General features: G+C 52.9%; 2 protein-coding genes across 2 annotated transcripts; one reads left to right on the forward strand and one right to left on the reverse strand.

Annotated features, from left to right (window-relative positions):
* Nucleotides 1-24290: 24290 nt before the first annotated feature.
* On the forward strand, nucleotides 24291-33752 carry Cav3 (caveolin 3). Its single transcript, XM_042680176.1, has 2 exons — nucleotides 24291-24447; nucleotides 33113-33752. Exons 1-2 carry the CDS (start codon nucleotides 24334-24336, stop codon nucleotides 33452-33454), a joined length of 456 nt encoding a protein of 151 aa, XP_042536110.1. The 5' UTR covers nucleotides 24291-24333; the 3' UTR covers nucleotides 33455-33752.
* An 8427-nt stretch (nucleotides 33753-42179) lies between these two features.
* On the reverse strand, nucleotides 42180-53628 carry Oxtr (oxytocin receptor). Its single transcript, XM_042680180.1, has 2 exons — nucleotides 52728-53628; nucleotides 42180-42427 (listed from the first exon to the last, which is right to left on the reverse strand). Exons 1-2 carry the CDS (start codon nucleotides 53626-53628, stop codon nucleotides 42180-42182), a joined length of 1149 nt encoding a protein of 382 aa, XP_042536114.1.
* Nucleotides 53629-70753: the final 17125 nt, after the last annotated feature.

A 70753-nucleotide genomic window follows, 5' to 3' on the forward strand; every position in this document is an offset into this window, starting at 1 on the left:
CTTCCTCCCTCTCTACCTCTCCCCCCCTCCCTCTCTCTCTCTCCCCTCCCTTGGTTTTCCATTCTCCTGCACACTCCCTACTGGGTGGCAGCCTCTACACCGTCAGTCCTCCTTACTGGAGAATTTATTACATGTTGTTTTGACCAAGTATGGTTAAGAAATAATAATAATAATTGTTACTATTATTATTATTATTGGCTGGCAGCTCACCGGTGTCAGTCATGAGCGGCTGGAAGCATGTTTGGGCTTGTAATTAGGGTGTGGGTCCCCCAGCCAAACCAGGTGCCCTCCCACCCACCTCACTACCATTTGGCCTTTGTCAGAAGTGGGGGACCCCTAGCTCCAGTCATGGGGACAGCAGAGGTGGACAGGCAGGAATGATGGCTGAGAAGCTCACGGTGTCCTTTCCCAAATGCAGGACAGCGGGGGAGGCTCACACTGCCCACGAGCCACCGCGGCAGGAAGCGGCATTTCAATACAGTATTATTCCAACTAAACACACGACTGCACTGCTTTGGAAACATGGTCCTACCTCTTGTTTTCAATAACTTGTGCCCTATTTTAACAATGATCAAGGAAAGATTACAGGAGAGAGAGAGAGAGGAAAGAAAGGCGGGGGAGAGAGGAGTGCTCTAACTTATCCAAATCTTGAACTAAACACATAACTCAAATGACCGCATACTCAGGCTCATAATGGAGAAAAGTGACCCTGTGACCTGTGTCACAGCCCGTGACTCGGCCATCCCTCTGGCGGCAATCCCACACCTGCCATGTTCCCTGCTGTGGGGAAGAGGGCCTGGTCCCTGATCATGTGGGACAAGACACAAGGAGAGGGCTGTGCTTCGTGCTTCCCAAGTCTCCTTTAGTCCTCCCTGCCCCAGGTGAGCTGGAATGTTGCTTCCCCCCGCCCTCACCCCCAGTTCACACAGAGGCCCAAGGAGGAAGTGACTTGATCATGCTCTGACCCCACAACTTAGCTATGCCCTCTTCCGTAGACGTTACCACCCTGTTTGGTAACTATGTCCTTTTGACACCTCTTTCTTTCTTCATCGTAGACTCCATAGTGCGGTCGGATACATCTCCTCATTCCTAACACTGCTCTCCTCTTGGTAAATATCTGTTGTGTGGTGGGTGGGCTAGATGGGTCAAAGGATGATGAATAGCCACCCATGGATGGATGCATGGATGGACATATGCCTGGATGGATGCATGGACTGATGCAGGTAAAGGAATAGATGCACAGATGGATGGATGCATGCATGCATAGATATATGGATGCATGCATGGACCCATGGATGGATGATGGGTGCATGCATGGATAGATGCATGGATGCACAGCTGCATGCATGCATGGGTTTATGCATGGGTAGATGCATGGATAAGCAGGTAGATGCATGCGAGGGTACCTCATGCACTGGCGCCTGCAGGAGTCCAGCATCCACTGGCAGCTGGCCCTGGCTTGGGTGGAGCAGGTTCCAGGAACTCTCTGATTCATTCTTAGGCTCCTCGTGGTAAAAATAGTTTTGCTTTGTTCAGCCTGATGGTTTCCACATTGGCAGGATGCCCACGTGCCCACGTGAAGGGCAAATGCCAAACTATTTCAGGCTAGAAAAAACAAGCCCCTGCCAGGCCCCAAGGTCAGGCCTCCAGGGAGCAGTGCTCACAATCCACCTCTCATTCTTCTAGGCCAGAAAGAGAAGAAAATAAAGGCCTGTGGCTGGTCAGACCTCACGCCACCCTGTCCCTACTATACCCCTCCTCACCCCCCCCACCCTGCGTTTACACAGGACTCTCAAATGCCACACTGCAGAAGACCAAACAAAACACAAAAAGGCCACAGCACTGAGAGTCAGGACAACAAAGCAATATGGACAGAGCGCTTACCGAAACAGAACACGGGACAGACACATGGCCCTCCTCTGGTCCTCTGGTCACAGCAGTCCTGTGCATGCTGATAGTCTACAGAACTTGGGTTCAGAGAGATGCTGCAGCCCACCTAAGGCCACACAGCTAAAAAATAAACATTCAGCAAGGCTGGGACTTGAGCTCAGGTCCGCCTGACTCCGACATGCCCTTGAATCTTCCTCCAGTCAGGTCTCTGATGTCTGGCTACTGCACTCTGGTTCTTTGTCTGAAGTAACAAACCCACTGGGGCATTTTAAGGGCTTTCTGGTGCCATTTCTTCTGCCTTGTCTGTAAGGAAGAACTTATAAGACAGCCAATGAACAGGTCAGAAGCCAAGGCAACGGGCCCTGGGCTTTGGAGAAGACACACCCCCCACGAGGTGAACAGGGGCTTCTGGGCATTATTTCGCAGACAGGTGTGAAAACACATCCTCTAAGGTCTCAATGTCTTGTTCACCCTCCCCGCACACCAGCCCCTGGACCATTTAGATGCTGACAGAAGGCTGCCCGCGGTGGAGATCACTGAAACGTCTGTTTTCACGGGGACAGTCACACAGAACGCTGAGATGCAGCTCTTAGCTTGCGCCTGGGGGGGGGGGGGGGAGGGCAGCGGCTTCCCACCCTAGGACAGGCAGCCCAAGCAAACCACAAGAAGGAAGCCAAGAGGCTCAGCCCCTGGTTCACGCTCTTCCTTCTCTCAGTCTCCGTCCATCTCCTCCCACTGGCTATGCTAGAGAGCTGGCGTGTGAAGGGAAAGGGGGTGACTGGAAGCCAGCAGTCCTCCAAGCACCCACACTCCTGCATTGCTCGCTCTCAGTGACTCCCCCTGTGGCCCCGGCCTCTGCCTTCGCTTACACTGTTCCCTCCGCCTGCAGCTCCTGGGCCTGGACCTGGGCCTGCTGCTGTGAGCCGCCTTCCACCACGGCTGCCTCCGCCTCCTCTCCTCAGAAAGTTCCCTCAGGGGAGTCTTCTCTAAGCAATTCCAAAGGACAACTCATCTTTAAAGAAAAGCCCAGCTGTCGCATCCTCTAAGCCTTGAACCTGGAGCCTGTCACCGTCCAGGAAGGAGCTGATTTTACCCAACTGGCAACCAACCTGTCATGGCCTCCTGCCAGTGTCATGGGGGCTGGCAGAAGGCATGAGACCCCTGGGCCAGGGACTCTATGTCAACAGAGCAGCAGCATTTGTACCCCAGATCCCTGGCTCAGGACCACGGGGGATGGGGGGCTGCATGGCGGGGGTGTGGGGGGGGTAGGTTGTGTCATCAGAGCAGAAGCCTGCTGCTCTCCATCACCCCCCTCCATCACCCTTCCTTGCCCTCCGTGGCCCTCCATCGTCCTCCTCTATCACCTTTCTCCATCGCCTTCCATCACCCTCCATCACCTTCCTCTATCACCCTCCATCACCTTCCTTCATCATCCTCCATCACCCTCCTCCATCCCTTCATCACCTTCCTCCATCCCTCTATCACCCTCCATCACCCTCCTCCATCCCTTCATCACCCTCCATCACCCTCCATCACCTTCCTCTATCACCCTCCATCACCCTCCTCCATCACCTTCTATCACCCTCCTCCATCCTTCCATCGCCCTCCATCACCCTCCATCACCTTCCATTGCCCTCCATCACCCTTCATCACCCTCCTTCATCCTCCTCTATCACTTTCCTCCTCCTTCCATCACCTTCCATCAACTTCCTCCATTGTCTTCCATCACCTTTCTCCATCACCCTCCATAGCCTTCATCCATCACCCTCCATCACTTTCCTCCATCACTCTCCTCCATCACCTTCTATCACCCTCCTCCATCCCTTCATCAACCTCCATCACCCTCCATCACCCTCCTCCATCCTCCTCTATCATCTTCCTCTATCCTTCCATCGCCTTCCATCAACTTCCTCCATCATCCTCCACCACCCTCCATAGCCTTCATCCATTATCCTCCTCCATCCCTCTATCACCTCCGCCATCCCTCTATCACCCTCCATCACCCTTCTCCATCACCCTCCATCACTCTCCTCCATCACCCTTCTCCATCACCCTCCATCACTCTCCTCCATCACCTTCCATCACCCTCCTTCATCCCTTCATCACCATCCATCGCCCTCCATCACCCTCTATCACCCTCCATTGTCCTCCATCGCCCTCCATCACCCTCCTCCATCCTCCTCTATCACCTTCCTCCATCCTTCCATCGCCTTCCATCACCTTCCTCCATCATCCTCCACCACCCTCCATCGTCTTCATCCATCACCCTCCTCCATCACCCTCCATCACTCTCCATCACCCTCCTCCATCACCCTTCAGCTCCCTCCAGTGCCCTCCATCACCCTTGGGGTTTGCTATGCACAGACAGGTCAGAAAGCAGAACTGGGAGAGGCTGTGGGGCGCTGTCCTGGAGGGTGAGTACAGGATGTGGAATGCACACTGTGGGAGCCACACTTTAGTACCAAACACTGGCAAAGGAAAATCAGAGCCAGGCTCTGTCCCTCCAGCTCTGCCTGCCAGCGCTGTGAGCACAGAAGCACTGTCATTCGGGGCTCTAACGGGACACGTCCGCTCATCCCTGTGTGGTCCACTCAGCCCAGGACGGAGCCCGGACTGCAGAGGCTGCTACTGAGGAAAAACTGCGTGTGCACCGGATGCTAACTGTGATCAGTGCTGATCTGTGAACACTTGGTTCATTCTTCCCAAATGCCACTCAGCCTCCACCGAAGACTTGCCGCCCTTCAGCACACATCATCAGACTTGCACTTTAACACTGGAATGGAGCTCGTTCACTTTTACCTGGCTATAGGGAAAGGCAAATTTTACAGAATTAAGGGCAGGGAAGCACTCAGCAGATCACAAGCTGATGACAACAGCACAGGACGAACTGACAGCTTTTCTGCATGGACCGTGCTATGCAATGCGTGTGCTGGAGTTGCTTTTGATTTTTTTAAAAGAATCTCTTAGCTAGGTGCTGGTGACTCATGGTTGTAATCCTAGCTACTCGGGAGGCTGAGATCTGAGGATTGCAGCTCAAAGCTAGCAGGAAAATCCATGAGATTCTTATCTCTGATTAACTACCAGAAAATCAGAAGTGGTGCTGTGTGTGAAGTGGTAGAGCACTAGCCTTGAGCATAAGAGCTCAGGGACAGTGCCCAGGCCCTGAGTTCATGCCCCTGACTGACAATAACAACAACAATAATAATATTTATAATGATTTCTTGACCATACTTGGTCAAAACAACATGTAATAAATTCTCCAATAAAGAGGGTTTACTGTACTGGGGCAGGTACACAGTAGAGAGTATGCATGTGAGCATAAAAGCAAGGAAGGGAGAGAGGGAGAAAGGGAGAGAGGGAGGGAGGGAGAGAGAAATGGAAGATAGGAGAAGTGGAAGGAGGATGAAGGAAGGAAGAAGGGAGGGAGGGAAGAGAAAGAAGGAGAGAGGGAGGGAGGGAGAGAAGAAAGGAGGGAAGTATAGAAGAGAGGGAAGGGAGGGGAGGAGGAAAGAAAGGAAGGAAGCATGGAAAGAAGGAAGAAAGGATGGGAGGGAGAAAGAGAGGGAGGGAGGGAGAAAGAGAGAGAGGGATGGAGGGTAGAGAGAAGGAGAGGGAAGGAGGGAAGGAAGACGGGAGGGAAGGAAAAACGGAGGGAAGAGACAGAAGGACAGGGAAGGAGGGAGGGAGGCAAGGAGTGAAGAAAGGAGGGAAGAATAGAAGAGAGGGAGGGGAGGGAGAAGGAGAGAAAAGAAGGATAGAAGGAAGAAAGAAGGGGAGGGAGGGAGAAAAGGAGAAAGAGAGGGAGGAAGGAGGGAGGGAGGGAAGGAGAGAGAGGGGGATGGAGAACAGACAGGAAGGAGGAGAGGGAGGCAGGGCTCAGTGGCAGGCAGGGCTGTGCTGGGAGGAATCAGCAGGCACCTCCCCGCCCTGCTTCCTCCGCCCTCCACGGAGGCGATGGGACTTTCTGCCCCTCTGACTCTGGTCTCCACGGCGCTCAGGTGGCATGGGATGCCGCCCACCCGGCCGAGCCTGGCCCCAGGCTCCAGCGGTCTCCTGACTTGGGTCAAAGCACGACCCACTAAACACAGATGAGGGACTCGCTCCATGCTTTCCAAACGCAAGGTCCCACATGGCGGCCAATACATATGCCAGGCGCTGAGCTTCCCTCACCTGCTCCACCAGCCCTCACAGCCCCCGTCCTCACACGCCCTTCCCATCTCACCCCATGCCCCACTTAACAGACCAAAAGCTAAGGCTCTAGCATGGTGGCTCACACCCGTCATCCCAGCTACTCAGGAGACTGAGACCTGAGGATCACTGCCCGAAGCCAGCTCCTGGCAGAAAAGTGGGCGAGACCTCTGCCCTTCACTCTGTTCTCCCAGGGCTTCGCCCCAGTAAGAGACACGCTCAAAACGCAGAGGGAAATGCAGAAGCCATGGCTGGAGTGGGGGCCGGGATGGAGATGGGATCGGGGTGGGGGGAAGGGAGTCTCTCTCTCTCTCACACACACACACACACAGACACACAGACACACAGACACACAGACACACACAGACACACAGACACACAGACACACAGACACACACACACACACACACACACACACACACACACACACACACACACACAGGGAATATCATTTCCAAGACTTGCAATGGCAATTGGAGCTGTGGTATCCGCCAGGGGGCGCCTGTGAGCTTACTAACTGATGAAGCAATCTGTGGGAAGCCATCTGGAGCCCCCTGCTGGGACTCCCCCACTTCAATGAGAGTTTCCCAGGGGAGGTTCCCACGGGACACTTAAGACCCACGAGGCAACAGCCAGTCTGCAGATGAACATGCAAAGCCCAGAAAATAATTACTCATCTTCCAAGACAACCCTGTTTTCTTCTAGCTGTACTAGACCAAAAAGAACAACAACACCAATGTGCTTTCCTTGGTGAGAAAGGACGAGATTCTTTGCCTTTGGTTTTTAACTTCTCAAATGTGGCTTCTAATGGAAGGACTTAAAGACCGTTCTTTAATACAGTCTCCAGGCCATGGCCCACGTCATCGTAAGGTGTCTGCTGGCGCCAGCAGGGCCGGAGACTCTGGGCATGTGACAGCTGCCACATGGATGGTCGATGGTCGGATGGTCGTGTGTGTCGGCAGAGCAAGAGAGCAGGAGCCCAGCAGGGTTTCAGCTCCAGCAGGTGCCGCTGCGGAAGGGCCGAGCGAGGCGCTGTCTTTCAGGAGCTGTGCATTTCTTCTTGCGATGGAGGGCATTGAGTGATGGTCCGCTGGGAACAGGTCACCAAGTTGCACAACTCCAGGAGCAGTGATTGTGGTCATGGCCCTCATGAGTTTCTCCTTGAATTCATGCACAGACCCACATGGCCTGCTTGGAACCGTTCACTGGGAGCATCCATCTACCCAACTATCCATCTGTCCACCCATCCATCCATCCATCCATCCATCTATCCATCCATGTACATCTTTATCCCAGAATACCATCCATCTGCCCACCTGTCCATCCATCCACATATGTCCTTTTTCTTTCTTTTGCCACATCCTTTGTTAGGTCTTGGTTTTGATCAACATTTTGTTAAAAGTGCAGAGAAACAGAAATCTATTTGAACTAGGGAATCTGACTACCTCATCACACAGATAAGGAAACTGAGGTCTTCAGAAATGATTTGCTACTTTACACAGAATATTGTTGACCTGAAAAGCAGTAGAGCTGAGTCTGAAACCAAGTCCTGGACTCTGGGCTCAGTGCTCTGGTCTCTCTGTCTGCTCCCAGTGACCTTCACTGTAGCTCTAAGCCATGGAAAGGAGCTGGGGTCCCTGCTCTGATACCGCAGAAAATCAAGGGCCCCAACACACAGCCGATACAGGTTACCAAGATCAACAGGGACTCGATCACACATCTCCCATAAAGGCATCTTCTGATTCCTGACAGTCATTTTTGCCTGTGACTTGAACTTGAACTCAGGGCCTTCAGCTCTTGCTTAGCTCTTTTGCTCAAGGCTGGCACTCTGCCACTTGACCCACACCTCCACTTCTGGCTTGTTTGCTGGTTAATTGGAGATAAGAGTCTGCTAGATTTGTCTGGCTGGATTGGCTTTGAATTATGATCTCAGCCTCCTCACTAGCTAGGAGTATAGGTGTGAGCCACTGGCACCTGACATGCTGAGCTTTTAATCTCTCTGATGCCCAAAGAGACGCCAGTATTACAAATGCCCTCACTTAGAAGAGCCCTCACTTGGAAACAAATCCAGCCATCTCCACCCTCTCTGTTCCTAGCATGTTTGCTGGTTTGTGTCCAACTTCAGAGTCCTTTGTGAGAATACTGAGGATCATTCTTGTTAAATAGGTACGGTGGGATTCGGTTATTTGGGGAGGAAGCAGTTCAGCTGAAATAAGAACAAGAGGAAGAGAGAAAATGGTGGCAGATATGGGATATCCACATGGGACAGAAAGAAGAACTGGACCCCACCCCATAACTCACCCCAAACAAAGGCATCCATCCACTCTCAAGGGCTGAGAAAAATGAGTTGGAAAAATGAGAAGATGAGGAGAAGAGAGGGAAATGCAGGGAGAAGGGAGAGCAGAGGAAGGAGTGAGGGGAAGGATCAGCCAGTCTGGATTCGGAGCATCCCTAATGCCCGCCCTAAGGATCCACAGTCACAGCACCAGACCTTGTTAATTACCTTGTCTGTTGAAACCAAACTCTGAAAAATGCAGTGGAACTTCTCCCGTGGTCCCTAATTAGAGGAAAGGGCAGTCTGACTCAGAGACAAACCCTACCTAGAATGTCAGGACCCAGAAAGATGGCAGAGAACACAAAAGGGGGGTGGCGCAAACCAAACAAACAGCATCTGCCGCCTTTAATGTCACAGGAAATGCCAATTAAAGAGCCTTCCTCAGAGGAAATCAAGGCCTGCAATGGCAATTTTAGATGAAAGAGACCGGCAAGACAAAAGGGATCTGATCTTACCTACTCTCAGTCAGTAGACTGCTACCCTACGCGCTCACTTGCTCTCTCTCTCTCTCTGTCTCTCTCTCTCTCTCTTTCTGGTCACAAGTGGCAGTTGAGACATCATCAAGATCTTGTGCAACATGAATATATGAATAGTCTTCTTAACTTTTAAAAAAATAATAAAAGAGCTGACAAAAACAAGAAATGATGTCAGCTGTCAGTGCTTGTACACAGGAGATCAAGAAGATAAAATGCCACCCCCCATCTTTAAAGTCAACTCAATTAAGTGGTCCTGGTTGGTTAAGTCCAGCCTCCAGCCAGAGTCTGGGAACGCACTGGGAGATCTGGCCAAGACCTATGGGGCTGGCAAGAAAGGGCTGCCTTGCCAGGTTTCCCACAGGCTTTTCAGCAGCCATCACAGTTCCACGCTGTACCCCGCAGTGACAACGCCCAGGACTCAGCCGTCACTTATAGAGCAAAGAGGTCTTTCCATTTCCCAACAAATGGGGCAAGGTCATTCTTTCTGATGGAGGCATAGAATTCCATTGTGTATATAGGCCACATTTTCTTGATCCATTCATCTACTGAGGCCATCTGGGTTGGTTCCATATCTTAGCTATGGTAAATAAGGCTGCAATAAACATAGTCGTGCTGGTAGCTTTAGTGTGGTCTTGTTTGTGAACATTTGGGTAAATGCCCAAAAGTGGGATTGCTGGGTCATAGGGGAGTTCTATGTGGAGTCTTTTGAGGAACCTCCATACTGCTTTCCAAAGTGGTTGAACAAGTTTACACTCCCACCAACAATGCAGTAAGGTCCCCTTCTGTCCATATCCCCTCCAGCATCTGTTGTTATTAGAGTTCTTGATTATAGCCATTCTAACTGGGGTGAGGTGGTATGTCAATGTTGTTTTGATTTGCATTTCTTTTATGGCTAGGGAGGTTGAGCATTTCTTCATGTGTTTATTGGCCATCTGTCTTTCCTCTTCAGAGAGTTTCTCTTTAAGTCTTCAGCCCACTTAGTTATTGGGCAGTTGTTTCTTTGAAGATTTGTTGTTGGGGGATTTAATTTTTTGAGTTCCAGATATATTTTAGATATGAGACCCTTGTCGGTTGTATGGCTAGTGAAGATCTTCTCCCAATCCATGGGCTTTCTGTTGATCTTGCTAGCTATGTCCTTTGCCATGAAGAAACACTGCCATTTCATGCAATCCCATTTGTCCAACCTTTCTTTGATTTGTTGTATTTCTGGGTCTCTATTAAGAAAATTTGGGCCTGTGCCAAGGAGACCTATGGTTTCTCCTATTCCATTCTGTAATGTTTTCAGAGTGTCTGCTTTGACTCTGAGGTTTTTGATCCATTTGGAGTTGATTCTTGGAAAAAATTATATTAAGTAAAGTAAGCCAGGCCCGAAGAAACATAGGTCCCATGGTTTCCCTTATTTGCAATAACTAGTATATGTCTGAGTCAAGCAGAAAAGATCAGATAAGTTGATGTTAGGGGAATGATCCCTAAGATATGTATTCAAATGTTTTTTTCCTTCATGCGATTGTTTCTAACACATTTATAAGATTATTTCTTTGTTGCTTTGTATGTCCCTTCTCCATGGTATAACCCCTGCTTTCACTGTATTTGATGTCGGTATAATTTGTGGAGGGGAAGGGGAAAAACAAATCGTTTAACTAGGGATACAGGTGGACCCATTGCAACAATGAGATGTACAAGTCATATGTCGAAAATGAACTTTACAACTTTGGTGGGGGGGGAGGAGGGTTGGGTGGGAGGGCGGGAGGGGGATGGGAAGGGGAAACAAAGGAGGAGGCAACAATGCTTGATAAGAAATGTACTCATTATCTTGCCCATGTAATTGTAACCCCTCTGTACAGTATTTTCTCAATAAAAAAGAAAAAGAAAAAAAATAAAGCGAAGAGGTCTATATGAGCTATGGTTCTCGAGGCTGGAGGTCTAAAATTGGACAGCGGGCCTGGCAGAAGGCCTGACACTGCTTTGTAACGTGGCCGATGTGGGATGTCCACATGAGGACAGAAAGAAGAACTGGACCCTTGCCCCATAGCTCACCCCAAAACAAGGGCATGGCAAGGGCTTAGGCTCCACCACCCACACACTTCCCACCAGGCCCCGCCCCCTGACAGCACATTACAGGGGGATTAAGGTTCCATGGAGCTCAAACCATAGCAGCACCTAAAAATACACCAACTCCCAAGTCCACCCCAAGCAACATGTTCAATGACGCAGCCTCATTTTCCTCGAAACAACATTACCAAGTCCCAGCACTAACATTAAACGTTTAACATCCATACCACATCTCCCAAGACGAATGTGAACTCTCCTTTGTTGGCAGACGCGACACTGAGACATGAGATTGATGTTGATTTCTTGAAATTTCATGATCAACATACTCACAGTTTCAAATGTCTCTGTTTAGTAGGCCACTGTCTGTCTACTCAGCCACAGACTACAAGAGACGATACCAAGACACAGGGCAAGTGGGGAGCAGGGAGGGGCGTTTCTGGAAGGTGAGTGACCCCCACACACACTCCCCTACTGAGAGAGTGAAGAGGGAGCCGGCATGTGAGCTTCACACCCAGCCCTGCCATCATGACTGCACCACCCCAGAGGACCCGGACCCCCAGCACATCCAACCTGACCCCAGCCCAAGAACGGTCCCTGAGGGGAGCGCAGGGTGAGCACCCAGACTTCATAGCAGGTGCGAGTGGACAGCAGCCTCTTAGACACATTGGAATACCTGCAAGGAGATCTCAAATTTCCTCACCACTGAGAAATGAGAAATGCTTAAAGTGACAGACATGACTACCCTCCCTTGATCACCACACAAGGTGAACACAGGTGGAGCATCACCCCACGTCCCCTAAAAGACGCCATTACTAGGAGTGATATAAAAAATGAAACAGTGTCCCTATCTGTGGGGATTCGATCCAGGATATTCCCCTAACACACACACACACACACACACACACACACACACACACACACACACACACACACACACACACACACACACACACACACCAGATACAAGCTCCCAGGATGCTCAGGGTCCTTATAAAAAAAATGATATCTGCACCTATATGTTCAATCCTCTCCAGGTTACTTGCAATACACAATAAAAAATTAGAGCATGTAAGGAGGCATCCTCCTGTATTGCTTAGGGAAAAAAAAATCTAGCCGTGTTTAATACAGATGCAACGTTATTTCTGGGTACTTTCAGCCATTTGTTGAGTCTGTGGATGTGGAAGGAAGCGGAGAGGGCTGACTGCATTTGCATGAAAAGGAAGGACCAGGAAGAGGAAAGGAGAGGAAGGAGGGAGAAGTAGGGGGAGGGAGAAGTAGGGGGAGGGGAGGAGAGGGAAAGGTGAAGCAAGAGAAGGAAAAGGGGGGGAGGGGAGGGCGGGTAGAGAAGAAGGGGGGGGAGGATGGAGGGGAGCAGCATAGCAGCAGCTGTGGAAGGAGAGTGGGCAGCCAGGTCTGCAGGAAAGGCTGAGACAGCTCTATACCCAGCCATGTGGGAAGACAACATTTTTGCACATAGGAAAAGTCTTCCTCTGGGTATTCCAAAAACAAAGTTCTTGTGGCCTTCGTTAATTCCAGCCAGGTGAGTACCCTGGCAATGAAGGGTGTCCTGGGGTCAGCCTTCAACTGTGGCCACACCACAACTCCACCGGAGATCTGTACCTGTGTGTCTATAGACAGACATGGCGCTGGGCAGAGCTGCTCCAATATAGGACATCATAGAAGACAACTTTGCTTGGGTTTCTGGCTCCTGAACTTCTAGCTCGCACTGCTGAAATAGCCCCAACAGGCACACAATCTTTTTTTTTTTAATTTAAGGTTCCTCATTAAGCCCTCAGAATCCTTAGAACAATTCTGTGTGTGCTTCCAAGACACTGTCACCCTGGCGCCATCTCCAGGGCTCAAGAACACAGAGCCGTGCAGCAGGCATACACCGGGACTTCCCGTGCAGCACGCATACACTGGGACTTCCTGTGCAGCTTCCGGTGTGGCACGCATACACCGGAACTTCCAGTGCAGCACGCATACACTGGGACTTACCATGCAGCACACATACACGGGGACTTCCCGTGCAGCTTCCAGTGCAGCACGCATACACCAGGACTTACCATGCAGCACGCATACACTGGGACTTCCTGTGCAGCTTCCCGTGCAGCATGCATACACCGGGACTTCCTGTGCAGCTTCCCGTGCAGCACACATGCACTGAGACTTCCCGTGCCGTGTGCACTCACGAGGCGCCAGCCCACCAAGCTGTCCTTCTTGGTGAGGAGGGGAGCCTGAAATCGGAGTTTTCTCAGCTAAGCCATCTTGTAGCCTTTGACTGTCCAATCAGACCACACAAGATTCGGGAAATTATTTGTAATTTTCTCCCCAAGGGACATTTTGACAGACTGAGGACCACACATGCCATTCAAAAACATGAAGATCTTATCCTTTCTGGGGATAACAGTTATTTCAGGCCTGGTGTTTATGCCCTGAGTAGGTTCTTCATGCTATACAGCTCAGTACTATTCAGCCTCATGTGTCACACTTTGTTAAGAGAGACAGGAGGGAAAGAAGGAAAGAAGGTGATGGGAAGGAAAGAGGAGGAAAGGATGGAAGGGCGCTGGAGGAAAAGAGGGAGGAGGGAGGGAATGAAGGAGAGAATTAAAAACTTACCAGCTTTTAAAGGTTTCTCTTTGCAACTTGAATAGAACAGAGCTGCATTGGCTGGTCTCAGCACACACATAAAAACTGAACAACAAAATGTACTTGTTACCTGACTTAGGTAACTGTAACCCTTCTGGACATTACCTTAGTAATAACAATAAAAATTTTAAAAGTATACCCTCTCAACCCAGTCAAAAGCATGAACAAGGATGTGAATTATGTGTATTTTCTTGTTGTTTTCTTGTCAGTTGTGGGGCTTGAACTTGGGGTCTAGGCCTTGTCCCTGAGTTTCTTTGCTCAAGGCTAGTGCTCTACCACTTTGAGCCCCCACAGTGCTACTTCGGTTTTTCTGTTGATTAGTTGGACATAAGAGTCTCACAGACTTTGCTGCCTGGGCTGGCTTCAAACAGAGATCCTCAAATCTCAGCCTCCTGAGTAGCTAGTATTATAGGCACAAGTCACCAGTGCCCAGCTTTTTTGTTATATTTTTAAACTATGAAATTATTATGTCACACAAGATGCTGGTGGCTCACACCTGTAATCCCAGCTGCTCAGGAGGCTGAGATCTGAGGATCACAGTTCAAAGACAGCCTGGGCAGAAAAGTCCATGAGGCTTACACACACACACACACAACACACACGCAGACCCAAGAGTCAACTAGCAAGAACTCCCAGTTGGCAAAGCTGGGCCATTCCCAGCAAGAAATGAAGTAGCAGTGATATTGGATTATATCACAAAGAATAAGATAAATAACTGCAAGCCTGCCCTGCTGTGAGAGAGAGAACAAAGAAGAGATGAGGGAGAGTAGGGAGAGGTGACAATTCTTGCTTAGGAGCAAGAGTTAGGGAACCCTGGAGCTGAGCTGTGAGGTCTGACAAGGCTGAAGGGATTGAAGGCCGCCTCAACAGCACTCAGAGCACAGAGAGCGGGGCCCTGTCTAGGCAAGACAGAGGTTCAAGTTTCTACCCCAAGTTGAGCTGCTTGGCACCAACAGTTTAAGAGTGTGGCCATAAGATGAAAGTCTGTGTTAACGTGGGAGTGGTGATTGCTTCCTAAGATAAGGGAGTCAATTATCACTTGTGTGCAAATGTGTCTCACGCTGATGATTGTAACTTCAAAGATGGATTGATACTTAGTCTCTGCGCATGCCTATAGTCACTTCCCCTGTGCTGAACCAAATCAAAAGAGCTTGTTAATGGGAACTCGGGGTTCAGGTGAGCTCTGGGCCCCCTGGCGCCCCCTTTCCTATCCTCTCTTTCTTCTTTCTCGGTTTTCCCCCCGGGAATCTTCACCCAGTACCCCGTCCTTGTGCAGGCCCTGGTTGTGGTTAGCAGCAAGTGGAGAAGGACAGCAGAAGCACTAAGGCAACGGCGGTTGCGAGGTCTAGCAGAGGACAGGAAAATTAGCAGCGGAAGCTTAAGGAGGAAACGGGATTCCACACCCTCAGAGACCACGTCAAGGCTGACAGCAGGAGCAGCTGGACCAGCATCGCCACACTGCCATGCGACAGACCCCACCCCCACAAGCCACCTCCTTCATCCAGGAACCACGAGCAGACATCAGACAAGCAAGGCCGGAAAGACAGGTAGACAATCCAAGCACTGTCACTGCTGGCCAGAGGTGGAAATGCTGGAGGAGGGAAGTAATTCAGGACCTTGGACTGGACAGGAACAGGACTGACAGGAGAGGAGACGTGGGAAATCTGAGCGAAGTCCACGGCTCACGTGCTAACCTTGTTCCCACTCTGTGGCTTCATCGTGTGCCATGCGAACATTCAAGGAAGCGTAATGATGGAGGATGTGGAAGATCTTTCTGTAAGTCTCCTGAGAGTTGAGACTGTGGTTCAAGGCCAGCCTCGGCAGGAAACTAGGCTCTACCTCAAAAACAGTCAAGAGCCCAGTGCTGGTGGCCCAGGTCTATAATCAGGAAGTCTTAGATCAAAGCCAGCCCAGGCGGGAACATCTGTGAGACTCTTATCTTCAATTAACTGCCAGAAAACTGGAAGTGGTGTTGTAGCTCAAAGTGGTAGAGTGGTAGCCTTGAGTGAAAGAGCTCAGGGACAGTACCCAGGCCCCCAGTTCAAGCCCCACCACCACCACCACCACCACCATCATCATCATCAATCAACAGAAAATAGGGCTGGAGGTGTGGCTCGAAGTCAAAAGACCTGCCTTGTATGTGTGAGGACTAGAGTTTGAAAATGTTTGAAGGCTATGCAAATGCCATGTATCAGTAATTATCAGACATTATCAGAGACAAATGGTCTCTACATGTTGGTGTCTATCAAAGGCGATAGATTGATTGGTGGACCAAAAGCCAAACCAAAGAAATTTTTATTTTGCCAATTCAGTATTTTCTTGCCAACATTTAAAGATGGAAGGATTTCACATGAACACTGTGATTTCCAGCTTCCCTCGTAAAATCTACAGAGCTGGCAGCACCTTCCTATAATTGCCTGCGACTCCTCTTCTGGAGAGCACACTCTCTCTGCTCTGCCTCAGTCTCCACCACTCATTGTGTCACACCGAGTCTGAGTCTCAGGTCTCTGGGGAGACCTTTCCTAACCTTTGTCCTTGAAAGTCATTTTTCACCTGAGACTCTCACATGTGCACCTTTGTCCACCGCCTATTCCATCACATTATATGACATTATATTAGAAATCCTTTCAAAGGATTTCAACAGTTTCATGATATTCTATTACAAACATGTGAGCACTTCAATTTACCTCTGACTTTTGGCTGCCATAAATAACGGCCTCTTCTAGATCTTTAGGTGTGTACTTCGGGTTTTATTGTTGTTGTTTATGGGTGTTTATTTTTTGTCAGTCATGGGCTTTAACTCCTGGCCTGGGCGCCGTCCCTGAGCTTTTTTACTCAAGGCTAGTGCTCTACCACTCTGTGCCACAGCTTCACTTCTGGTTTTCTGGTGGTTTATTGGCGATGAGAGTCTCATGGACTTTACTGCCAGGCTGGCTTCAGTGATTCTCAGACCTCCTGAGCAACTAGGGTTACAGGTGTCAGAACTGTTTCACAGTGAGCCTCGGATGATGAGAAGGTCTCCCTTTAAGCTCCCCAGTCCTAGGACCAATCAAACTCTCCCCTCCTTTAATGCCACCAGGGACTTGGCCTGCACAGTGAATCTTCTTCACAGCCATCAAGGTGTTGGCTTCTGAGGCCAGGTGTCCCTATGAGGAGGGCTCTTGGGCCAGTGGGTGGGGAGGGGAGGGCCTCCTGTCTGGAGGGAGGTTAGAACGAGAGAGGGAGGGAGTAACTGGCTGGGCCTGGCCTGGTCCCAGGGACTAAAGTTGGACCAGGCCCTCAGGACTGCAGTGCCCACCCCCCTGGGGTTTGAGCATGGACACCTGCCGGGACCCACCCCGCTGACACCTCTCACCCTCTGGCCACCCTTGCACCCTCTCTGATCACATGTCATTCACTGGGGAATGTCAGACCATGACTCAGAACACAGGGGAAACCAAGAGGCCCTTGACAACGTGGGAGTGTTGTCACCACCTAGCACATACACCAGAGTCTCTGCTCACAGCTGTGACTCATCTCTGAGACAGCATTGTAACCAGCGGTCTGATCCCCTAGGTCACGGCAGATTAAAAAGCATGCAATTGGAGGGGGCAGAAAATAACAAATTTGGAGGCAGGAGGCGGCTGAGAGCAATGAGAAGGGGCAGTGACAGAAGAGATGAACCAGCTACAAAGCGTCTGCAAGATTCCAACAAGAACCAGCATGGGGAAGGGCAGGACCGAAGAAGCCGGTGCTCACAATTAAAAGTCACCAAAAGGAGCCAGGCACCGGTGGCTCACGCCTGTAATCCTAGCTACTCAGGAGGCTGAGATCTGAGGATGCTGGTTCGAAAAGTCCATGAGACTTTTCTCTCCAGTGAACCACCCAGAAACCAGAAGTGGCGCTGTGGCTCAAGTGGCAAAGTGCTAACCCTGAGCACAAAAGCATCCAGGCCCTGAGTTCAAGCCCCAGAAATGACACATACAACAGTCACCAAAAGGAAGGCAGAGAATAAGAAGATCACAGCTCAAGACCGGTTTGGGAAGAAAACTTTGCGAGACTCTATCTCAATGGCAACAGGCTGGACACAGTGGTACATGTCTATCATCCCAGAAACTCAATATAGGCTGATCATGGTTAAGCACACATTCAAATAGAAGTAATACCCTTTCTCAAAAAGAACCAGCAAAAAAACCCAAAACCACCACCACCAACAACAACCCAAGCAAACAAACAAAACAAAAACAGGGCTGGAGGCATGGCTCAGTGGCAGAGTACTTGCCAGGGAAACGCAAGGCCCTGAGTGTGATTCCTTCTCAGAGAACAGCTCATCAGGCCTCCTTTCACCTGACTAAATTAATTCACCTTGATCTCCTTGCTCCAACACCCCAATCTCAAGACTTGTGGGTTGGGATGGAGTTGACGGGGACTGGATTTCTGGTAACAATAACATCATGTTTGCTCAGCCTGGACCCGCCAGGGAAATCACATTACAAACCTGAGCCAAGGGAGGCTCTACTGGCTGGTCTCGGGCATTCTGTAGCATCCCAAACCTTCTCCATGGGAAGGACGCGCTGCGGGCGCTGCTTGCTGCAGGAGGCTTCTTTGGATCCCTGTTATCTACAGGAGTTACTGGAGGGGAAGGAAGAAGGGGAATCAGGGCGGAGGGGGGGCGGAGGGGGGCGGGCAGACAGCACGGCTGGCAGTGAACTTGAGACACTCAGAAACCCCATTCCTGCCTAGACAGCCGACTGAGATTTAAGCCAATTTATTTCATTGCAAATTAAACTTTTCAATATCCCAAGTGCTCAGGCACTGGCAATGCCACGAATTTGTCAAAGATCGTAAGTCAGAGGTACACGGTGTGATCTGATTACAGTTCTCCATTGACCTTGCAGGAAACATGACTACAAATGAGCACACACATAAAGCGATCCAAGAGTTCCTGTTAGAATAAAGAGCATAGACTGGTAATTGCAATGTTCAGACAATGTATGAAGGACAGGGGGAGAAAATTTCCCTAAGGAGAAAACAAGAAGAGTAACAACAACAAATATATATATATATATATATATATATATATATAAGCATATATATATATATATATATAAGCATATATATATATATATATATATATATATATAGTACCATAGCAAAGAAAGAAAAATAAGTAACAGTCATACTCGACATTGGCAAAGTGACAGGGAAATTGTTAAGTGCAACTATTACTAAGTGGCTCGGAACTCTGGAAAGGAATTCAGAAAGCAAGTGTCTTGAGCCTGAACCCCAACAGTGACCGTACTCCGTGGAATATTTTGTCCAAGAACCTAAAAGTCAAATGTCCAAAGATCTTGGCATTGTGGCATCATTTAATGGCATCAATAATAATTTTTAAAAAGTAGAGAAACGACGTCATTGTTCATAGCAAGGAGAGACGTCGCCGGTTGCAGGAGGTTCACCTCCCAGTGGAGTATCTGGAAGCCATTTCAGGTGATCGTCCTGAAAATTACAGAACACCTTAGAAAACCCCTTGACTGTGCTGAACCGAAGAAAAGCACACAGAGCTGGACGGCAAGGTCGGAAATGTTATATTTTCAGGGGTTACGAAAAACACACAGCGCGCTGCAGGCTAGTGGAAAGCTGCGGGGAGGGGTGTGTGGAGAGGGACGGGGGGGGGGTGTCTCAGCCTCAGTTTCTCATCATGGAGGAACTTAAGGCCATCAGCCTCTCTTTCAGTCTCTTCCTTCTCTCCCCCCCCCCCCGCCCCTTCTGCACTTGGGGGTAAAAGAGGAGATCAGAGATGGGAGCAGTCCTGCTCAGGATACTCTCTGCCACCTTCTCCTCTCCCTTCTCTCCCTTCAGCCCGGGCCTCTAGGAGGCTGTGAGCCTCCAAGGCCTGCAGCTGATGGACAAGCCTGAGACCAGGCCCCAAACTCCCTTCCCACCCCCGCTGCTCACACTCCCCCTGTCTTCAAACCCGGTGTCCTGCCAGGTGGAGCAACTTCCAGGCTCAGGTCCTGAGACAAGAACAAACGCCTGATGTTAATAATGGGTTTTCCAGCCAACCACTGCTCTGGGCCACCAGGATGTAATACTCATGAGGACCTCAAGATGGCGGTGTTGAACACACTCCTCAGGCTCATCTCCCTGAGCCTAAAGAGAGCAGTCTGGGAAAGGGGTGTGGGTCCTCACCCAGACATTCTTCTGCCTGGCCTGGATGCCAGGATTCCTCACACCCCACAAGTCCACAGCCCCCAGCCTGACCCCCGCTCTGCCCACTTCCCTTAGGCTCCATACCCTTCGCTCCATACCCAGCTGCCACAGCCCAGCCTATCAGTCAGCGGGGCGCCTGCTCCCTACTTTTCCACAGTCCCCATTAGTCCCTGTTTTCTCCCTGCCCTGAGACTCAGCAGCCTTTGTGTCTGACAGGCTGTTGATCCTCCCGGTTCTCCTGCCACCCAAAGGACAGGGGTGCATCTCTCTATCAAAGAGAGACGAGGTTCCTTCAGCTGACCTTCTCTCGTTGACGCTGAGAGCTAAGTCTGTGTGCCAGACCCGGGCCTCCCTGGCCCCGTGACTATCAGTTCTGTGCATCAGTGAGAAGATGGAAACTCAAAGCCCTCCCCTGGCTCTGCCATCACAGCAAGCCCTGGGGGCTAGAGACTCCCTCCTCGCAGGACTCCCCCAAACAGCAGCTCTCACACACAGAGAGGGAAGGAAAGACTAGGTGGCCAGCAGTGTCCTGACAGGCTGGAGAGGAGCCGAGAGTCCTCACACCGCCAGCTACTGTGGGCTGGATGGGAGCTGGGTGGCACAAAACACCGCCCACCCCCAGCCCTCCTGGAACCACGGCTGCTGCCCGCTGGGACTCCTTGCTGAGTCTGCTCTGGTTGGTCTTTTGCAGGCAGCGCAAGCAACGCGCTGTGTGTCGCTGGCTTCACACTTGTCTGGCACACACACACACACGCCACCCTCCCACAGACCTGTGCAGCTTACCTGTCCATTTCCAACACTATTTCACTCTCACACCTGCTCCACGCCACACACACCCAGCAAGTGTTGTTTGAAAGAACGCATTCTTCGAGTTGGCTTTCTACCCACACAGGCTAGGAAAAACAGCAGCACGAAGTCAATGGACACTGGGTGACAATGTGGCCCTAGCAGAGCTTCTACTGACACGGAAGGAGTTCAGCTTGGAGGAAAAACCAAGAACTGCTACGTGAACCTGCTGCCTGGAGCTGCCCGGCCCTGACTCCCATCTGTGCCTCTATTGCGCTAGTGGAGTCGGAGCCGGTTCTTCCTGAAGCAGCCCTCAGATCCTTTGGGGCAGTGAGCGGACAGAGAGGAGGGCATGCTGCGGCTCTGCCTCTGGCACCCGCCTCTCGTGCCAGCGGTCAGCGTGCACACTGCTTGAACTCAGGCCTTGTTTTCCTTGCCCTTGGCCTTTTCCTTCATGGCTGGAGATCTACCACTTGAGCCATACGTCCATTCTGGTTTTTTTTTTAGCCAGTTAATTAGAGATGAGACTCTCTGATTTATCTGTCTGGGCTAGCTTTGAACCTCAATCCTTAGATCTCTGCCTCCTATAGCTAGGATTACAGGCGTGAGCCACCCAGTGCCAGGCTTGAAGTCTTTGGATGTTCATTTTTAGTCTCCTGGATTGGGAAATCACGTATCCAAACTACCTACATGTTTCCTGTCAGCCCTATGTCTGCTTGTCCCCTGATTTCTGCTCTTGATGCTTCTGGTCCCACAAAGCCTTTGGATTCCAGAGCAGCCGGACCACCTCTGCAGCAGAGAGCTCACGTCCGCTCTTCCCGATACCTTGCCAGCAATCCAGCAGCCATCACTCCTGAAGGGCTGCCGGGAGCCAAGCCCCAGGCTGTTACCCCAGTCTACTCCCTCTGCTGCCAATCTTGGGAACTCAGCCGAACATCCTCGAAGCCTTCGGGGGCCTGAGCAAAGCTCTTCTCTCTGGTCTTGTCCCTCTCGCCATCTTTTCTCTTCCCCGGAAACAATTCTGTCTCTCCCAAGGAAGTTTCAAGCTCCGCGCCCTGACCCTCCTTGGATCTGATCTGAGCTCCAGGTGTCGTCTCACGGGGCAGCTCTGTGAAGATCGCCTCCAGCCTTGTAGACGGCATATTTCTATTGAGGCCTCCTGAGATTGCACAGTCTTGTGGGGGGAAGCCATTCTAAGCACCGTCAGTATCTCTGCTGGCCGTATGGGGACGACTTGGGACTGGGGTAGTCTGGGAATAGACATGTGACAGACAGCTCTTTTGCCTTCAGATCCCAAGGTCTCCTCTCCCCCAGGTCACACTTTGGGGGCCTCGGTTTCTTTATCTGTACAGTGGGGAGGTGGGGTCTCTCCTATTTCTAGCACCGCCGTTGGCTTCTCAATGCGAACCCAAAAGTCAGGTGGAGAAGAACAGAGGAGCTCATCGGCTGGATCCAAAAGTCCTTAGGAAGGGCTGGGGCGTGGCTCAGGTGGAAGGGCGCTTTCCTAGCACAGGCCTGCCCTCTGCAGCGCGGCCGTAACTCAGTAGTCACGCCTAGGCAATCAAGACGTCTCCTTCTCCGCTGAGTGTGCTGGCCTTCCAGGCCTGTGCCAGAATCCCTGGCTCTGACGCTGCTCCTCGGCCTCGGGCCAGGCGGCCTCCGTCTGGACAGACTCACGTCTTCTCTCCCTCTTCTACCTCCACCAGTTCTGTCTCCCTGCACATCCCCCGGCCAGCCAAACAACAGCCAAGACGCCTTTGCACTCACTGCACAAAGCGTTCACACACGATGGGCTCTGACCACACACGGCTCTCCTCCACGCTGGCTGCGTCCCTGGCAAAGTTCAGCTCTCACTGTGTTCTCAGTCGCTTTGTCGCCTCTGGTGCGGCGGCCTCAGGAGCCCACGAGCTTCTCCCGGCATGCGAAGCGAGAGAAAGGGAAGCAGGAAGCGCCTTTCACAATGATGGGGCAGGAACTCTGGCTTCCAGGCTCTTCCCACAGCACCTTCTTTTGGAAACAGGTCTGCCACTAGGAAGTGAGAGGTAGCTCGGGCCTTTTTCATTTTTCCCAGTACTCAGGCCTTGCACTTGTGAGGCAGGTGCTCGACTACTTGAGCCATGTGCCCAGTCCCTTAATGTTCTTGCTTTTAGTTGTGTTTTAGTCAGAGTCTGGCTACGCAGTACTATTGTCTTGTAGTACCTGTGTCAGTCTGTTTCCTACCACTGTAGCAAAACACAAGGTCTGTTTTGGCTCCTGGTTCTTCCATCCGTGGCCGCGTGACCTGTGGCATGGCAGCCCACCACGGCGACAGCGTGGCACCCAGGAGAGGAGCAGGCTGGCGCACGGTGCCCCCGCATTCTGAACCACCTCCCCGATCTACGACCTCCTCACAAAGGCCCCCCTCTCCCACACGGCCACGTGCTAGGGATGCAGCCTTTAATACCGGCTCCCTGGCAGGCCCTTCCCGTCCAACCAGATCCGCTCGCTCCAGCATGTGCAATCCCTCGCGTCCACGTGAGAGTCTGGCCCACTTCTGCCTCCACGCCCGACAGCCTGCACTCCGGCCGCGGCCTCGCCTGCGCCCACTCACGCCACGGCCTCCCCCGCGCCCACTCACGCCACGGCTGGCACCGCCTTCCTAACCCGCAGGCTGCTGCCACGACCCCTCCAGCTCCACCTCTACCGCCACGGCCCATGACCCCTCCAGCTCCACCTCCACCGCCGCGGCCCACGAGGCCTCCCAGAGCCCCTGGGGAGCTGCTGCCGCCTGCAGTGGGCTTTGCCCCCGGCCTCGGCTCTTAGCAAATCCTGAGTGGGTGGGTGGACAGATCAACGGACACACAGGGACTCAGGATCTCCTTCTGCAGAGTTCCAGTCCCGTCCTGAGCTGGAAGAGAGCGCAGGAAGCCCGGTGGGCAGCCGGGAAGAGGCGGGGGCGCGGGGGGCACTCACTGACTGCCACAGGGTGAGGGCTGCACCCACACGTCCCCTGGGGGCACACATCCTGGGGCCGGGCTCAGCACCAGAAGGCAGCGGGCGCCACCTACTGAAGGTCTCCCCCAGCCCCCACCCTCTCACACACACAGCCCAGCAACGTGCCCTCCAGGAACCCCCAGAAAGGGGAACTCTTGGAGCTCTCCTGGGGCGCCACGCAGCTGGCCAGGTGCTAACCATCCAAGGGTCACCCACAAAGCAGGAGGTCCAGTTCCCATCCACGACCCCCCCCCCCCCGCACACGGGGCTCCCTGTCTCCCACCGCAGGGGCTCGGTGTCCTGTCTCTATGTGTGTGGGGGGGACCTGGTGGCCCAGAGGAGCGAAGCGTGCCCTCGCCCCGCGGCACAGGAGGCCGCGCTGAGCCAGGGCTACCTTTCACTCCCCACAGGAGCCCCAGCTCTGCCCACCAGTGGTGGCACATTCCAAGGGCCCCGGGGGAGCGGCCAGCCCACGTGCCGAGCCCCAGTGGCTGATAGGGAAGCCAGCCTGGCTCCCCGGGGAGGCCCGGGGCTGCCACGGCCCCCTTTAAGGAGTGTTCTGCCTTCCAGAAGCACTCCAGTCTTAATTTTAGCTTGGAGGCCTGCCATGGGCGGCTTTAACGAGAGGCCGGCCGGCAGAGTTATTCAGGACAGCTGTCCCCAGCATGCTGGGTGGGGCCTGTTTAGCCGGCAGGGCACTAGGCCGGGGGCCCCTGAGCTGGTCTCTCGCTGCCCCAAGTGTCCCCAGCCCCGCCTGGCTTGACCGTGGTCCTGAGGGTCCCCAGCCCCACCATGATGGCCGAAGAGCACCGGGACTTGGAGGCCCAGATCGTCAATGACATTCACTTCAAGGAGATCGACCTGGTGAACCGAGACCCCAAGAATATCAACGAGGACATCGTCAAGGTAGGCCCCCTGTCCCCCGCTCCCAAACCCCCAGCTGGGCAAGCCCACCGGCGGCGGAAAGCCCCAAGCACCTTTGCCACAAACAGCGGCCAACCCGACGCGTCGAGAGTAGAGGCAAAGCACACAGAAAAAAGGGCTTCCTCCAGTGGCAGCCGCCGCTCTTCTGGACTGTGGCCAGGGAGGAAGGGAGCGGTGGCCGAGCCAGGCTCTGCTCCATGCCAGCGCACCGCCGAGCTCCACAGTGGGCTTGGGGGTGATCCCCTCCCCCAGACGGGCCACAGCTCCCCCCAGTGCGGCCTACTGGCTGTGCCTTAGGCTGGTTGTGCCCAGCCCTCACACGGGCCTGGTGGAGGGGCTGGCAGAGGCCCGGCAGAGGGGACCTGGGCCCTCTGGGAGAGGCCCCCATGGCCGACAGTCAGACCACAGGCATAGCTGCCTTTCAGAGCCACACCTTCAAGCCAACTGTCACCCAGGACCGAGCATAGACATGAGGGGCTGTCTAAAGGGCTGCTGGGTCTTCAGGGCCTCCTGAAGACTCAGAATCTCAGAGCAGCTCTGCTCTGGCGAAATTCAGGTGTGGAGGACCCACTGTACCCTCACTGCATGATCTTCTCTTGTCTACTCGGGAGTGTGAGATCAGGAGGATCCCAGTTCCAAGCCAACCCAGGCACAAAGTTCACCAGACTGCATCTCAGCCACTAAAAAGCTGGGCCCAGTGGTGTGTGCCTATGAGCCTCGCTAATCAAGGTTAAACTAGGAGAATAGAAGTCCCAGACAGCCTGGTTTAAGCCACAAAGTGCCTGTCTAGCAAACCGGAGGCCCTGAGTTCAAACTCCTGTAACTGCCAAAAAAGAAAACCTAGCATCTTCCTGTCTCAGTCTTGCCAGTGTTAAGATGGCAGGTGTGTGTGCCACCTACTCAGCAGGACTTTTAATATAGACCAGAACAGAGGGGCTTCTTGTTACTGTCTTAGGTGCTGAGCATAATTGTATGTACTATATTCATTTTTTGCATAGTAGTCACAGGATAATTTACTTCTAAATTAACTAAATTGCTTTTGAATGGGAGATGTCTAGTGCCCGGCTTGCCTTAGGTTTTAAGTTTTAGCAGCCACATTTGAAAAAAAGGACATCAAGTGGTTGCAATTCATTTTCCACACGTTTCTCTGCACCCCCATGTGCACAATAATTTCCCTTCGCTACATCGAATCTGTGCAGAACAGTTGTCACATGAGCTAGTGCGTGGTCCTTCTTTGCCCTCAAAGTCTAGTCTGTCTTGGACTGAGGATCCGTTTCGGTCTGGGCTCTACATTTTTTTCATCAGAAATAGTTCTTCTCTACGGAAAGCTCATAAATATATAGCTGAAAAGGACTCACAGGCCCAAGCTGCCTCCGGGATTCCTAAACGCTTTCCAATAGCAGAATCCGGATCTGTTTTTCCGTGGTAATTAAAATGAAGAAGCGGAAGCTTTGCCGCCAGCCTCACCTCCAGTGCTCACGGCAGCCGAGGGCTGGCCCCAAGGCACGGCCTGGACCCCTGGCCTCAGGTGACTGTTCCCACAGGGGGAATAGCCCAACCTCACTTCCCCTCCCACGTGACCCAGCCCCACCTGCTCCCTCCTCCAGGCTTGCTCCTCCCTGCCCGCCCCTCCCCCCCCCAACACTGCATCCTGGTCAGGAGTGTCATGCCACCCTCGCCCAGCTCAGCCTTCAAGGCCCATTCAATGTCACCTCCTCCAGGAAGGCCCCCCGACTCCTTCAAGAAGGAGGAAGAGGAAACTCCTCCACACCGCCCTTCATGTCGGCGTTCCTCCCAACAGCTCACACGGTGCTACCGTATCCTGACATAAATCCTAGCGGTGAAACCAGGGCATGTCTGACAACACAATGGGGAAACTGAGGCAGCAAAGTTTTCCCACCTGGAGCCCCAAGAAATGCAACATGTTATCAGTCATGGTTTCCACGCAGTGGCCTAACTGGAGGGGCCCTGGACTTGATTTTTAACTGTGCTAGTTTGGGGCTCTTCTGCTGAAAAATGACGGCACTGGGCAGGTCACCTGGGCTTTCTGAGCGGTGGTGCTCCCGTCCCCACCTCCCTGGTAAGAGCAAGGATGCCTTCTCCCCCTGGGTAAGGGACTCTGGACAGCACTGTAAGGAAGATGGGGGCTGGGAGGCTCTGAAATGGGCCAACACGGAAGGGGGGTCGCTGAGCATCCCATGCAGAGGATCAACAGCCTCAGCCATGGCCCCCAGTGAGCCACTAGGGAACAGAGAGGAGGAAATGGGAGAAAGGAACGGACACAAAGTGTGGGATGGACTCCAGGCCCACTGAGCCGGGGGAAGCCAGCTCCGGGACTCAGGTCCTGATTATAATCAAGAAGGGTGGGTGGCGGGGGAGGGAGTAGAGATGTCCAGCTTTATGCAGCCTTCCTGGTGCTCAGAGAGGTGTCCACTCACTCCTGGATGATCCCAAAGGCCAAACAAACAGACCCACAGATCATCTCGACCCACTTGGTCAAACATGGTTCTTTGGTACTGTCTGGATATCCTGTTTGGGGAAGAGAGATTTTTTTCTGCTTTCTTTTGTTCATAGATGGACACAATGCATTTCAATATTATTTATCCTCCCTTCATTTGCTTTTGATGGCTGGACAATGAAACATTACATGAGGCTGAGCCAGGATCATGAGGGCAGAGAAAGGCCGCAGACAGGCCGCGGAGCCCGGGGTTGGGTGTGGGCATGTTAAAGAAGAAAGCTGAGGAAGAAAGGAGGAAGGAGACTTGGACCAGGCCAGGCCCGGGCAGCATGTCTGCAGAGGGGGACCTGCGTGTACCACTGCCAGGGGAAAACACAGGACAGAGGATGGAAGGCTGGGGGGAGGAGGGAAGCAGAGAGACAGGGTGGAGGCTGAGAGGAAGGCTCAGGAGGCCTGCAGTGCTCTGGGTGGCTCCTATCAAGGTGGCCAATCCTGGAATGGGACCCAGCTAGACATCCTGGCTCCAGCCCCTGCCCTGGCACCCTTTTACTCTGGACCTGACTCCCTGGTACAGCGAGGCGCTGGTGGGCAACGGGAGCCATGGTCCCTCAGTCCCAGCTGCTCAGTCCTCACACACTGGGTCCAAGGCAGGAGAGTCCCAGCCACGCAGCACACACACACTGGTCTGCAAGCCCTAGGGCTGGACCGTGGCGGGGGGGGGGGGGGGGCAGGAACCCGGGTGAGCACTCCTCCCTCCCCAACAACGTCACGGAGTGTCTGCTGTGTGCCATGCGCGGTCTCAGCGGGGCTGGCAGCCGCGCACGCACCCCATGCCAGCCTCCGGGATGTGAACATGTGCTCAAGGCCGCGGGGTTCTCTGCAGACCCCGCTGTGGCTGCTCCAGTGCTGACCTCAGCCCCCAAGCCATTCTGAGGGTCCCCCCATCCCTGAAACACACCAACACCTGGACCCTCACGCAGACACGCCTGACCCCCGATGTCACACAGCACCTCTGGCTTCCACACTCAACCCCTCTCCCCTCAGGAGGGCAGGAAGCACAGCGGGATACCAGCCATTCCCACACACAGTCTCCACCCACCTCTCATCACCTCTGCCATCGGCCCATCAGCTCAGGCTGAAAACCACCAGAAGAGTCAGGAATCCCTCCCATCCTACTACCCCCCACTTCCAGTGTAGGAGGATCCAGGACACCCCAAGGTATCGAGATCAAAGTGACTAGATACCTCCAACATGGAAGTTGGGACTGGAGTAAGGAGAAGGTGCTGGATGCCGTGATTCGGTGCCAGAGAAAGTGGCCTGGGTGGTAAAGGGAGGAAGAAGTTACTTGGGGAAAGCCAGAGCCAATTTCCCAGGAAATGGTGTCTAAGGTGCGTTTTTTTGTTTTGTTTTTAAATGAGAAAAAGTTAAAATGTAGGCTAGGAGAAGAGGCTTTCCAAGGAGAAGTGAGATAAGCCATCAATGAAGTAGAGGCTTTCTCCACAATGCTGGAAAGAATGTGGGGGCAGAGTCGCCCCTTCCTGTTCATGATAGACCTTATTAATAGATCACAGAACTTTGCCAGAAGACCGGCTCCAGCAACTGGTCAGGCTTGGAGCTGCAGATGAGGCTTCTTGGCTATTCTGCCCTGGGATGAAGAAACAGAGTGTGCAAAATGGATGGCCCTGCCCACCAGTTCTGATTCAGCCAAGATGGAGAAAGCTTTTGAATGTCATGGGTTTTTTTCAGCAAACAATTTCTCCCCAGCCTAGCGATTCTCTGAAGCACAGTGTGTCAGTAACCAATTACCTTGCAGATGTCACCCCAACCACCTTTAACCATCACTGAATCTCTCACCACTCAGATTTGAGCTGTGGTTCTGATTTCCAGGGGGCATCCAGGTAGCTCTGGTCACATGGTGGCCTGGGGCTGAAATCACCAAGAGCTCCAACGAGTGGGAAGATACAAATCCAAGGCAGCAGCTGTAGGGGGAGCTCCACTGGGAGAATAGGATGGACAAACAGACCTGTATCTCTCGTAGTTTGGGGCCTCTCCCTCCACTGCAGGTATAATGGAAGACTTAATACCACTGGCCTCTAGAGCAGGGTATAAAATTTCTGTGGCATCTTTCTAGGGGGTGACATGACAAACTCACACTCTACCCCACAGAATGAACCCTGAGCAGCATGATTCACTGAGGGTCATCTACAAAAACTCCCCCCCCACACACACACACCCAGAAGCTAGTACCCGGCTTACACCACCACCCAGGGCCTTTCTGTTGCTTCTCATCTCAACTTGCACTAACCTCATGGCCAGCACAGGCTGAGCCTGCAGGAGAAAGAATGGGAAGAGTCCAGTGAGAGGGCCAGGACTAGGGCTCATGGGAGGCTGACTAGGTTCTTCTGGCATATTCCTTTCTGTCTCATGGCCCATATGATCATTTGGACTCTTTCCAAGCTTCTTGACATGAATCCAACTGCCTCTGTGACACCCCCTTGGGACACACTTGGTCCCAAGCTCCAGGCTTGAGTGTGCTCTGAGCCTCTGCCCCTGCTGGGGTGAGCCTGGGCAAGGGCAGGGCAGAGGGGCTTCAGGCTCATGCCTTAATCCATGGCCAACCTGGCCCCCACATGTGGGTGACAGGAAGGAGATGCATGGAGCACTGGCCTGAGCAGGCGACACACAGTGTAGGCGTTTCCATGGTCACCTCGGGCTGCACAGAATTCTCTCATCCATATTATTATTTCTGACAAAAGCAGCAAAGTCTGCCCATTTTGAAGCGGTTTTTTGGTAGGTACTGCCTCATGTTAGCTGCTAATTTTATAGACCAATGCTTTTCAAACTATCTGGGCGAAGGGCCAGTTGTACTATGATTATTCCATTCTGCTGTACAGTGGTATTTTTGTGCAATACAGGAAAAATTAATTTCCAGAGGAGGAAAATAAGAGGCAGGAACACAAATTTTTTTTATCATGATTAGATTCAATAGCCATCAAACTACCACATCAAAGTTCTATGCATATTTCCAAAGGGTGACTCTCCACTTGTACGCCGCTCCCCAGGGTAGAGGGTAGGGTTGGAGAGGTGCTCGCTGCCTGAGACCCTTCACAAGCAGAGGCAGGAGGCCAGGAAAGCCCCAAGCCAGCAGGGCCGAGCCACTCGCTCAAGTCTTGTCTCAATCCTCTCTATGTGGAACTAAACAACAGCATCGCCCAACCAACCAACCAACTCACCCACCTGAAGCCCAGAGAAGGAAAGCGCCATGCCTAAATCACACAGGAACTCAGGGACCTAGTGGAAGCTGGAGCCACAGTGCTATTTCCCCGCATCCAGAGCCCTACGTGAACAGTGGAGGTCCTGGGTGCCCAAGCATTGAGTCACACAAGTCTGGGGGGTGTGGAGTGGTATTTTTGACAGGAATGGCGAATGGCCTCCTCCCACCCCTCCACCCTTGATCCTCAGGCAACTCCCCATCCTACAACTCCCCCACCTTCGCAGGGATTGGGCCAGGGTGGGGGTGACTGGCACTAGTTCACCACTGGCTTTCCTACTGTTCCAAAAATAAACATGGCACAGAAGTGGACATAAGGGAATGAGCAACCATTGTTCTCCACTCTCCCCTCTTCCTGCCCCATCTCTCCTGGTACACAGGAGCCCCGAGGCTCAGCCAGTAGATGCCTCCCCCAGTCCCCGACCCTCCAAGAAAAAGGCCATGTCCTCTCTGTGTCTGTGTGGATGGGAAATAAGAAAGTCACTGTGGCCTGGGCACTGGTGGCTCACGCCTGTAATCCTAGCTGTGGCCAGAGCTCTTGGAGGGCTCACGTCTATGTTGGGGGACCGGCCTCCTCCCAGCATACTGTAACTCTCTGATTCACAGAAAACATTTCAGTTCCCAAGTCACGCTCAAAGGCAATCCCCAGAGACAATGCCGAACTCAGAGCAGAAATGATCAGGAAGACACACCAGAGAGGCGGTCCCGGGGGAGGGGTGATTACTGTAGGATTCCATCCCTCCCACCCGCTCAGACTGAGATCTGTCACACATGCCCTTCTGAGGAGGCTGGCTGGAGAATTACTCGATCGGCAATCTGGGATGTCAGCAGTTCTGAGATAGATGTTCATAGGAACTCAGAGCATTTCCACAAATAATCACCAGCAATGAGCACCTACCAGGTGCTTAGTGCTGCCTGAGAGGTGTGCACCCAAAGCAAAGTAGGTGCTCAATAAATACTTGTTTGCTTGTGTGGATGGGTGGGTGGATGCATGGATGCATGGAAAAAAGGACTTATGGACAGGTAGATGGATGGATAAGTGGACAGATAGATATATGAATGGGTTGAGATTAATGCAGGGGGTTGAGTGAGTAGACAGATGGGTGGATGGGTAGTTGGATGCCTAGAAGAATGGATGGGTAGATAAATGGGCAGATGGAGATGTGATGGGATATAGATGATGGAGGAGGAGATAGAAGGAGATAGAAGGATGAGGAAGAGGTGTGGCGATATGCCAGGCTCACTCACCCACTCAGCAAATGCCCCGAAACACAGACCAGCCTCACACGCTCCTCGTACAAGATCCCCCACTTCCAAGTCATGCCACGGGCTGGGGACTAGGCCTGAACACACACACACACACATACACACACGCACACACACACACACACACACACACACACACACATACGTCTTGGGATTGCTTAAGATCCTAATTATAGCAAAGGCATTTCTCTGCTTGCTGACCGCAGCACGGCTCGGCAGCATCCCATTGAGCAAGACCTCCTGGGCACCGCAGTCACCGAGCCTGATGTCCATTCACACTTTCCAAGTGCCTGGTGGACTGGTCAGCCTCTGACCTTCCACCCCGGGTCATGGTCGTCATCTCCATGATGATGCTTAGTGCAAACCTGGGCCCCACAAAGACCGGGCAAGGAGCCCAAAGTAACTCTCCTTTTTTGTCATTGTTAAGTCTCCTGATGATTTTTTTTCCTTTACTTGCCACCTGGGACCCAAGTCCTCTCCTCTGTGGGGTAGTGAGGGACGAGATGGCTGCAGGACTGGAAAACAGCAGCATGGCCTCCTCCCCAGGCTCTGCACACTGGCCAAGCCACCACCGCATGGGGCATCTTTGTAACCGCGTGGTTCACCTTCTTTAGGGAAGGGCCTCGTCGGTCACAGGCCACAGCTCCCACAGCAGTGCCCCCCAACTCACCGCACCCCCTCTGAACCAGTGCCGCATGTCCTTGCTGGCCCTCACACCCGTCCTAACTCCCGGCCCTCCCCCTGTGAGTTGCCGGCCTCTCTCTCCAGCCCGCACTGGCTCTCTTGCATTCACCTGGGCCGTCTGCACCGCCGCAGCTCTGCGGAAGCCACACTGCCGTGGCCACCAGCTGCGAGCCATTGCTGCTCCTTCAGCTGCGACTGGTCATTTCCAGTCCACCACCCGCGTGTCCCCGTTTACCTTCAAATCCCAGCGTAAGCTACACGTCTCCTCCTGCAGGAAGTTCCTTTCACTGCCCCGTGAAGCCCCAGTCCCTCAGCATCCCAAAATAAGAGCGTTCGGGCGCCCGTCAGTGGGCTTCTTTTCACTATAACAAATGCCTGAGGCGAGCGGCTCACGTAAAGGTCATTGTGGTTCACAGCTGTGCAGGTGCCCGTCTGTGATCCCTTGGATACTTTGGGTCCTGTTGGCAGTCAGTCCATCTGTCCGTCATGGTGGGAGCATGGAGGGGAGTGAACTGATCTCGGCAGAGGCAGGGAGTGAAGAGCGGAGAGGCCCAGGCCCCACAATTCCCGTCCGGGACACATCCCTGGGGGTCTGGCTCCATCCTTTAAGGTCCCACCACCTCCTGGTAACATCACCGTGGAGAGCAAGCCTGTAACACGCGGGCGGGTGAGGGACACTGCAGATCCCAGTGACAGCAGGAACCATGGCTGTGACGCTGGCTCTGGGCAGACTTTCAGCCAGTCTCACACATCAACCCATTGAATGTGAGCGTTGGAGTAACTTCTTCGCGGTGTCTGTAAAATGAGTCTGAGTCCCTACTCACACCCACTGAGCCAGCATCTTCCAGAGATGGGATCCAGCCTTCCAGGTCTCACAAGCCCCCGGAAGGGGTTCGGCTGTACACACACGAAAGCTGGGGTGGTGCGTGGATGTTATGAGTTGAAGACTCCCCTTCCTCCCTCTGCAGGTAGACTTCGAAGACGTGATCGCAGAACCAGTGGGCACCTACAGCTTCGACGGCGTGTGGAAGGTGAGCTACACCACCTTCACCGTCTCCAAGTACTGGTGCTACCGCCTGCTGTCTACGCTGCTGGGCGTGCCGCTGGCCCTGCTCTGGGGCTTCCTGTTCGCCTGCATTTCCTTCTGCCACATCTGGGCGGTGGTGCCATGCATTAAGAGCTACCTGATCGAGATCCAGTGCATCAGCCACATCTACTCCCTGTGCATCCGCACTTTCTGCAACCCTCTCTTCGCTGCCATGGGCCAGGTCTGCAGCAGCATCAAGATGGTCCTGAGGAAAGAGACCTAAAGGCAGGTGGGGCCGTGGTACTGGCAGGGCAGGGAGGAATCGGGCCAGGCTGGTCCCCTGGTACCGCTCCACAAGGCCTCTGGAGAGTTCCTCCCCTCAGACGGGAGCACACAGTGTAGGGAAAGAAAAGACAGTCCAGCCCACAAGTACAGAGGCCGCCACTCATCCCAGCCCCACTGCTATGTCCCCGAGACCCGGCCTGAGGGAAGGGGGTGTGCTAAGAGGCAGCTACTGCAAGTCTTTGCGTCCATGTGTACTGTAACAGCACAACCAGCATCAGTTCCCTGGGGTCAACCTGTCCACACACGCCCAACAGCAACAGCAAAAAGTGACTGTGGGGTGGGGTGGGGGGCGGTTACCTCCAATAAAGGGTTTCAGCTGCATTTGGGGGTGTTGTGTTTCCTCCCCCGCCCCCTCTCTTTCATGCTGGTCCTGGGGCTTAAACTTAGGCCAGAGCACCATCCCTGAGCTTTTATCTGCTCAAGGCGAACGCTGTATGCTTTGAGCTACACATCCATTTACCGCTTTTCGGTGGCTAATTGGAGATAAGAGTCTCACGAACTTTCCTGCCCAGGCTGGCTTTGAACCGTGAAGCTCAGATCTCCTTGAGTAGCTAGAATTATAGGTGTGAGCTACCAGTGGCTGGCTATGTTTTCTTTATATCCACAAAGTCGGTATAATCCTGACCAGCTCCAAAAAAGTGTCCTTCACGGCCTCGACAAACACACTTGGGGAAAAGTGGGTTTGTCTTCAGCTGGGCCAAATTAAAAATAAAAAAAACAACAACAACGCAAGTGTGTTTTATTCTTAGGAGTCAGCTTATTGGCTGAGCACCTGTTTCAAATTATTCCAAATAACTTCTACTGCCACTGAGCCAGCTAATGAACACCAATGGAAGAAAATGCCCTTGGCTAGGGGCGCAGGTTCATTCTCTGGGCACCGGTGAGGACAGGGCCGGGCCTCGGCCTGGCTGAACCTCCCTTTGTTTTGCAGGACAGTAGCCTCTGGCCTGGCCGGCCTGGCCCCTTGGCCTATGTGCAACTTCTGCCCTGGAAGTGAAAGCAAGAGAATATACACATATCCCATCTCTCCCTCAAAAGCAAGCACACACCAAACACACCAATGCAATCTTACAGTTGCCTTTCCCAAGTGCCCTGTCAGAACTTTAGTCCTAAAAAGAAAACCTTTAAAGAGAGCAGTGGGGAGAGGTTGGCATTGTGAACAATGTTGTTTAAAAAGCGCTGCTACATTTCTCTTGGAGACTCTCAATAGACACTATGTGTTTGAAGGTTCTGACAAGATCTGTGATAAGAACAACCTGTTGAAGCCACAATGTTGCCCACAGGTCTATCTGACCCTTTCCTGTTTCTTTTTTTCTTAAGCAACACCCACGTAAGTGTCATGAAAGATTCCCTCAGAACTTACAGGTTTTGGGAGACTGGTACCAGCCACAAGCCCGAGGTCTTGGGGGCCGTGTGTGGAGTGGAGCGCACTGGTGTGTGTGGAGTGGAGCGCACTGGTGTGTGTGGAGTGGAGCGCACCGGCGTGTGTGGAGTGGAGCGCACTGGAGTGGAGTGCACCGGCGTGTGTGGAGTGGGGCGCGCCGGCGTGTGTGGAGTGGGGCGCGCCGGCGTGTGTGGAGTGGGGCGCACCGGCATGTGTGGAGTGGAGCACTGGCGTGTGTGGAGTGGAGTGCACCGGCGTGTGTGGAGTGGAGCGCACCGGGCGTGTGTGGAGTGGAGCGCACTGGTGTGTGTGGAGTGGAGCGCGACGGCGTGTGGAGTGGAGCGCACTGGAGTGGAGCACCGGCATGTGTGGAGTGGAGCGCGCCGGCGTGTGTGGAGTGGAGCACCGGCGTGTGTGGAGTGGAGCGCACCGGCGTGTGTGGAGTGGAGCGCACTGGAGTGGAGCGCACCGGGCGTGTGTGGAGTGGGGTGCACTGGTGTGTGTGGAGTGGAGCACCGGCATGTGTGGAGTGGAGCGCACTGGAGTGGAGCGCACCGGCGAGTGTGGAGTGGAGCACCAGCGTGTGTGGAGTGGAGCGCACCGGCGAGTGTGGAGTGGAGCACCAGCGTGTGTGGAGTGGAGCGCACCGGCGTGTGTGGAGTGGAGCACCGGCGTGTGGAGTGGAGCGCACTGGCGTGTGTGGAGTGGAGCACTGGCGTGTGTGGAGTGGAGCACCGGCGTGTGTGGAGTGGAGCGCACTGGCGTGTGTGGAGTGGGGCGTGCCGGCGTGTGTGGGGTGGGGCGCGCCGGCGTGTGTGGAGTGGAGCACCGGCGTGTGTGGAGTGGAGCACCGGCGTGTGTGGAGTGGGGCGCGCCGGCGTGTGTGGAGTGGGGCGCGCCGGCGTGTGTGGAGTGGGGCGCCGGCGTGTGTGGAGTGGGGCGCGCCGGCGTGTGTGGAGTGGAGCGCACTGGAGTGGAGCGCACCGGAGTGGAGCGCACCGGGCGTGTGTGGAGTGGGGCGCACTGGAGTGGAGTGCACCGGCGTGTGTGGAGTGGAGCGCATCGGGCGTGTGTGGAGTGGGGCGCACTGGTGTGTGTGGAGTGGAGCGTACCGGCGTGTGTGGAGTGGAGCGCACTGGAGTGGAGTGCACCGGCGTGTGTGGAGTGGGGCGCGCCGGCGTGTGTGGAGTGGAGCACCGGCGTGTGTGGAGTGGGGCGCCGGCGTGTGTGGAGTGGAGCGCACCGGGCGTGTGTGGAGTGGAGCACCGGCGTGTGTGGAGTGGAGCACACCGGGCGTGTGTGGAGTGGAGCGCACCGGGCGTGTGTGGAGTGGAGCGCACCGGGCGTGTGTGGAGTGGAGCACCGGCATGTGTGGAGTGGGGCGCACCGGGCGTGTGTGGAGTGGAGCGCGCCGGCGTGTGTGGAGTGGAGAGCACCGGCGTGTGTGGAGTGGAGCGCACCGGCGTGTGTGGAGTGGGGCGCCGGCGTGTGTGGAGTGGAGCGCACCGGGCGTGTGTGGAGTGGGGCACCGGCGTGTGTGGAGTGGGGCGTGCCGGCGTGTGTGGAGTGGGGAGCGCCGGCCGTGTGTGGAGTGGAGCACCAGCGTGTGTGGAGTGGAGCACCGGCGTGTGTGGAGTGGGGCGCGCCGGCGTGTGTGGAGTGGGGCGCGCCGGCGTGTGTGGAGTGGGGCGCCGGCGTGTGTGGAGTGGAGCGCACTGGCGTGTGTGGAGTGGGGCGCACCGGGCGTGTGTGGAGTGGGGCGCCGGCGTGTGTGGAGTGGAGCGCACTGGCGTGTGTGGAGTGGGGCGCACCGGGCGTGTGTGGAGTGGAGCACCGGCCGTGTGTGGAGTGGGGCGCACCGGGCGTGTGTGGAGTGGGGCGCCGGCGTGTGTGGAGTGGGGCACCGGGCGTGTGTGGAGTGGAGCGCACTGGCGTGTGTGGAGTGGGGCACCGGGCGTGTGTGGAGTGGAGCGCACCGGGCGTGTGTGGAGTGGGGCGCCGGCGTGTGTGGAGTGGGGCACCGGGCGTGTGTGGAGTGGAGCGCACTGGCGTGTGTGGAGTGGGGCGCCGGCGTGTGTGGAGTGGAGCGCACCGGGCGTGTGTGGAGTGGGGCGCCGGCGTGTGTGGAGTGGGGCGCCGGCGTGTGTGGAGTGGGGCGCCGGCGTGTGTGGAGTGGGGCGCCGGCGTGTGTGGAGTGGAGCGCACCGGCGTGTGTGGAGTGGGGCGCCGGCGTGTGTGGAGTGGGGCGCCGGCGTGTGTGGAGTGGAGCGCACCGGCGTGTGTGGAGTGGGGCGCCGGCGTGTGTGGAGTGGGGCGCCGGCGTGTGTGGAGTGGAGCGCGCCCGGGTGTGTGGAGTGGGGCGCCGGCGTGTGTGGAGTGGAGCGCGCCCGGGTGTGTGGAGTGGGGCCTCGGCGTGTGTGGAGTGGAGCGCGCCGGCGTGTGTGGAGTGGAGCACCGGCGTGTGGAGTGGGGCGCGCCCGGGTGTGTGGAGTGGGGCGCCGGCGTGTGTGGAGTGGAGCGTGCCCGGGTGTGTGGAGTGGGGCGCCGGCGTGTGTGGAGTGGAGCGTGCCCGGGTGTGTGGAGTGGAGCGCGCCCGGGTGTGTGGAGTGGGGCGCCGGCGTGTGTGGAGTGGGGCGCCGGCGTGTGTGGAGTGGAGCGTGCCCGGGTGTGTGGAGTGGAGCGTGCCCGGGTGTGTGGAGTGGGGCGCGCCGGCGTGTGTGGAGTGGGGCGCCCGGGTGTGTGGAGTGGAGCACCGGCGTGTGTGGAGTGGGGCGCCGGCGTGTGTGGAGTGGGGCGCGCCGGCGTGTGTGGAGTGGGGCGCCCGGGTGTGTGGAGTGGAGCACCGGCGTGTGTGGAGTGGGGCGCCGGCGTGTGTGGAGTGGAGCGCGCCCGGGTGTGTGGAGTGGAGCGCCGGCGTGTGTGGAGTGGGGCGCCGGCGTGTGTGGAGTGGGGCGCCGGCGTGTGTGGAGTGGGGCACCGGCGTGTGTGGAGTGGGGCGCCGGCGTGTGGAGTGGAGCACCGGCGTGTGTGGAGTGGAGCGCGCCGGCGTGTGTGGAGTGGGGCGCCGGCGTGTGGAGTGGGGCGCGCCGGCGTGGGGAGTGGGGCGCTTGCGTCCGGAGGCAGGGCGCGGTGGCCCAGCTCCAGTCCCGCCCCTGTTGCCTTCTCACAACGTGAGCGATCACAAATGATCTCTACGGTTGGTCTGACATCTGAAGTGTGGCCCTTGATTTTTGTTTTCTCTCCCTTTTTATGGGATTTTCAAGCACAGAAAAAGGTGAGTGTGCTGTGTACATGTGTCATCCACTGTCTTGGAGCTGCAATGAACACTTTATCCCCTTGGCTTTGTCACATGTCCATCTGTCTATGCATCTGTCCATCCACAGTCCCATCTCCAAATTATCTCCAGAGTCAGGCCTTGGCACAGGATGGGCCAAGGACCTCACACAGAAAATATTTTTCCCAGAGGCCAAGAGCATCCTCCAACAAAGAGCACCTCTCAGGAAAGAGGCCAGGTCCTCCTCTGCCTGCCTCACCCCTGCACTGTCCCCAGCAAATGGCACTGCCAGGACATGCAGCTTACAATTCACCAACTATGGTTTGGGGGGGGGGGGGAGAAACGGCAAAGCAGTATGTGGGGAAAATAGTTTATTAAGTGCACCTTGTATAAGCAGACATCTCAGGACTGGCCACCACGCTCCCCGCTCGGCACAGGATACAGAGACACAGCAGGGAGTGACCAGAGTGGAACCAAATCAGAGAATTGACAGTATATGTTGATTGGCACTCCATTCACTTGAATACAAGACAGGGGGAACACTGAACCCAGACAGCCTGCACTCCCATCCCTTTCTTGCCTGAATTGGCGATGCAAAGACACAACCCCAGAGAAGCGCCACGGCCGGGTTGCCTTTTCAGGGCCCAAAGAAAGAAGGCTCCTCACTACATCCGCTTTTGCTGTTCGGCGCCATGATGGTCACTCACTGGCAGCTCCAGCCTAGCTGCGGTCCCTGTGCGCGGGGCGTGGTCCCCAGGTGTGGTCTCTGCACACCCCAAGGTGTGGTCCTTGGACGTGTGGCACCCGCATGTGGTATGTGAAAATTGGGAAAGCAGGAAAGGCGGTGTGGGGCTCGGGCTCGGGGTCTGGCTGAGCCTCTGGGAGCTCTGCACGCAGCCTTCCAGGGAGATCGTGTCAGGGATGAGATGGGGGGGAGGGCGCAGATCTGCGGCTGCTGGAATGCAACGCATTTATTTGTCATAAAACCCCCTTAGGACACTGCTGTGTCCTAAGGAGACCCATGGTCCTGGCCAGGGCTTTCGCATGCACGTGTGCGTGAAGACAGCACCCCAGCAGGTGCTGAGGCCCAGCATCCCCACAACTCCAGGGCTCCCGGGGAGACGGCGGCTCTGGTGAGAACTACTGGGCGCAGTGGTGGAGTCCATTGGCATCTGTGCCTCGAGGATGCCCACCAGTGCAGCGTGTGCACGCTGGGTACCCTGAGGTCCAGGACAGGCATCCAGCTGGCTTCCCAAGAGCAGGAAGCGGCTGCTGGTGACACTCAGTCCAAAGGGGACACTGCCTTGTCTCCAGCTGGTGCTGCAGAGCTTGTGCACGAATACTGCATGTACGTCTCTCTTCTCCAGAGCATCTAGACCCTAGCGTGTGCCTGCATGTGTGTGCATGTGTGTTTCAGCACTGTGGAAGAAACAGAAGTGTGTTGTGCAGAGAGAAATAGGAAACTACAGCTTCTATGAAGAGCTCTTTCTGAATCTCAGTAAGCCCGATAATGGGTCTGGATATTAAAAGACACCCCAGAGTGCACTAAGCTGATCAGTCCTAGACAGAAAACCTTTCATCGCTCCAGACCTGTATTTAACAACTGAAGGTATTTATGTCTTAGATCTGGGCCCAGGCCACCCTCTCCAGGCTGAGGGGTCATCGGAGAACATGTTTATCAGAGAAGCAAAACCTTCACAATGGCTATCCTGCACGAAACGGGAAAATCTGCAGGGGCAAGACATCCCCGGGGCCTTTATTAGACCAGGTGGGATGTCTGGATGGCTGTTGCTGTTGGCCAAAACTGGAAAGTCTCTCTTGCGAGTCACCTGAGGAACAAGAGCTCAGGGAGGTGAGTCCAAGGAATGCGTCCAGCAATGATGGCTTTCTCTGAATTCAGCTGGTAAGCATTTCTTTCTTTTGTACCATTAAGGGTACAGTTCAGCGGTCTTTAATGCTCTCAAAATCATACACCACCACCTCAGATTCCAGAACATTTTCCTCATCCCCAAACAGCCCCCGTGGGAGCAGGCCCTTCCCAGTTCTCCTTATAGCTCCTTCCCCCACAACTGGGATCCATATTCTATGTGTAGATTGCTGCTCATTCCACCATTTCATTCGCATGGGATCTTTGTGTGGTTTTTGACAAACGGCTTCTTTAGCTTAGCACAGCGTTTCCAAAGTTCATGCACGTTACAGACTGAAGCGATAATTCATTTATTTTTATGGCTGACTAATGTTCCGTTGTAGAAATATCCTATGTCCTAGTTAGCTCCTCATCACTTGGTAAACGTGGGTATTTCCATAGTGAAGCTATAATAAGAAGAGGTGGAATGAGGGCAAGCATACATGTTTGGGGGAACATGTACATCTTCATCTCTCTTGGGGAAATAGCTAAGATTGGATCATTTCCGAGTCCTGTTGTGTATTCTGTGTAACTATTGTGAGAAGCAGCCTTGCTGGTTCCCACAGCTGCTGTTATTATTTACCATCAATGTCCCGTTTCTCCGCCTCTTTGCCACACTATTATTGTCCGTCCTTTTGGGTATAGCCATTCTAGTGGGTAAGTGGGGTGGACCCTGGCTGTTGTTTTCCCTATATTCTCCTAATAATGACCAGCATTGTTTCCTGTGTTCAGTGGCCATTTGTAGATCTTCTTTGGAAAAAAATCTCTGGCTTTTGCTGAGTACTTTACTGGAGATAAGAGTCCCGTGGAATTTCCTGTCTGAGCTGGCTTAGAACCATGATCCTTAGATCTTGGCCTCCTGAGTAGCTAGGATTACAGGTGTGAACCACCAGCATCCAGCTCAACTTTGTACCTCTTTTCCAGGAAAGGGGGGGGAGGGCATTCTGTGTTCCTTCCATTCATTTATGAATTTAGAACTAGCTCAATTTCAGAAAAGAGCCTTCTAGGATTCTGATCAGGACTGCATGGCATCTGTTCAGTTTGGAACTGAACACAGTTCACAACACAGTCTCTCATCTGCAAATACAGAACGCTTCTGCACTCAGCTAAATCTCCCTTCCTTTCTCTCAGAGGCATTTCACAGCTTCTAGGGCTTAAGCCTGATATTTTTTGTCATCAAATTTATTCCTATATTAAAACAGTATCTTTAAATTCCCACGTTAAAGTAGTATTTTTTGTTACTATTATAAATGGAATGTCTCTTAATTTCATTTTTCTATTGTTCATCAGTAGACTAGAGAAATGCAGTTGATTTGTCTATATCAATCTTGTGATCTCGCTAAACTCATTAGTTCCAAAAGGAATGTTCGTGTGCACATGTGTCTGCATGTCTTAGGATTTTGTATGTACAAAATAGTGTCATCAACAAAGAATTTCTTTCTTTTGTCTTCCTTTAGGATCTTTTATCTTTTTCTTTCCCAAGCGTTCACTACAGATTATCTTCTTAAAATAGCTGCAACTCGGGTTCTCATTGGCTCTCTGTGTCAGATGATCTGACAGGGAAACCCACTGCTTATAAGGCTTCCTCTTACAAGCTGGTCCCTCAGGATGCTACGACTGGACCACTCAAGGGCAGAAAGCACTCTGGGGGTCAGGAAGAATTTAGCACCAACCTCTCATCTAAGATCCTATCCCCACCGACTATCCCAAGCCCAGAACACTGGATTTCCTGACCCACCCTAAACTTACTACCTTTGGCAAGAGCTCAGAACAAATGAGCAAAAAGATATTGGAGTGAAAATACTGTGTGTGTGTGTGTGTGTGTGTGTGTCTGTGTCTGTGTACACGTGTGCGCACATGCGTGCAGGGGCAGGAGGGGGGATGGGGAGGAGAACACACACGGGAGCCCAGAAGAGGTCACCACAACCTCTCATCCACCAACAAGACCACCTCCCCACCACGCACCAGAACCCGCCCAGCACTCAAGCCATGGAAAAGACAAGCCGAAGGCCCCTTATCCACCTACGTGCACAGCCTCCAAAGGGCAGCCTGCCGTCGGCTGGCCCTGGCCTTGGGAGGCGCCCAGGCCTGGCCGTGGGTCACACTGTGGAGGGCTGGGAGCAGCTCCTCTGGCTGGAGCTGCGGCGGCTCAGGACGAAGGTGGACGAGTTGCTCTTCTTGCTGACGCTGGTCTCGCTGGGCCGGCTGCCCTTCAGGTGGCTGGAGGAGCAGCAGAGGAAGCGCTGCACGAGTTCGTGGAAGAGGTGGCCCGTGAAGAGCATGTAGATCCAGGGGTTGCAGCAGCTGTTGAGGCTGGCCAGCAGCATGGCAATGATGAAGGCCGAGGCTGTGAGATGGAGGACAAGAGAGGAGGCTGTCAAAGTCCAGCACCAGGCTCTGAGTTCAAATCCCAGTACTGCCCCCCAAAATGTTTCTTTTCCACCGAGAAATATCACGCAGAAAATCATCTGAATCCTAGGTCATTTCAAGTGGAGGAAAACATTTTCAAGTCTCAGTTTCCTTCAGTGGCCGTAAGCCTGGTAAACTGTAGACATCTCCTGCCAACAGATGAGGTGAGAGGACCCCCAGAAACCCCCAAAAACAACAGAAGTCAGAATCCCTGCCCCGCGGGGCCATGCGTCCAGCAAGAGAGCTGGAAATCCACCGCTCTCGTTTCTCCTGCAAATTTTGGCAGAAAGAACCCAGAATTTAAGAGCTCAAGCCAGAGAAGCCATCTTCCCTGGGCTGCTGGCACTGCAGGAGGTGGACACAAATGCCAACAGAAGACCAGGAGAGTGTGTCGGGCACCCACAGGCACGAAAGCCAGGGGCACATAGGCAGCCGTCCATCGGAGGCCCTAACGTGGGTTCCCAGAGCCAGAGGTAACTGAGAACTTTCTGATAATATAGGTTCTCAGGCCCATGGCTGGAACTACCTAGTAAGACCAGGAAGCTGGGGCTTGGGCGTGTGTCGTCACGAGTTCTGATGCACACCCAGGTCTGAGAACCACTGGTCTTGTTAACCGGTGGCGTCTGGTGGGACAAAAGCAAAGGACATCAGACAGTATTACAAAAGAGACCTTTCAGAAAGCAAAGGAGTGGCTCTCATCCTGGAAAGTGACGTGATCACGAATGGAAGCGCAGTGGTGAAAGCAGGCAAGCCAGTGCTACCCAACTCCTTCCATTCTCTACAAGAGAATAGTAAATCTACACATGTAAATATACATATATGCGCATATATATATATATATATTTGTGTGGGTGAGGAGATGAATTCAAGTTTTAAATTAAAAATCACCTGCCAGACTAAAAATATAGAAGATGTTCAAAACTCACACAAGAGGTTAAAAAAAATAAAAATAATGTACACGACACTAAGAAACAAACGATCAGCCACAAAGTGAAGAACGAGGGCGAATGAGGCTCTGAAATGCGACAGAAGGAAATGTCACACCTGGGCCTAGTGTTACATACTCATAAGATGAAAAGCCCCAATTCCAAATGCTCCCAAGTCTGCGCGGTTTGCGGTGCGGACATGATGCCACGCCTCTCCCGTGTCAGCACAGCCGAAGCGCAGCCGCAGGGAACACATCGTCCAGCACACCCTTAAGTAGCATACATCAGCAAACGAACCAGAAATGAATCTCATGGCACTTCATTATGTACTTGCAAATATTCTAAAACCCTAACAGCGATTTGCCTTTTTGCATTCAAAAAAAATCTTCTGGCTTTTTTTTAAATAAATCTGTTTTTAAAGAGAAAAAAAAACATTATAGGGCAAAAACACAAGTATATAATGAGTTGCTAAGAAACCAGGTAGCCTGGCTACCTGTGAGTGGCCAGCTTGAGGGACAGGCAAGGACCAGGGCTGGGTCTCTGCCCCCTCCTGGTAGCCACAGATGCAGTGGCTGACCTACCTGGCTTGGTTCTTTGGGGTTATGAAAAACCCTCTCTAAGCCAAACCTGCTCTTGTCCAGCGGACAGCACTAAGGACTCATTTGAAATGCCTTTAATTTCATGATGCCCTAATCATCCAAAGATAGGAGTTCACAAGGATGAGACTTCCAGCCTCCACGGGCAGCTGAGAGCGGAGCCGGGCAGAGCCAACCACATGGGTAGGCCCTGGAAAGCGCCCCAAAGGGAGGAAGCAGCGGGAATGCAGGCCCAGGGGTGAGCACAGGTCAGGACACTCAGCAACTGCTTGGGGCAAGGATGGGAAGAAGCCAGAAAGAAGGATGGAGCGGATGCCCCATAGGTTAAGCGGAGCTGTGGATAGCTTCCGAGCAGGCGATGATGGATTCACTTCAGCCTGCCTTCTGCACTTCTGAGCCAAGTTTAGGCTACAGGCTTGCCCTCTCTGATGTCTAGAAAGGCTTTGCTTGACTACCAAGGAACCAGAACTGAACAAAGCCGGGGAAACATTGCCCTTCCATTTCATGGTGTCATTTCCAAGGAAGCAGGAGACAAGTCTGGTTATCAGCATCTCTGCATAGGTCCACCCAGAACAGTAGTTCCTGAAGCGGCCCTGACTCCATTTTCTAGATGAAGGAACAAAGTTCAGACCAGGTGACAGACTTCCTTGAGAGCTCACAGCAAGTTACCCTGTGTTCGGTAATGGGGTCTGGTTCGTTATAACTCGGCTGGCATTCTCACATGCCACATTGGTTCCAACTAGTAAAATCTTACCAGTCCCAAAGCAAAGACTTGGGCTGACTGAGCAATCACACTCCCGGTGTGCTCTGAGGAGCAGAGAGAACAACTCTCTTGTTTCTGGAACAAATGGGGCTCCCTGCTGGGCTAAGTGCTGGCTGATCAGCCCACTACCCAGCAGCAATCTTTCAAGAGCCCCACCGTGTCTGGGAGAGGAAGCAGGACCTCCTGACTGTCTGTCCATCTGTCTGTCCATCCATCTATCCGTCTGTCCATCCAATCATCATCCACCCTTGCCTCCGACAAGTTGTCAGTAGATTACAAGCCTGCTATTTTTATAAATTTTATCAAAACCTTGTCCTGGCCATTCACCTGAGAGCTCCCTACGGCAGAGCTGAATAGGTGTGAGCAAGACTTTATGCCCTACAAGCTATCGGGCCCTGGACTGAAAAGGCCAGGCAATCTTTGGTTAAGGGGTAGGAAGGTGTGCAGAGCACATGGCAAGCTCAGACCCCTTCCCCCCACACTGCCACACACCAGAACCCTATGCTGCCTCTCCTTCCTAACCAGCCATACTCAGGCATCAACCCTAGCTCCACCCCTGGTGAGCTGTGTATTCTATGGGAAATCATCTAACCTCTCCTCTTCTCAGGTCCTCCAGCTGTACGGGTCCCATCACAGGACTGTTGCAGGACAAGTTTGAGATATCCAAGCACTATCCAGGATTTAAGGCCCCGGTAACAGCAGACCATGCAGCTCAGCTACTGTCCTGACCAGGGCGATGGGAGCAAGTGCTCGTGGAAGGTTGCAGCTAGGGTGACAAGGAAGATTCCTGAGACTGTCCCTTTTGAGGAAGGGGTGAGTTGAAGGGGCAAAAATGTTGCAGGGATGACACAGATCAAGATGCATATAGTACACACGAACTATGTTTGTTAAATGGCAGACTAAATTCAGTACATATCCTACAAATTAGGGAAAATGAGGAGGAAAGGGGTATGTGGGGATTGATCAAGATGTAATGTAGTCATAAACCACTTTGTTGAATGGCAACTGCTTTAAAGATAATAAAAAAAATAGGGCTGGGAAGCTGGCTCAGTGGTAGAGTGCTTGCCTCATATGCATGAGGCCCTGGGTTTGATTCCCCAGCACCACATATGCAGAAAAAACCAGAAGTGGTGTTGTGGCTCAAGTGGTAGAGCACTAGCCTTGAGATGATGGGCTGAGGGACAGCGCCCAGGCCCACAGTTCAAGCCCCACGACCAAAATAATAATAATAATAATATTTTTTATAAAGGAAAAGAAACCTGAAGGGAGGCTGCGGCTATCATGGGCCATGTTCAGACATCAGGGTTTTTGTGGAAGAGCTGGTTATAAAATCACATCTCCTCCTCACCTGCCATAAAGTTCATGCCTTCCCCGGGGACCAGGATGCCAGCCAGAAATCACCAGTCGGTCCTTCTGGGAGACATGGCAACTGAGAGGCTGCCCTGGGGCGGCTTGGCTTGTGCCTAGGGCATTTTGTGGGGGAGGACAAAATCTATGCCAGCCAGGCACTGGCTCCCACAGGGAACCAAAGTGGAATTATTGAGTCCTTGCCCTCAAGAGACTCACAAACTGGAGGGGGGGAGGGTAAAAGTCCAGAACAGCATTAGACGGGGGGCAGGGAGGGGAGGCCAAGCACTTGTTGCAGTAGCTGAGAACCAGGGGAACGTCACGTGAACAACTATCTGCCAAGCAGGACCGTGAGCTGAAGTGGCCACGCATTAGAGGCCGGTGTCACCTGCTGGGTGATTCTTCCTGGGAGAGGAGAATCCGCTGCGTATTTCTGTGCAGCTCCATGATTCATGGAGGGCTCAAGGCCCTGGGGCCGCCGGAGGACGGTATGCGCTGGGCATTCCACCCCCGCTGGCTTGGCTTTACTCACTCCTCAAGAACTCCCACGTTCGGACTTCCCGGCACTCAGGGAGAACTGAGAGCCCAAATTAGCCTAGAACAGCTGACGGGCAGCTAGCCACAGCCTCTCCTGGCTGTGCTGTTTCTGAGACAACTAACATGTTTCACGCACAACTCAGATGCACGGAGCAACTCGTCCATCTCAGAAAAGTCAGGTCCAGCCCATCCTGTGAGGCCTGCAAAAGACCCTCAGACAAGACAAGGCACGCCCAGCAAGACCTACTCCAGGGCTAGGAGGAATCTGGGTGGAAGGCCTTTTTTGGATCTGGGTCCTTAGCAGGCGGTCTAGGGGAAGGCTTTAAAAAAGTAATGTATGCTTGAATAAAAATGGAGGCCCATGCCGGGCGCCAGTGGCTCACGCCTGTAATCCTAGCGACTGAAGAGGCTGAGATCTGAGGATCGCGGTTCAAAGTCAGCCTGGGCAGGAAAGTCTGTGAGACTCTTATCTCCAATAAACCACTCAGAAAACCGGAAGTGGTGCTGTGGCTCAAGTGGTAGAGCACTGGCCTTGAGCTGAAGAGCTGAGGGACAGCGCCCAAGCCCAGAGTTCAAGCCCCAGGACAAAAAAAAAAAAAAGAATGGAGGCCCAGGATATATGATAAGATATTATCTTTGGAAAGACCATAACTTTGTAACTACAGTTTTTCTAAAACTCACTGATGTGTGATCTGCCCCCCTATGGCAGGGTTGGGATGAAGAGTCAGATGTATGAGCTACAGATTCTGCCCCTGGTCAAATCCAAATGACTTGTCAGGCTCAATGGGCTGGGCCTGAGAAAGAACCATATTTTAGGAGAAAAGCTGGATCTCCCTGCACATGTCTAGGCCCTCCCCATCCGCTGAGGAGCCACAAGTGGGAAGGTGGATGCCAAACCGGATAAAGATCAGCTTCTGGGTGCCAGGCAGGCATCGTTGTCCACTAAAACTGCAGAGTCTTGGAGCCCCCACCCCAGATTCACTGAACGGACTGGCATTTGAAGGAAGTCCTCAGATGACCTGTGCACAAATAAAGCTTGAGAAGCATCGTTCCAAGCGTCATAGGAGGTTGTAAGGGAAGAAAATAAGGTAACTGTCCAATTTCAACACAAAAGCTGCACTCACTGCTTTGTGCAACAAGCTCTTACTTATCCTTCAATACCCTTTTCAAATGCGGCTCTCTCTCAGAATCCTTTCTGATTTTTTTCTCCCTTAGGGAGACCGAATCAAGTAATGCCTCCTCAGGGTATTCACACTACGTGACAAAAAATACTTCTGCGACTGTATCGTTACTTTGGCTTAGACTCCTTAGCTGGTGACTATGTCCCATTCGTGGTTCTGTCCCCAGCTGCTAGCAGAGACTGGAAAATAGGAAGAGGTCGATAAGGGACTGACCTGAATCGAAGCATGAAATTAGCAGACAGGAAGTCCTGATAAATCAGCCATTGCCACTGGCACGTTGGAAAGGCAGAAAGACAATTTCTCTGCCTGACAACAGAATATAGACACAGATATCAAGGTCAAGGATAGAGAAGTAGAATGAGCAAGAGTGACTGCTGGCTCAGGTGTGAGGCAAGGGCCGTAGTGGGCAGAGGCTGAAGCAAGGAAACACTGGGTCAGGTGATAGGAAGCGTCTGCTCTAGCTGAACCCAGGAGGAAAGGCTGACTCCCAGGAGCCAGCACCAAAAGCCCAGGAACCAAGAAGGCAGCCCAGGGCTGGGGGACAGGATTCTGCAGACTGCACACCACACGCCAGAGTCCAGGCTGGAGCTGGGCCCTGGTGGCTCACACCTGTAATCCTAGCTACTCCAAGGTCTAAGATGGGAGGATCGCCGTTTGAAGCCAGCTTAGGCAGGAAAGTCCGAGAAACTGTTATCTCACCCAACACATTTCCTTTTCCTGTAATTAATCAAAGCTTTGGAAGGGAGGAGAATGAAGCCACCTCGGAGCAGAAACCCAAAGGGAAAACATTAACATTCGCCAAGAACAGAAAAGAACCCACAACTGCCCCATCGGACAAGAGTTTGCCCATTCATTGTCCACCTCATTCCAAAAATGTGATACCCATGCTGAGCGTGCAGAGCCTGTCTGCTTTCCTGCTGATCTCCATGGGGCCAGGTCTTCCAAAGGGACCTTACCAAGGGCACAGAGGTATGGGAAGGAAGGCAGTCAGGCCACACCACAGGGATTCTGGAGCCCCAGAAACAGGAGGCTTGGAAGTCAGAAAAATGCTGAACACCGGGCCTCCTGAAGTCAGGGAAGCACGCACGCCAGGCTCCCAGTACACTCCTCCCCATCCAACACCTGCCGGTGCCCAGATCCTCAGCTTCGCTAGCCATGTGGTACTCACCGCTGCCCAGGCTCCCGTTCCCCTGCAGTGCTGCTGCTTAGAAAGTGTCCCATCTGCCCCGTCCAGCTCTTCACACCCCTCCGGTCCTCGCTTCTGCACCTCCTCCCACACCCCACAGATGTGACGTCACCCTGCCACCAGGTAGGTGTCCAGGGCACCAGTGTCCCCGCCCACAGCCGGAGGCTCCTCCCCCTCATGCTCACTGGACACATCACCTACTGCCCTAAAGTTCTGCCCGGGCCTCACTCCCCTCCGCCCAGGCTCAAGAACACATCCATCCCTGCTCCGCCCGAAACCCCTGCTGATCTGCACCATCAGTCTCAAGAACACAAACCACATGTTTACAAAGTAGAACGGGGAGGCTGGGAGAGGACCTGGATCCTGTGGCCCCGTCTACCCCACCTCCAAGACCCACAAGGTAGGCCTTGCTGCGGAAGGAGACAGTGGATGCCCAGGGGGAGACCTGAAGGCCATGCGGTGCCAACCAAGCTCCAACACAGGCTGCCTGTGGCTCACGTGCCCTGGCCCTGCACAAGACCTGCGATCTCCAGGGGTCCAGGACAACAACCTCAGCCCCAGCGTGCCTCCCATCGTGAGGGGCATGTGATCGTTTCCATAAAAATCAGTATGTTGCGGGGGGGGGGGGGGGGTAAAGCATTTTTCTTTCTGAAATACAAAGATGGGTGTACAAGGTAGGTATGAATGGGGCTACGATTTTTTTTTTTCATTCAGAAACTTCTCCTGGGCTCCGGGGCCTCTGAGAAGGGAACCAGCCCCTCCCGTGTGCACCGACAAGGAGCCCCAGATGCACGCCAGCCTGCCCCTTCTGGTCATCCACCCAGCCGCACTGAGCCAGCTCTGTGCCCACAGACTAGCACCGCTGTGACTGCTGTTGTCATCTTACTGCTTTCTCCTCTTCAGAGCCTCTGCCCAGGTATTTGATCTCACAGAGGGACCTGAACACAGTGGGCCTGAGCTCTGAACCCATGATGGTAGTGCTTGTAGAGAAAGACGTCATTCAAAGGAGAGAGAGAGACAGACAGGCAGAGAGGAAGAGAGAGCACTTGAGGCCCTGGCGAGGCTGTGGGGTCTGTGGTGGGGCGCGGGCCATGTCCACCCCTCTTACCTTCATGGGTCCCCCATCAGCGAAGCTTGCTGTCCATCCAAGTGAGGGCCCCTGGGCAGGAGCAGAGCTCCTATCTGACCCCCCTCCCACCCCGGCCTGGTGTGATGATGTCCTGTGTGGCGTGGGACTCCCTACGGCAGATATTTTTGCCTCCAGAGAGCAACCATTCACCCTGACCCCAGTCTGAGGCTCCTGCACGGCTGGATATGTGTTTCCTTCTGACTTCCATACTTACTGGAGCCGGGTGAGTCACGTCTCCCAAGTGACTGCACACAGCCCCGTTTCTCATGCCCATACTCTCCCGGGAGTGATTTAGAGCAAGGCCTGGTGGGCACGGGAATGCATTCCGGCTGATCTTGTCCTATACTCACGCTTCCCAGAGGCCGAAAAGAGACCGGGCCAAGCTGGTGGCCAGAGCCACGTCCTTCCCACCAGGCTCCCATCTGGATGGGCTCGTGCGCATGAAAACACTCGGCGGCCTCAGCAGTGTGGGAGCCCTCCTCCCCCGAGTGCTCTCCACTGCGCTCTCAGCACCCGTACAGAAGCCTCGGACACTTCATGGGACACCATCCTTACCTGTGAATGAGGCAAGAAGCCAAAGAGCCAAGGAGATGGGGCCTGATCTCCTAGACCGCCACAACCTCCCTGACCTTGACTTCGAACAGAAGCCATCTCTACTGATGCTCTCATCCACAAGAAGACCTTGGGAAGACTCCATGGCCCAGAGGCTCTGGCTCCACTTCAGCTGGGTGCTAAAACTTACAACATTATCTATCCATCTAGCCATCCCTCTATCTACCTATCTGCATTTATCTACCTGTCTAGTTTTAAGAAGGAAAAGTAAGCTGTTCAGGTAGGTACTTTGAAAGCATAAAAATGACTGCAAGTTCAGTCATGACCCAAGGGTTGGATGTATCTGCTCTTTCTTTAGGTGGGAGGAAAAAGAAAAGGAGGAAGGTGGGTGTGTCGGGACACCAGGAAGCAGCCTGAGAACTGGCAGAAAGGAGAGGGGAGACATCACGGAATGAACAGCAGAGACATGTCCTCATCCTTAAAGCCAGCCGCTACAGCAAGGGGAGGGAGGGCTGGGCTAGTAAGGGCAGGAGGTTTCCCCTTAACCCTGTGCTGAGGGGGCGAGGCTCACTTCCTCAGTGGCTGATGTTCAAGCTTCTGGAGAAATAGGTACGCTCCACTGCTCTTTTTAGAAATACCCACCACTGGTTTCTGTCTGTCCCAGATCCCTGGCCATGCTACGAATCCCAGGGCAGCAAAGCCAGCTCTAGTCACTGTTCTGCCCCTAACTGGCTGTGCACCTTCCGCTTGCTGGGGCCTGAGCCCTCTGTAAGGCCTGAGCCAGGAGACTGGATGTCAAGTCAGGCTGAGTTCTGCAGAGCCCTCGTCGCAGGGTATGGCGGGTATGGCGTTCACTCTGAGGACCACAGGCCCTCCGTACATGCTGAGTGGCGAGTGTCCTGGACACTGTGATGCAAACTGCATGGCTCCCTAAAGCCAGGAGTCTGTGGTGTATAGCAGGGAGCAAAGCAAAGTTACAGAATGGGGAAAAGAGGGCTTGCATTGAGATTTCAGATTCCCAAGGTGCTGGGTCTGTGACTGCTGGGTGCCATGACGATCCCATCAGAGCCGGGACATTTGCACTGGGTGGAGGTGAGAATAAACTCCTGGATTTTTTCCAGCCAGTCTTAGAAGCCCCTGCTTCCCTCATGTATGCAAGGGACCTTTAAAAGGAAGGACTAAGGCGCAGACCACCCCGCCCATGATCTTTCCCAGTGAGCTACTAGAACTGGCAGAGGTGAGGTGCTATTGACTCTAGGCTGAGGCCTTGGAGCTGCTCCCCAAACCCCCTCCTGTGGATGCTCCTGTGCCTTCTGACAAACACAGGCCACCATCCTATCACCTGAGCAGCCTCCAGAGCAGAAATACATCTCTCCCAGCCTCCCAGCCAAACCTGGCTCCTTCCTTCTGCCTCTGGCTGGCACCAGCGTTAGTCCTGGGCACCTCTGCAATCTGCCTGCTCAGGGCTTCCCATGTGTGCCACCATGCACACATGTGAGGCTCATTACCCCCAATAAATGAGAGGTTCAGGAGCTTGCCTTCGCCTCCCCAGGATGCTCCAACAGTTGCCTTTTGCAAGTCTGGTTGGCTGGGTGAAAGGACCAGCTTGAGGCTGTCCTCATCCAAATCTGACCTTGTGTCCTGTCCAAGGGACGCTTGGACTTCAAATAGGAGCTTGGGTTTGGGCCCAGGTTGGAAACCTTCTTCCGCCACTGGCTAACTGCAGGAAAAGCAGTTACCTGCCTCAGTTTCCCCTCCCTCACAAGGAGCGGTACAAGGACTGTGTGCTAAGCACTCTACCTGCCATTTCTCCTTTTGTTCCCCCATTACCTGGCGAGGGCTGGAACTCTTTATCAGTTCCACCTCACGGAAGACAGAATCAAGGCTCAGAGAGGCTGCCTGTCTGTAAAGCCAGCCTGCCCAGGGCTAGGGGTCGCTGGGCCCAGAACTCTGGAAGCTCAGACCTGGTGTGCCAGCCGCCCCTCCCTCTGCCCCCCCCCCCCCCCCCCCCCCCGCACTACCTTCCTTGGGCGCGTTGGCGTCCCAGACGCTCCACATCTGCACGAAGAAGAAGGGCGTCCAGCACACGATGAAGGCCAGCACGATGATGAAGGTCATCTTCACCGTGCGGATCTTGGCCTTGGAGATGAGCTTGACGCTGCTGACCCGCGCCAGGGCGGCGGGGCCCGCCGGGCCCGTGGCCGCCGCCGTCTTGAGCCGCAGGTTCTGCCAGATCTTGAAGCTGATGAGGCCGTAGCAGGCGGCCAGCACGATGACCGGCACGATGTACACGGAGAGCGTGATCCACGTGACGTAGGCCTTGGGTCCCCAGGGCTGGATGAAGACGGCCCAGCAGTCGAAGACGCCGTCGGCCACCTCGCGCAGCGAGAAGATGTGCACCTGCGGGGCGCTGACCACCAGGCAGCCCAGCCACGTGGCCAGCACGGCCAGGCGGTCGGTGCGCCTGCGCAGCGCGCGCAGCGGCTGGCAGATGGCCAGGCAGCGGTCGAGCGACATGAGCAGCAGCAGGTAGGTGGAGGCGAACATGCCCACCACCTGCAGGTACTTGACGAGGCGGCACAGCAGGTCGGGCCCGTAGAAGCGGAAGGTGATGTCCCACAGCAGCTGCGGCAGCACCTGGAACACGGCCACCACCAGGTCGGCGATGCTCAGGTGCTTCATGAAGAAGAAGAGGCGCGAGTGCTTGTGGCGCGTGGTGCGCAGCGCCAGCAGCACGCACGCGTTGCCGCTCAGCGCCAGGAAGAGGATGAGGCACAGCACGGCCACCTCCACGCGCGCCAGCGCCTCGTCGCGCCGCGGCGGCCCCGCGCCCGCCGTGCAGTTGCCCTCGGGCCCGGGCGGCGGCGGCGGCCCCCAGCTGGCGTTGGCCGGCCCCGCGCTGCAGTTGCCCGCGCCCTCCATGAACGCGGCCGCGGCGGTGCCGGTGCTGCGCGCCCGGCCGGGAACCCGTCGAGGCGTGGGCGCTGCGGGGCTGGGGTTGAGGAGGCGGGGATGGCGCGGTCCCGGGACGGGGTGTGCCTGGGGCTCCGAGGGTTCGGGGAGGTGGAGGGGACGGGCCGCTCCCGGACGCCCGCGGTGGTGATCGGCGGGATTCCACCCTGCAACAAACCGCGGACCCGTGAAAAGATGGCCGGGGGCGGGGGGCGCACACGGGGGACCCCTTCCGGGAGCCTCGAAATCATCCGAGACTTCCGAGCGCGGCCTCCGGGTCTCCCCGCCGCCCACCCCATCCCCGGACCTCCACCCTCGTCCTCCAGACCCTCAGCGTCTCCCCCAAGCACGCCCACCCATCCCGCGCGCCCTCCGGCCTCCTACAGATAACCGGGTGGGTTCTACATCTGACGGGGCGGGGGGGGGGTGTCAAGGCTGGGGAGAGTTCCCCCCGACCCGCAGCCCGACGTGTGTGCGCGCGGGTCCCGGCAGCCGGGGCTCCCCGCGTCTTGATCCCAGGCAGAGTCACTTTGCGCCGTCCCGAGCATCCCGTGCGCCCCCGGGGAAGGGGGCGCCCGACCCCGAGCCGCCTCCGCTCCCCCCGCCCCAGGCTCTCCCCCAGCCCCACCCAGCCACCCTGGGGACCCCCCGTCCTCCTCCGTTCCCGGGAGCCGGGACCCCGCTACCTTCACCGAAGTTGGCCGCCGCCGGGGAAGTTGTGCCGCCACCGATCAAGGACGCGGGGCGCGTGGGGGCCGGCCCAGGGCGGGAGCGGGGCGGGCGGCGCCCGCGGGGTCTCCGGCCCGAGGTCTGCGCGCGGCGGCTCGCTCTGGAATCCCCGCTCCTGCGCGGCGGCGGCGGCGGCGGCGGGCGCGGCGCGCGGGCAGCGGCGCGAGGCTGCGCCCTGGGCTGGTGGCGGGCTTTTCTGCAGCCGGGGTCCAGGGCTGCACTACCACGTGCGGCCACGAGTGGGCAGGGGAGCCCGGCTGCGCAGGTGCCAGGGCAGGTCAGCCAGCTCCCAGGCCTAAGGAAAACTCCAGAGGGATGGAACCCGTAAACAACCCTCTGTTCGGAGGCCCCCGGCGCTCTTGGAGAAATGGGCTTGAATAGCAATGCGTTCCTGAGTAGATGGTGCCAAAGCATTTAATTGATGTCTCCCAAACATGAGCTATTGTCAGCAGCTCTTCAATTTTTTTTTTTTAATGAATCCTCAGTTTTTGAATACTCTGTGTGTGTGTGTGTGTGTGTGCTGGGTTTTGAACTCATGGTTTCCCACTTCATTGGGCTTGCTTGTAGGCTGGTGCCCTATCACTTGAGTTCTTCTGGAGATAGGGTCTCTTGGATATTTCTGCCTGAGCCGACTTTGAACCTCAGTCCTTCAGATCTCCACTTCCTGAGTAACGGGGATTGAAAGTGTGAGCCTGGTACTCCACTTGAATTCTTCTGATCACACTTGGGTTAAACAGGAATTGGAAATGTCTTCCATGCCAAGCAGCACTTGCACAGACCATCATTCTGTAGGAAGTTTTCGGTGGAAATCTCAAGCAAGGAGGAAACAGGAAGGAAGGCTAGAGGGAGGGAAGGAAGAAAGAAGGGAGGAAGGAGAAAAGGAAGGGGAAGGTATGGGAAGAATGAAGGGGAAGAGGATTGTCTAGAGGGGGTTTAATGAGAGGAGGGGAAAGGTGGATTCTGAGGGATAGAGAAGATCAAAGCATGTTACATACATAATACACACACTAATCTGATGCTCTGCAAAGGGAAGAAAGAGAATATGGTGGAGGGGTTCAAAGTGCATTGCATGCACGGAGGGAAATGTCAAAAAGAAGCCCCTTGTATTCAAATGTTAACATCAATCAATAATTATCTTCATTTAAAGAGATCAGACTCATCTGTGGGCCAAATGCCACTTCTGCCTCCTTCCACACTTCAAAATGGAAACTCTAGATGATACCTCCAAAGGCAGCTGAGATGGCAAATCTGCTTCCCGGCCTCTGCTATTTTCTAATCTAAAACAGCCTTTGCAAGTGATTTACAGTAGCTAAGAATTAAGGCAGAAACCAAAAGGCCAAAATTCAGAACTGAACAGTGCTTTTTAAAATGCATTAAATACGTATTTTCTTCTGACATTTCACTTCTCCTCTTTTAATTATGTAGAGAGAAATGAGTTAGCCAAGACCTGCCAGGATTTCCTCAATCTGCAGTACAATCTTCTGCCAAGACATCCTGGGGCTAAGGCTCCTGGGCCTGGGCCCAGGGATCTCCATGAGCAAGCATTTCAGCACAGGCTCGGGAATCCCCTAGCACTGCCTCATGATGGAAGGCAAACTGCTTCATGCCCTTGAAGGCTCAGTCACAACATTTCCCATAGTATCTGCTGCACAAATGGCAGGTTAAGGTTACAGGAAGCTCTGGTGGGAATTTCACGACCTTGGGCGAGTTCCCTTGGCTCCCTGGACCTCAGCTGCCCCCAGTGGAAAGTGAAACGGCCGATCACAGAAGCCGATACTTGCGGTCTCATCCATGTGGTTTTCTGAAATGATCTGGTCCATGCCATCTGCAAGGGGGAAGCACCCAGCAGGATGAGGGAGCATTTGCCCTAAGAACCCCACACTGGTTCATCCGGGTAAGACAACACTAAATGTACAGAACCCAGACTGCTTGTCTCCTGGAAGGATGCCACCTTCAGGGAGGAAGTAAACTGCACCACTTCTACGGGGATGACCCTCTTTCCCCTAGGTGCCTGGTGCCGGGCTGGGGCAGGCTCCTACATTCTGCATCCACTGAGGATGAGCACTCGGTCTCATGAAAAAGCTAAGTTCTGTAACTTAGCCTTCATCTGAAAAGAGTCAGAAGGGCCACTGAGATCCTCTCTGCCTCCCTTTCATTTTACTTCTCAATGTGAACAGAAAGCAGGTAGGAGGAGAAACTGCTTCCCCAGGGGACCGGCCGGTCATCCCCAGTGAATGATGGAGACAGGCTGCCCTCTTGGCTCTTGTCAAGGAGGCAAACACCCACATAGTCTCAGCGTGATGATAAAAACGCTGATGCAGAGACAGGATAAAGGTGTGGGGGGAGAGCATGTGGGGGACAGGGTGGCTGGATTTTGAAGCTTCAGAACAAGCTCTCCAAGGAGCAAAGGTGAAAAACACTCTTCTCAAACAGTGCTACAGGGCCTGGATGCCATCCGGGATTGGTCAGCGTGGAAGGCCAGGCAAGGAACTCCATGTTTCCTGAGTGTGAAGAGTTGCTCTCCTGGTGGTATTCAAGATGGAAGGTTCATACTGGGTGATGGAGGAAGATGGGAACGTTCTTTCTCAGTTCTCCCTTCTTGCCTTGGAGTTCACCAAGGAGGAAGTCTAACCGCCAGAAACTGCTGAAGGTGGCATTGCAAGGCTGTGTGATGGTGGAGAGGAGACCCTGGGAGGGCCAGCAGGAGAGGCTGTAGGTGTGAACATGGGGTTGACACTGGAAGATGTGAGTCAACAATCAGTGCATCTATGCAGAGAGGAACTGGCGCTACAGAGACCAGCAAGCCCCCAAACCCACAGAGTGGTGGGTAGTCCGGAGACTCGGGAGATCCGAGTGACCCTTCAAGTGTGAAGACATCTGCTGCCAAATTCCTTCTTGCTCCAGGGAAGCCCCTGTGTTCTCTGCAGGGCAGGGCTTCAACTGGTTGGATGAGGCCCTCTCTCATGCTGGAAGGCAATCTATCTTCCTTACTTGAAGTCGATCAGCGCATCCAAAAGCACCCTCAAAGAAGCACATGCACTGGCCCAGCTGAGTGGGGAGCTGACCCATCCCGCAGGAGTGCCTGCAAGCACTGTTCTGCAGAGCCCCTCCTGTCAAGTAAGCAAGCGTCTGGAAGGCAGGGACCGACTGCCTTATTTCAAAAGGCCCAGGAGCCGGCAGAATGGCATTCCTTTAGGATAGAAGGAGGGAGGAAAAGGTGGAGAAATAACCTTCCCTAGGGCAGGTCTGCTCTCTTGAGCGCTGATCCAGCCACCTGGGATGGTACCAGGGTTCAGGACCCACTTCTACCTCTGGGAACCGGCTTAAATGTGAGCATCTTGGGCTGGGAAGGTGGCTCAGTGGTAGAGTGCTTGCCTTGCATGCAGGAGGCCCTGGGTTCGATGCCTTAGTACCACCTAAGCAGAAAAAGCAGAAGTGGCGCTGTAGCTCTAGCCTTGAGCTGAACAGCTGAGGTACAGCGCCCAGGCCCAGAGTTCAGGCCCCATGACCAACAGAAAAAAAAAAAATGAGCATTTCGGTAACTTTCCCATTTTGGCACATTCATGTAGCCTTGGATCCAAGCCTAAAGAGCTTGGTAAGTGGCTCTTCTCCCTTCCTAACCCCTGTTCCCGCCACACCCCACCCCCACCCCAAATCATCTTTCAGCCTCTGCGTGGACCCCTGGCTCCAGGAGGGGATAGTAACTTGCTCATGATGAGAACACAGGGCAGCACTAACTTTGTCACCCTGCAACCTTGCCTGCCCCTACAACGTCCCCCCACAACCTTGGCCCTCTCCCACCATGACCCGGCCCCTGGCTTCCTACATTTGTGCTTTCATCCAGACACTGGGACCCCAGGACACAAGGGCTAGCCCCAGAAGTCCACGAGCTGGCGTGTCATGATGCCACCTTACAACTGAGACTCCCACATCCTTCGCTGAGTTCACCTCATGTGGGATTGCTTCTCAGCCTGTTTTCATTCCTGTGTTGGAGGAGGGAAACACATGAGCTCCTAGTAGAGAGAATCCCGAGCTTGTAAATGGTGAATGCTGCTCTCTGGGTTTGACCACAAACTCTGCTCATGTGGCCAGGTCACTGAACCTCTCTGAGACTCAGTTTCCCAGGGGGCTGTGTGCGAAGATGAGTTTACATTGCTCCCAGGCACTGGCTACTCAGGATCTGAAGATCGTGGTTCAAAGCCAGCTCAGGCAAGAAAGTCTGTGAAACTCTTATCTCCAATTAACCACCAGAAAGCTGGAAGTGGAGCTGTCAAAGTGGTGGAGCACTAGGCTTGAGTGAAAGAACTCAAGGACAGCACCCAGGCTCTGAGTTCAAGCTCCACAACCAGCAAAAAAATAAAATACCTGGCCATCAGGGAGGTGCTGTGACACTCAGTCTTCTTCCCAGATGACAAGCCCCGCCTCCAGGAGCATCCCATGCAAACGCTGCTCGGCAATCACCTGCTGTCTTATTCATCTTACTGGATGCTATTCAGGCAAGTTCATTCAATTAGACAAAGTACGTGTTTGTGCTGGGCAAGGAAAGTAATTCCTTTGACCTTAATTGCTGTGCTAAGCATACTCAATGCTAATTCCTTTCCTTCTTCTTTTCCTCTCCTCTCTTTTCCTTTTCTTCCTCTTCCTCCCTTCTCCCTCTCCTCTTCTGCCTTCTCCTTCTCTTGAGACAAGGTATCACTATGTATTGCAGTTTGGGGTGGAACTGGCCATGTAATGAGATCATGGAACGGCTTCATGGTCTTTCTAGGAAGGCTGAGATCACAGACATAAACTACCCAGTTCAGCAAGATACCAATTTCTCAGCCCTGCAGGTGGCTAGAGATTGCACTTACAGCATGAACGTGCCCAGTCTCTCCAAGTCGGCTGTCAGGGCTGTGATTCAGTCCCATCTATCCACCTTGGTATATTTATCTATTGCCTTTCCTAGTGTTCAGTCCTGTCGATGACAAACGTGTTGAGAGAGTGAGTGATAGGGTTCCCAAGAGCATGCCATAGTAAATCCATGCCCGGGTCAGGCCCTTGCTTCGTAGATCAATGTTTTTTTGTGGAAATCTATCTGAAGCAGGGCTCTGGTGAGAAAGTGTGTTATTGAATAGAATGCCATTCTTCCCAAGAGGAAGAGAAAGATGACAGAAAGCCTGAGGCTTCAAATTCTCCAACGTGCTGCCGGACCATAGCGCAGATGACAGCACAATCTCACTTTGTAAACCCGCTCCAGTAAACATACGCACCGTGTGCACACGGCTGGTCTAGGCCCTCATGGGACATTCAGGCTGGGGAACCTTTGTTCGGCCAAAGGCCATTGGATATTTACGATGTCACAGATGATAAAAAGTAATCAATGCAGGCAGACATCAGAGGTAGAAACATATGAGATGCATCCATGTCTGTCCTGTCATGCACCAATGATTCTGAGTGTTTTACACAACCTTCAGAATGATTATTCCTCACCATGGAAGAAACGACAGGCTGTAACTGGAGGGTAATTATAGCATGGACAAGGCTGCCTTTCTGGAAGGAAAGGTATACTGAGGATCAGGGTCTTTGTCATTTCTTTTGAAGAAGAAGGGCCTGGAAGACTTGCGAGTGATTTGAAAGTAGCTAATACCCTCAAATGAGGAACTGAGCTTCAGAGAGGGGAAGGCACTCATCCAAGGCCACACAGCTGGTTAAAGGAAGCCAGAGGGGCTGGAGTGTAGCACCAGACAAGCCCGGAGACACAGACAGGAACCACACTCCACAGACGGGTACCAGTCATGGGAGACTTGGCCGGGAAGTTCTGAGGGCTCTTAAGTGGAGGAGAGACTGACACGTAGTGGTGTGTTCACTCAGCACGGGGCATGGGTCGGAGGCCCATGGCAATGATAGGGGGCCTCCTGGTCTGAGCAGAGTGGTGCCAAGGTGGGCAGGATATGGACAGGGGACTTGCCCGAGACCCATCATGATCAGAAACAAAGCCAGGCTGAAGCTGCAGTCTTCCGGCCAAGCCAACCACCTCCAGAATGTCATGAAAGGCCTCGCACCAAAGCTGCAAGCACGGCAGCTGAGGCTGAGCGAAAGGGAGAGGGCTGAAGAGGAGAATCTCTTCCAGACCAGAGTCCCCTGGAATCACTGGCAAAGTCAGGCTCGGCGCCTCCAGCCATACACAGACAAAGCTCTCCTGTCACTGCCCCTGCCGGGTCTATCAGTCCATCTCAGGCAGAGGGCCGCGCACCTGAGGGGAATTCCGTGACCAGACCACTGGCACAAACCTGCCTGCGGCCTCAGGCAGCCCCCCCCTCCCGCCTCCACCCATGCCAACTTGTTTTTCTTTTTCATTAAAAAAAAAAAGGCATTTTTCCCAGAAAGGCATCCAAAAGACACCCACCTTCACCCTGGGATAGGAGCACATCTTGACAGAGGGTGCTAGTCTTTTTCTGATCAGCTACACACTGATATTCATTCCATCAGTGCAGCCTCCAGTGCTGTGTGCCCAGTGTGGTCGCGCCTGACTCCCAGCACAGAGAGTCTGTGTGTTGGCTGCATTTGAACTTGACCAACGGGAACTCCTCTGCTGGCTAAGAACACAGAACCAAGCAGAGATGCCACCGTCCCCACCTTCACAGCAGCCATTGTGCCCTCGGCGCGCTGCCCTGTGAAATCGCGGACAGTAAAACACTCCCAGCAAAGCAGCCAGCACAAGGTGCACCAAGTGGGAGGAGTCCCCAGTGCAAATGGGGCCTGGGCACAGGTGCCTGCCTGACAAACACCAGGAGAAAGAACGAACGAGGACCATACAGGAAGGGCCAAAGTCCTCTGCCAAGACAGTGTGCACTCCACAAGGCTGAAGTGGCATTGCCCACTATTGCTCTGGTGAAAAGGAAATGGAATTCCCCGGGGAGGGGAGGTTGGCATCTCCTCCTTCACAGGAGGAGATGTGACAACACAAACGTGCGCAGCTTTAAAGACGTGTATCTTTTTGACATCACACGAACTCTGTGTAACTGAAGGAAAGAATTGGAAGAAGATGCAAAGAGATGTTCACCCATGGAACATTCTTGGTAATAGTGGAAAAGGTTAGTAGAAGATGGCGGTGTTGTATACAGCAGGTAAAAAGCTACCTAGAAACTAGAATGACAGCATGGCCCTGTGCTGATGTGGAAGTGTGTGTGTGTGTGTGTGTGTGTGTGTGTCTGTCTGTCTGTCTGTCTGTCTGTCTGTCTGTCTGTCTGTCTGTGTGTCTGTGAGCAGAAGAAGGAACAAAGAAGAATAAGACAGCTTCAGAAGATAATATACAGAAAGAAGCTATTTTTATAAATGTACAGGAAAAAATGTCTAAAACTGGGCAGATAAGCAAATGCAGAGCAGTCACTTCTAGGTGGGAGGATCATAAGTGAACTGAATAGTTTATTATCTGTGTTTTCTGATGTTCATGATTACAGATTATTCTTGCAACGTCAAGAATCGATTTCTAGAAGGCCTCACTGGTGGCCGGTCTGGATGCCTAGCGGTGGGAAGTGCTGACCCCAGGACACTGCAAGTGCCCCCCAAAGTTCTCAGCCTGCCTGGGCTCCAGGGAGATCCGCTTGGATCTCTGGGGGATGGGGATCCCGGGAGCAGCATCCAGTCTCAAGGATGGTGCTACTCTGAGCAGGGCACCCTCAAGCCCCCACTCCTGGGCCACCAAGGGCCTGCTGCTAGCTCAGGACACCTAGTAAATGGGTTTGGGTTGTTGTTTTTTTTTTGGTCAGTCATGGGGCTTGAACTCTGGGCCTGGGCACTGTCTCTCAGCTCTTCAGCTCAAGGCCAGCACTCTACCACTTGAGCCACAGCACCACTTCTGGTTTTCTGGTGGTTACTTGGAGATAAGAGTCTCACAGACTTTCCTGCCCAGCCTAGCTTTGAACCTCGATCCTCAGATCTCAACCTCCTGAGTAGCTAGGATGATAGTCCAGCTTGAATGGGTTCTTTGGGGTGCCCGCTCCCAACAACACATCATTGCAGGAAGGCCACCCCACATGGGGGCAGCACAGCCAGGACTCCGTTCCTCGTGCCCAGGACAGTGAGCGTACATGACAGTTCAGGTGCTGGCTTGATTCCTGAGGGAGCCGGCACAGCGTGCCTCAGACCTGGAGGCAGGGACACAAGGTCCGCCTGGGGCAGGTGCGGGCCGCCTCCTCCACAGCACGCATCCAAATGCCCAGTCCTCCTCAGACCTCCTAATTCCCTCCAGCCCCATGCTGGGTCACAGCCCACCCCAGGGGCCTCCTTTCTCGGCCTGGGTCCTCAGGCGGGTGCCCCCACCCCATGACTTTCATGCCCAGTCTTGACCTGCTCCCCCTGTAAAACACACCCCACCTTGTCCACTTCACAGGTGGAGAACTGAGCTTTCTGGAGCTTTGGAATGGGGGTACGACGGCAGACTTCCTCCAGCTCCCTTCAGATGGTGAATCTCTAGTTCTCCTCATGGCTTGTAATTGCCTTTAGGGTCCAAAGCTCAGGCACAGCACAGGATTCAGTGCGTTGGCCAGGGCGGGCTCACCTTGGATAAATGCCTGGCCTCTGGCACCAGGGTCGTACAGAGGTGCAACATGAGCCTGGATTCAAGTCTTGCTGCTGCCTATAGGAGTTTTGAGTGACAGGCCTGTCTCACTGTGCTGACAGCAGGGAGGAGAATGACACCCTTGTGTTTCAGTTACTAACCAGTGTTTCATAACAGTGTTGCATAACGCATCGTGACAAAATGTAGTGTGTGCAACCACAGCGCCATGCTCATGAAACATGACTTGGGGCAGGGCTTGCCACGGACAGTTCATCATCTGAGCAACAGAGAGACTGGGAGCAGAGATGGTGGGTGGTCAAGATTTGGTTCTCTGTGTAGATAGATGGCTACTGGCTGGAACTTTCTGGAGGGGCCAGAGTAGGTTCCTGGACGGCCTTAGAAGATGGTGGTGGTTGCATCCCAAAGGCAAGCTTCGCGCCCATGCATGCACGTGTGTGTGTGTGTGTGTGTGTGTGTGTGTGTGTGTGTGTGTGTGTGTGTGTGTTGGAGGGAGCCTGGGAATTTGGGGGAAGGAGGAGAGGTAGAGATAAAGAAAAGGAGACAGATTTAAAGAGAAAGACAAATTGACACAAGCCATATCCCTATTTGTGACTCACAGTCTACTATCAAATTATCTGATTTCTGCCACATTCCAACCAACATTCCAGTCACCAGCTGGAGGAGGAAGAGGAGGAACAGGCCCGGCCTCCTGAGGGGAGTAGCGAAAGCCCGAGACACAGGACACTGGCAGTAGCACTGCACCATTTTTGGGAAAGACTCTATCATGCCATGTTATTGAATCATTCAAGTTGGCCCAGTTGAAAAAAAGTTACAATGGTGTCTGGTGCACAGTAGAACCCAACAGAGTATTACATAGTAGCTGCCTATTATGGTGTCTGAGATCTGGGGTCACAGCTTAGGAACCTATGGTTAGGTTGAGCAGATCCAGTGGGAGTTTGTCCTGGATTTCCAGACAAAAATGCCCCAAATCCACATCAGACACTCAAGTTGAGTAAACAAGGAACCAGTGACCACGGGCTACAGTCATGTTGCTCCCCATTCACCCCTCACCCTACATGTCACACAGCCAGTGTCCTAGAGGAGGAACAAGGTTGTTCACCTTAAAGAAACCACACAAGCCAAACAGCTGAGCAATGAGAACAGAAGCCCCTGCGAACCACAGGGCCAGTAGAAGTACAAGGCAGCTTCTACAGAGATAAGCCAGACCTCGTCAGTATTTCATGGTGCTTGTAGTCCACTCCATTGGTGCTGGCTGCCCAGCACTGGACCACCCCGTGGTGATTCCTTCCCCCCAACCCTGTACCCATTCTCCAATACAGACCGCACCACTAAAATTTCAGCTGAAAATTGTCACAAGTACCATCTCTCCTAGATGCATTTATGTTGTACCAGGAACCTCAGATGCATTTATCTCTAATAGAGGAAAATCAGGCACTAAGACAGGCAAGGGTTCTTCCCAGGCCAGCATCTAAGCATTGCTAAGTTCAGAACACAGCACAAGGGGCAGGGGATGTAGAGAACTGGGAGAAAGACAACAAGGGAACCATAAAAATGCTAAAAGTCAACGACAACAAGAGAATCATTAACATCCTATAGATCAGAAACTTTAGTATAATCCCTTTGTTTCTCAGAAAATAAAGGTAAGGTCCAGAAAAGGGCAGAAACTGGCCTCTGTGGGACCTGGCCCATGTGGCTGAATTCCAGGCCTGTCCACAGCTTTATGGCTTTGGGCAATGAGCCCTCCGGTTGTTGGGTCTGGGCCAGCTGCTCAAGGGGAGTTGGTTGAGAAGCAGCTTGAACTGGGACAAGGGCTGTGGTCCCTGGCTCCAGCCCCAAGGGCAGGCTATGCAACAATTGACAGTACCCAATACATCGTGAAAATAGAGAGCCCCTTCACCAAATATCTGAGGCTGTTTCTTGTTACTATTATAAACTACCTGAGACAACTAACTTACAAAGACACAAAGGTTAAGCCCATTGTTTTGTTGTTGTTTTGTTTTGGAAGGATTCAGACCAGGATGGTGTAGACTCTGGGCCTCTGATGGGCATGCCAGATGGTGGTGGTGGGAAGCATTGCCCGTGCAGAGAGGCAAACTGTCCATCTCATGATCCAGGAAGCAGAGGAAGAGGAATGTGGGTCGCAGTCCCACATTTCCCTTCAACGTCATTCCTCCGGTGACGTAAGAACATCCCGTAAGGCCCTAACTCCTGCCATCCAGGGAACCTCCCACCCTGGGGGCTAGGCCTTTAACACACGGACCTCTGGGGAGACTTATTCAAGCCACAGCAAACATTAAGAATTTCAAGACAATGACAGAAAAGTTTTAAAGTGAATTTATTAAAGCTAGATAGAGGAGTAGGAGGCCCCTGCTATCTCTACCCAGGAGCAATCAATCATTTCCAGATCTGGGCCATGCATAGATGGCAGGCTTACTGCCCCTCGTTCGGTCCACAGACCTAGGGCAGCCTGCACTCCTGTAGGACTCAAATATAACCTTGTTTGTATGTAGTCCTGCCACCAGCTCCATCCATCCAAGGGAGCCAGTCGGAGTCACACCAGCCTATGCCTTGGTTAACAGATCCACCAAACTCAGTCCTGGCTGTGAATCCTCAAACAGTCTGTGACTCAGTCCCGATCCCATTCACCACAGTTCAAGAACAGCCCTTCCTGCTTTGATAGCTGGCAGTAGGCATCATTGCTCAAAGACACGGGTCTAGAGCTGAGGGTCCTCCAGCAGCCCTGAGGATCCTCCAGCAGCCCCATGACTCAGCTGAAGGGCCCCTCAGGTGCAGTTCAGTGCCAGTCCTGTCTGCTCATGGCCACGCCCAGGGACACGCCCACCACTACTGCAGAACACAACTGTGGACTCTGAAACAGACCCCTGTCCCCAAACCAGTCCTGCTGACCAAGGTCCTCAAGAGATCAATCTCCCAGGGACCCGACAGCACCCCCCCACACACACACACAGATCCTGCGCTCCGGTATCTGTGTGCTCCAGCTCTAACTCATCTCCAATGCAACCCTACGGCAATTCCACTAGTTCAAGGACTCCGTAGAAGGCTGTCATCTGCTAAAAGCAGAATGGAAGACTGAAAGAGGCGTTTGTTCTTTCAAATGTCCTCACACCAACACAAGGCTACCTGGATCATGAAGAATATGGCAACCATGGTAACACGAAAGCAAACGAACAAAGCTCCGGCAGTCAACCCCATGGAAATGGAAATCTGTGCATTACCTCACAAAGAATTCAAAACCATCATCTTAAGTGAGATACAAGAGACAGACAGACCACTGAATTTGACATCTTGGTTTCTGAAATATCTTTTGGTTTGTTTTTATGCATTATATTTTGACAGTATTGTCAAAACTATGTATAATAAATCCATCAGTAAGGCAGACTGATTGAATATGGACCCAACATTGGAGCTCTAAGTATTAAAAAAAAATACTAATAGAATTGAAAGGAGAATCCGGGCACTGGTGGCTCACACCTGTAATCCTAGCTACTCAGGAGGCTGGGATCTGAGGATCATAGTTCAAAGCCAGCCTGGGCAGAAAAGTCTGTGAAACTCTTATCTCCAATAAGCCACCAGAAAACTGGAAGTGGCGCTGTGGCTCAAGTGGTAGAGTGCTCGCCTTGAGCTGAAGAGCTGAGGGACAGCGCCCAGGCCCAGAGTTCAAGCCCCACAACCCACACACAAAAAAATAAATAATTGAAAGGAGAAATAGAGAGCAGAGGACATTAATATCCCATTTATACCATCCAGATAGAAAATTAACACAGTACTGGCATATCTGAGGATGCCCACTGTCCAAACAGACCCACATATATAGACTGCAAATCCTGCATTCTTCACAAGTGCACACAGAACATTCTCCAGGGACAGATCATCTATTAGCCACAAAACAAGCCTTGACAAACCTAAGGATGAAATCATATCAGATAAGTTTTCCAACTATAACAATATGAAACAGGAGGAAAACTGGCCAGTTAACAAATATGTGGAACCTGAACAGACTCCTGAGCAACCAGCAAGCCAAAGGAGGAACCCAAAGGGAAAGCAACATTATCCTGAAGAGGAAATGGAAGTCCACATGCCCAAACCTACTGCGTGCAGCAACACAAAGTGTAAAATGTTAGTTCATAATGAAAAGTGTCCACGTGAAGGAAAACACAGGTCTCACAAAACAACCTAACATGGTACCACAAAGAAGCAGAAAAAGAACAAACTAAGCCTAAAGTCAGCAGAAGGAAGATAATGATCAAAATTAGAGAAGACCAAAAAGACAAATGAAAAGATAAATGAAACAGAGGGGTTTTTTCCCTAATGTTAAACAAACAGAACCATTTTAAAGTTTAATGGGGGTCTGAAGACTTCCATATCAACAAAGCGAGCTGGGCATGAAGGTACACACTTGTGATCCCAGCTGGGAAGGGGGCACATGGAGGAGGATCCCCATCAGAGGCCAGCCTCAGGCAAAGACTGGAGACCTAACTTGAAAAACCAAAAGCAAAATGTGTTGAAGAGTCAAGTGGTAGAGTCTTGCAAGTATACAGCCCCGAGTTCAAATCCTAGTACAACAAACAAACAAATAAATAATTAAAACTCCTGAGAGAAAACACGGGGAAAGGGTTCTGGACAATGGGGGAAAAAAGGGAACTACAGAATGGAATAAAACATGTCTGAAAAAGAGTTAATATCTAAAGGAAAAAGGGAGAGGAGATTTTCCTGAATTATTGGGGTGGACCCTGGATTCCTTATCACTGAACAGTGGATGGAAATAAAGTCAGTAAATATCTGAGCCAAACAGAGATATGCAAATGCTTCACTGCTAGACTAGAACACAGAAGGGGGCCACAAGGCAAGAAATACAGGCAGCCTGAAAGCTCAGAGGAGACAGATGCTCCCCTAAGACCTGCAAAAGGAAGCAGAACCTTGTCCAGCCTTTGACTTCTTTAGCCCTGTGACACACTGCCAATTTCCTGACAGTGAATGTATGGAGTTTAAGCCCACCAACTCTGCGAAACGGATACACCAACCATCAACACTACCCATTTTAAAACAATATCATAAATGATAATACTGTTCACGGTGCAGTCTCATACTTCTTAGCAGTCACTTATAGCTGTAGCTTTTCTCATCTCAATGAGTTTGTCTCTCACAGGCATTTTCTATAAATGGAAGCCTTTTTTTCCTACGGCCTTTTGTGTCTGGCTTTCACTTAATATGATACCACATTTCCTCCATGTTGTATAAGGATTCCATTTCTTCTTATTGTCAAATTTATCATATATTTTTTGTATTCACTTTGGTTTGGTTTGGTTGTTCCACTTTGGGGTTATAATGAATACTGCTACTTTGAACATTCATATAAAACCTTCTGTACAATACGTTTGTGGGCATATAGTTTACTTTTCTTGGGGATGTACCTAAGAGAGCAGAATTGCTGGGTCCTATGATTAACTCTGTGTGTGCGTGTGTGTGCATGTGCGTGCGCACGCATGCTATGGCTTGAATTTAGGGGCTTATGCCTGTAATCCTAGCTATTTAGGAGGCTGAGATCTGAGGACTGCAGTTTGAAGCCAGACCAGGCAGGAAAGTCTATGAGACTCTTACCTCCAATCAAGCACCAAAAAAGCTGAAAATGGAGCTGTGGTTCAAGTGGTAGAGTGTCATCCTTGAACAAAAAGCTCAGGGACAGCACCCAGGCCCTGAGTTCAAGCTCCAGGACCAGCACACACACCCAAATATTATCATCTAGCACCAGGCCTCATGCCTCTAATCCTAGCTCCTCAATAGGATCTAGAAGATCATGGGTAGGCCAGCCCAGGTGAAAACTCCACATGATACTATTTCCAAAATAACCAGCAAAAAGCCAGTGGTAGAGTGCCAGCCAAGTATGCAAGGCAAGCAAGTATGAGACCCTGAGTTCAGATGCTAGTACCAGCAAATAAGACAGATAGACAGATAAAATGTCATCTTAGGCCAGGCTCATGCCTGTAATCCTAGCTACTTAGGAGGCTGAGATCTGAGGATCACAGTTCAGAGTCAGCCCAGGCTGACTCTTATCTCCAATAAACTACCAGAAAACCAGAGGTGGTGCTGTGGCTCATGTGGTAGAGTGCTAGCCTTGAACTGAAGCGCTGAAGGACAATGCCAGGCCCAGAGTTCAAGCCCCACAACCGACAGGGGAAAAAAGTGTTATCTTAAAGATTCCTGAAGTGTCCAGTAGGTTGGTACCGACATGCTCGTCTCTTGGCCATGGCAGAAGCTTAAGAGGTCAAGTGGAAATAGGTATTTTAAGGGTCTACCTCATTACATTGGTCTCATGACCAGACCCAAGGTCAAGGGACAGGAAATTACAGTCCATTCTTTAGAAAGGAGAATTTTAAAAGCCATGCAAAGGCCAGAATACAGGCAATGGTAAGGAACCAGTACCCCTGATGTAATCCACACACAAGCTGAGTGTAAGCTGAGCTAAGAGCTACTGCAGAGAGTGAGGGGATGTTGTCCGACTAGGATAATGGATGGGAAAGGCAAACGCAGTTGGATCTGGGTAAATACTTTGCCATTTCCTCACCAGTAAAATGGAGTTGCTATAATTGAGATAATGTTCAGAAAGCTTAGCCCCTCACAGACATTGATCTATGGGAGCTATTACTATTTTTTGCAAAACAGAGATAATTAAAGAACCTCACAGGTTTCCAAGAGGATCAAACCACCCACAGGAGAGGCCAGCACATAAAATACACTCCAGCTATTCATAACTTACATTCTATCAGCGTGCTAAAAGGATTTGATAAGATTTACAGTAAAAGCAATTATATGAATACTATTTTTTAAAAGATGAAAGAATTAAAGGTTGTCTCTTATTTCTTGAACTGACAAGGCCACTTAAAGAAAGGATTTTAATCATTTTTCTCAATATACAAAGTATGCATATACTGTACTTTATGTATTATATGCATACATACACGCTGTGTATGTCTCTAGTGGAGCTGACCATACTTCCCAAAGATCATTCTTGTTCTGCTGCTGCTTGGTGATGGTTTTGGGGGAAAAGGAGAATTTTTATAATATAATTTTTATATTACAATTTCATTATAATACAATTCTTAATACAAGTTAGGTATTGTTTCATCAGAATTACATTTGATTTTTCTCATGAGCATTCAATCTGCAGGAAGAGATGATAATCTAGCCAGGAGATTTCAGACAACTTCTTAACTCTTTCCACCTCTGTTTCGACTAAAAGGAATGCATATTAGTAGTTCTTCTCTGAGGCCTAATTGAGTTGAATTCCTAATACACACTCTGAGCAGAAACTGGTACAGCTGAAGAACTGTCTTTGATATTATTGCTATTAATATTTTAATAAAGTTTCATTTATTGTCTAACATTATTGGATATAATTTCAGAATTGGTCTGAGACTTTCATTGTTCTGAATCTCAACATCTGAATGCCTTCTTGGAAAGCAATGCTGTACTTCTCCTCTAGGTGCAGTCTAGAAACCCTGGCTGCTGGCTCCTCCATGATTTAAAGACCACAGGCAAGCAAGAAGGAAGCCAAGTCCAGGAACTTCCTAAATCCCAGGCTGGGCATTTTCTTGTCTTTCCCTTGGCCATTTTCATGGAGGTTCTAGAACTGTAATGATGAGCTAATAAAGAAGAGACATAAAGTTAGCCTACAATACTCGAAAGCAAGGGGAAGACTTTTAAGTCATATTGTGAAGTCCATTCTTTTAAAGTTGAGGAAATGAGCTCAGAGAGCTGAGTTTCTTGTCCAATGCCACATGGTCTCCG

Source organism: Dipodomys spectabilis, unplaced genomic scaffold (genome assembly GCF_019054845.1).
Source record: "Dipodomys spectabilis isolate Male_0828 unplaced genomic scaffold, ASM1905484v1 ptg000054l, whole genome shotgun sequence".
Lineage (NCBI taxonomy): Eukaryota > Metazoa > Chordata > Mammalia > Rodentia > Heteromyidae > Dipodomys > Dipodomys spectabilis.

What these genes read in the sequence shown, in the direction of transcription:
- Cav3 (XM_042680176.1), top strand. Translation starts at nt 24,334, where the DNA reads ATGATGGCCGAAGAGCACCGGGACTTGGAGGCCCAGATCGTCAATGAC. An exon ending in TCAACGAGGACATCGTCAAG is followed by an intron (nt 24,448 to 33,112) that starts GTAGGCCCCCTG and finishes CTCCCTCTGCAG; the next exon opens with GTAGACTTCGAAGACGTGAT.
- Oxtr (XM_042680180.1), bottom strand. Translation starts at nt 53,628, where the DNA reads ATGGAGGGCGCGGGCAACTGCAGCGCGGGGCCGGCCAACGCCAGCTGG. An exon ending in CGCCAACGCGCCCAAGGAAG is followed by an intron (nt 42,428 to 52,727) that starts GTAGTGCGGGGG and finishes TCCATCTCACAG; the next exon opens with CCTCGGCCTTCATCATTGCC.